The sequence below is a fragment of the Quercus suber genome, unplaced genomic scaffold (assembly GCF_002906115.3).
Source record: "Quercus suber isolate HL8 unplaced genomic scaffold, Cork oak 2.0 scaffold_46, whole genome shotgun sequence".
In the NCBI taxonomy this organism is placed as follows: Eukaryota; Viridiplantae; Streptophyta; class Magnoliopsida; order Fagales; family Fagaceae; genus Quercus; species Quercus suber.
Window position 1 is genome coordinate 972,842 of NW_027069511.1, and position 72,089 is coordinate 1,044,930.

Here is a 72,089-nt window from a genome sequence, read left to right on the forward strand (position 1 = left end):
TGTGGTTGTGGTTGTGTGTGTGGGGCTGTGATTTTTCTTTTGTTGTGGGCTGTGGTGGTGGTGGTGGTGGTGGCAGTGGTTGTGGTTATGGTTGTGTGTGGCTGTGATGTATGAGTGTAGTGAATATATTATTTTATTATATTGAGATATTATTTTATTGTAGTAGATATATTATTTTATTGTGATGTTTATATTATTTTATTGCGTTGAAAGCTAAAATAGATTCACTGCTGCAGCATGGGTGTAGCTAAAATATATAAAGTAACTTTTATTGGTGCAAAATAGCTAAAATTATAGATGCACTACTATGAATGCTCTAAGCAGTTACTAACTCCATGCATGAAGCTTTAGGTATAAGTCCCTTACTCATAAATCCTATTTGAACATTATCAAATAAAAATTCTTTCAAGTTTTAGTTCAGTGTTTTCTCAACTAGAGTCCTTGACTCTATCAAATCAAATTCATCAATGAAGTCCTTGATTCTACCATATTTTAATGAAGTCCTTAACTCTACCAAATTAATGGAGTTTTTTACTCTACTAAATGAATGGAGTCCTTGACTCTACCCCATCAATGGAGTCCTTAACTCCACCAATTTTTAATGGAGTTCTTGACTCCATCATCAAATTAATGGAGACATTAACTCTACCAAAATAATCGTGACTAATTCTTTGGGATTATTAATTCTTTAAGCAAGATTAGAGTTAATAATTCTTAAAATAAAATGACCATAAAATTGGGTTGGGAAAAATTTTGAAGTCCAAATATGTTCACAATGATTAAATTGCTTCAAAGGAGTTTTCTTTCCCTTAATTAAATTTGGGAATTTCAATCAAAATATTATTAAAATTCTGACAAAGAAGCAAATGAAAGAAAGAGAAATTTGCTTAGACATTCAACTTCTTAAAAAAGAATTATTAGTTCGATTGTCATAAAAGCATGGTCCTTGAGATTAAAACCAATTATTTCACCCAAAAGAAAAATAAAGTCGATGCTTAATTAAATACAAAGTATTTGACTTAAATGTCCATCATTTAAAATTGGGCAAAATTAATTTGAGGATTTTAAATCTAAAACCTCACTTTAAGAACTTCGAATTGGCTTGATCCTCGTCAAGGGTACGTAGGCAACCTAAACAAATTATTAGGTGCAGCCACAAATAAATAAAAACACATATCCCCTTAAACATGAAAATAAATAAACTCATGTACAAAGACAACGTGGTTGGAATTAAAGGGTTCTCCCTTGAAACAAGGGGTTGTAATTAAGAGATACATTATTTTGAATGGACACTACTCGAATCAATAAAACTCATATGCCAAAAGGCCTGTGGGTGAAATTATGTTTGATGAATTGTTAAACATAATTTGACGATGTTTGTTAAACATAAGTTGACAATGTTTGTTAAACATAATCTAACAATTATTGCTAACAATTTTCGTCAACAAGCATATAAAATAATTGTAACCTTAGAGGGTATCAATATTTTATTAATGATCTACATATCAAATGTATTATTTCTAAATCATCTGCAATATTGGTGGTTCACTTTGGGGTTATTAATTTGGATTCATGAGTAACCTGGCCTATCCTTTTTGTGGACTAAATGGTTTCTTTTTTTTTCTTTTTTTTTTTTCTCGATATGTGGACTAAATGGTTTTTTAGATGTCTTGAAGATTGCATTTGAAAACTTGAATTCGGATTTAGATTTGGATTCTAAATCAATATATTAAAATTCCATGATTTCAAATCCACTGAATTTAGATATCATAATTTCAAATCCGAGGATTCTATAGGTTTAAAATCTTTGGTAGATTTGTTAAATTCAAATCCTTAACCATTTTTAAAGCATCCAAACATAGTTTTTAGATTTTAATCACCCGAATTCAAATCCACGTGCCAAAATCTTGCCATCCAAACCCACCAAAAAGGTATTTCAAATATAGTTTTAGGACCATGAATGATGGGAATATTTGGCACTGGGATGGAAAATGGCACAATGAACATTTGAAGGTTTGTATTTTTTAATCCCTTTCAAAATTAAACTATTAATTCCATATGCATTTTTTTTTTTTGGCAAAGCAAGTTTGCATCATTTTAGTTTCCTCTCTTGGTGTATTTGACCCCACACTATGCTCTATGAGGCTTGAGGTTTCCAAAATGATTTGGTAGTGAAAACGATTCTTTTTAATGTAGATTTGATTAACCAAACACACATTTAAGATTTGGTAGTAGAGTCTCTCTCTCTCCACTATATCTACTCCTCAATTTGTTGGGTTGGTTTGTACTTATTAAAAAAAGTTGGTCTTTGTAGCACTGATTGTCAAACACCTCTGATTTTGAAGTGGGCCCCCTACAATAAGGGCTAGTCTTTCGATAGTTAATGCAAAATAGATTGAGCTGGTGTCGAACTTGTGTCGAGCTTCTCTATTAAACTTTGATAGCAGCATTTGTCGAGTTTTTGTCGAGACTTAATGAAACAGGTTTTCTTCACTTGTTTCTTTGATCAGTCTTCATGTCTTTAATGATACCACTTGATATATTTGAATAACATACTTCTTAATATATTAAACCCAACTTAGATCTACCAAATTACAAGAAAAATACAATTTGTCAAAGGATTAGTCAATTATATAAAAAATATGACACTAACAGTTGGCAATAGCCATTCTTACTGCTAAACAATTAGCTATTATACCACTTGATTTGTTGGAAATTGATGGGTCTTTCCTCACTTGCACATCCAAACACTCACACACTACTCAAAGAAAGTAACTCACTCACAAAGTACACAAAGGGAGAAAGTAAAGAGGGAAGAGTTAGAGAACTCTCTAATACTTGTATTTCTCCTCTTTTTGGATTTATAATTATATATAATCCACATACAACCATAACTTTCCTTATGTTTATTACACAACTTCCAAAAACTCTCAAATACATTCATTGCATAAACTTCCCTTATTATTTCATAACATAAATTAATAAGTTTAAACTTTCCACGGACTCTCTACCTAGTAATATGAGTAATGAAAGAATCCAACTCCATGCGTGAAACTCCACCTTCTTCAATGGACTGCCCGATAGCACCTCCCAAATCCACTGTCCTCTTCCTTATCTCATCCCCTTCTTCTGATGCCATCAACAACTTTACAGCCTTTTCTACAGTGGATGATGTCACTAACTCATTTCTACGTGACCAGTCCCTCACAACAATACCAACTTTGAGCAATTTTGTTATCAAAACAGTGTTCATCGGCTGATCAGAGGCCATTGGCCATGCTGCTATTGGCACCCCCATAGTAATACTTTCCATGCAAGAATTCCATCCACAGTGACTCATAAATCCACCAGTTGATGAGTGACTTAGAATTTCCAATTGAGGTGCCCAATCTCTCACTACCATCCCCCTGCCTTTAACTCTCTCTTCAAATCCTTTGGGAATCTCAGCCTTTCTAAGCTCTCCATTAATAAAAACATCACCTTTATCAGCATCCCTTAATACCCAGATGAACTTTTGCTCACTTTTTTCCAACCCAATTGCTAGCTCCTTTATTTGCTCGTCTTCCATGGCAGTTGTTGTCCCAAAAGACACATATATCACCGAGTTTGGTGACTCTTTATCCAGCCACTCCAAGCACTTGTGCCTTTTATTTGAACCTATATTTCTCACAGGGTTGAATGGTCCAATAGCCCAATGCTTCCTGTCTCCCTCTATCTTTTCCATTAAGTCCATATATGCACCCTCTATGACCCTGCATGTATTGTAAAGGTACCCGGAGCTTAACTTTTGGAATTTTACTTGTGAATCAATAAAGTTCATGAACTCGGTTGTTAAACAACCTTCAAGAAATGGAAGGTCTTTTGTGATTATCTTGGAGTACGGATCTAATTCTAGAGCTTTTCCCATTGCTTCCCACAAATTAAAAAAGCAAGTAAAAGCTGATATACTCTGGAAAGTGTATGACTCGGCGTTGGGGACAGTAACCAAGTCTTGCACCACTGAGCCCGTCAATGAATCGTTGATGACAATGATTCTTGTTGCTTTGGATGAAAGTTCATGTAAAAGTGAAGCCATCGGGTCACGAAGATGCAAGGAAGCATTGAACAATGGTTGGAGATGTGAAGGGAACTTGTTTGGTGCATTGGGATTTGGCGATGGGGTGAGAAAAGGTGGGATTTTGAAGTCATGGAAATGGATGTCTGAAACTGAATTTGGGTCCCAACCATGGACTCGAAGCATGGCTTGACGATTGTGAGTGGCAGTACAGGCATAGTGAACTGGGATATTGTAGGCTAAGATAAGACGTGAGAGGTGAAGGAGTTGGTTGAGATGGCCTTGTGCAGGAAAGGGTACCATGACCACTGCCACCTTGGTTTTGTTTAGGCCATGGTTTTGATGTTGTTGCTGGTTAGCCATTGATGAAAGTTGGAAAATGCTTACTTTGTGGATTGGGTCTCGGGGATTTGGGGGTTTGGAGATTTGTGTTTGGGTTTGGGTTTTTATAAGCAAAAGACATTGAGATTTTCACCATTTCCTTCCATGATAATGATGTTATCTTCCCAAATTTGAAAGAAAATAAAGCGAAAATGTCCGAGTACTCTTATTTGGTAAAATATGTAAGGATCTATCACTATTTACAAAATAATTAAACATTTACTACTTTCACAAACTTATTAGTTTTTTTATGTAATTTGAGTTTCATAAAAAATACAGTACGGGAAACTTAAAGACTATTTTTTCAAAGAATTCAAGTTTTTAAAACTTGTACACGGCAAACTCGAGTTTCAAAATAGTAAAACATCCGTATAATCCAAAATAATGATAAATCTCTACATATTTTGCTAAATAGGGATTGTAATCAAATAACTGCTCTCATCTCTTCTTATGTTTTGGTTATCTTTTACTTTCTGTTTCCTTTTCCTTTTATTCATTCTTTTTTCTTTCAGGGCGTGATACACGTACTGCTTCCTTTTTTTTTTTTTTTTTGGTTTGATTCTTCTTTCTTAATTTCTTTCACTTTTATTTTTTTGGGGGGGGGGGTTTACTGGACGTGCCTTTCTTTTTTTCCCCCTCCTCCTTCTTCTTTTTTTTTTTTTTTTTTNTTGAATTAACTGTAACCCACAACTTTTTATAAAACATTAAAATAAAATATATTTAGTATAAAAGAAAATGCACAAAATAATTATTTATTATATATTTTTACTCAATCATTTATAATATATCAAAATATAAATCTATCAATAGTATTGTGTCAAAATAATTATTTTTAATATATTTTTACTCAATCATTTAGTCCAAACTTTTAGCATTGTGTCAAATAATCCATATCGTAAGTGATGGCTAGAAAAAAACAGACATGGCTACTAATAATATTAAAAAATATATTTTTTGGATAATTAAATCCAACTGTTTTGGTCTTATTTATTTTTTCTAATTGTTTGACGTTCATTTAAATTCTAATGTAGGTGAATTTTTTATAAAAAAATAAAATCATGTTATTTTATATCTTTTTTTTAGAAGAATATTTTCTAGACATTTAGAAGCCAGTGTCAGTTTGATAAATCTACAATTTAAACCTTTTTTATGATGGTGGAGCTTGAAGAAAGAAGTCTATAATAATAATTTCTGCCAGCATCAATGAACCAAAAAAAATATATAATATATTATATATAGAAAAGAGATCATGTGGATACTGAGGAAGGCTTACAACTATGGCAAGTATTGCGGATATGAGGAAGAGGATCGTCCACGCAACGTGAATTCCAATGCAGCATCAAAGAACCAAAAAAATATAAAAAATAAATAATAATAATAATAACATAGTGGACTTTGAAAGAAAAAAAAAAAGAAATAGAAAAGAGATCATGTGTATATAAATTATTATAAACTATAGAAAGAAATAGAAAAGAGATCATGTGGATACTAAGGAACGCTACAACTGTGGCAAGTGTTGCGGATACTGAGAAAGAGGATGGTCCATGCAAGGGGATGTGGTGCCGCCTAGAACTGAGCCGCAATTAGTGGAGATGGGCTCGATACAAAAAAATAAGGCAAAAATGCAAAACTGACCTTCTAATTTTCATATTTATTTCATTTCAGTCCTCTTAACTTTTATTTTTGTCATTTCAATTCTTTAACTTTCAATTATTTTCAATGCAGGACTCCGTTACAACTCAGTTAGTGGCTACCGTTAGAACTCCTGAAACGACGCCGTTTTGCTTTTCTTTTCTTTTTTTTCTTTTTTTTTAAATTCGAAATTAAAAGAAAATAAGAAAAATCTTATTAAAAAAAAAAAGAAAAAAAGAAAGAAAACATTAAGGGGAATGACTTCCCCTTCCCCTGAAATTAAAACAAAGATTTGAAGAACACCCAAGCCGAGTCATGAGAATTGAACCAGCAATCCCATGGCGGTGGCCCACAAAAGCAGCCAAAGCAACCAGTACCCAGCACTCGCATCGGCCTGGGGACCCCCCTCCAAATTCCCAGGATTCAAAAAAGCTATGCTCATCAAGAACCCAGGACCCACGAACAGCCAAAGCTTTTTCCAGGAAAACAGTGGAGCCCAACCTGAGTCGGAGTCCGACCTTTCTGATTTTCCATCGATCCCAATAATTAGGACCTTATCGTTGGACTCATAGGCTAGGGATGGCAATTTTTGCCCGACTCGCGAATACTCGGCCCGGCCTGACCCTAATACCCAGCCCGATTAAAAATAGGGTTGGGTTTGGGTTTTAAAAAAAAAACCCCCAAAATGGGTCCAGGTTTTTACAAAAACTCGGCCCAACCCGCTTAAAATTAAAATTACCAAAAAAAACCACACAGACACATACACACACACACACACACACACACACATATATATATATAAACTAATAAAACCCTACCTCTCATTTCAGTCAAGCACTCAGCCATCCCATCTCTACTGTTAGGACATATATGTTTTAACTTGATTAAGAACATATGTCACTTAGTTATGTAAATTGGCTAATCCTTTGACAAAACGCACTCTACTTGTAATTGGGTAGTTCTAGGTATTTTTAATACTTCAAGAAACAATATTTCAAGGTCAAGTGTTGAAGTCATCAGGTCTGTCCAAGAAAAAGCAAGCTGAAGTGCAAAGTTTTTAAAGCTCGACACCTTCTCGATAGCTACCTCGACACTTAGCTATCTGTCGAGCTCTTCAGCTGATTCTTATCGCAATCTCGATAGCTTCTCGATAGCTAGTCGATCGATCGAGAAAGTTTCTGTCCCCTCGACACCTCCTCGATAGCTGCTATATATTGAGATTCATTAAACCTCAACACCTCATCGACACCTCTCGATCGATCGAGGTTACGGGAAATCAGAATTTCAGCTTTTTGATTTTTGGGCCAGGCTTATGTATTTGAGTAGGGTTTCTTTTCTCACAACCCTAGACTTATATAAGGCTTATTTTAAAGGCCGTCACATAAGGGAATACAAGGAGAACATATGCAAAAGGTGATCGATGCCTTATTCTCTCTAAAAGAAGCTACTGCGTCTTTGCGCCTTAGGGTTTTGTAACCAAGTGCTTCTTGATCTTCATTGTTGATGAAGTGAAGAACTTTGCAGCCAACATTCTTCTTCCTTAAGTTGGTGAGTGAGTCACGTACTAGGATTCGTGCAAAGGAGTTAGTCACGTACTGGGATCCGTGCAACAAAAAGGGTGGCGTTCATATATTGAAGAGTTCAGAGGTTCTGAAGCGGTAGAAGGTTTCTGCTGTGAGTTCATCTACGGGGATTGTAGAGTCTAGGGACAAAGGTTTTGTACTAGATCTGAAACTTCTCTTTTCTATAGTGGATTGCTTTTCGGGAAGGTTTCCCCCTAGGTTTTTTACTGTGAAACTGGTTGGTTTCATTGGTTTTCCTGGGTCATCATATCTTGTCTTATTTACTTTTCCGCTGCATTCATTATTGACATGATATTGATGTTTGTTTGTTTTAACAAGGTTTGTTCATAATAAATCTAATTAACAACTTGGGTTTAAAACTTGTTAATTCTATCAACCGGGGTCTATATTTCCCAACAAGTAGTATCAGAGCGGGTTCACTCTGATTGGATTAATTTCCTGAGTGTGATCCATTGACCCCTGTTGTCATGGATAGAGGACAATCTTTATTTATACCTCCTTTATTTGATGGAACTAATTATGCGTACTGGAAAGTTCGTATGAAAGTGTTCTTGCAGGCTCTAGGTGAACAGGTATGGCAAGCTATTGAAGTTGGCTGGATTAAGCCGAAGGAAGCACCTGTGGATTGGGATGATGCAACAATTGTAGCTGCAAATTTCAATAGTAGGGCCTTGAATGCTTTGTTTTGTGGGGTGACTAATGAAGAATTCAAGAAAATTTCATCCACTGAAGTTGCCAAGGAAGCATGGACTATTCTTGAGACCACCTATGAAGGTACCAAGGCAGTAAAGACTGTGAAGCTTCAACAACTCACAAGTAGTTTTGAAGAAATAAGGATGGAGGAGGATGAGACCTTTGATGAGTTCTATGCCAAACTCAAGGATATTGTGAATTCTGCTTTCAACCTTGGAGAATGTATTGCAGAATCCAAAATTGTTAGAAAAATCCTTAGGTCCTTACCTGAAAGATTCCATGCTAAGATCACTGCTATTGAAGAAGTCAAGGACATTGATCAAATTCCTTTGACTGAGCTTGTAGGGAACCTTCAAACCTATGAGATGGGATTAGGCTCAATGGGAAAAGGTGGAAAGAGTAAAAACTTGGCTCTTAAGGGTATAGAGGAAGAGATTGAGGACTCTGAAGATGAAGATGAAAGTGAAGATGAGGATGAGGATCTAACCTTCATAACTGATGAGATTATCAAGCTTCTTCAGTTTAGGAAAAAGGATAAGGGCAAACCTCCTAGGAAACCTAAATCCTCTAGGAAGGGCAAGAATGAGAAATCCCTCATCCAATGCCATGAGTGCAAAGGTTTTGGTCATATGAGGATAGAGTGTCCAAACTACCTCATGAAGGAAAAGACCGAGAAGCCAAAAGAGAAAGGGTTGGTTGCTACCTGGAGTGATACTGAGGATGACTCTTCTGATGAGTTTGTGGATGAATGTCGTCAAGTTATGGCCTTTGCTGCCACAACCGATAAGGTGATTGTGGAGAGTGCTAGTGACAGTGAGGATTCTTCTGATGATGAAGTACCTAAGAAGATGACCCTTCAGGAAGCCTCTGATAAGACTGGCTTAAGATATGCTGTTTCCTCCAGCCCCTCCTCATCCACAGCTTCTGGATCAAGGACTATCTTTGTGCCACAATCTGAGAAAGGTAATAAAGGTATGAAATCCAAAACTGATCTGGCTAATTCTAAATCCTTTGTTAAGCCTTGTGTTTGTCATCATTGTGGTGTTGCTGGACACATTCGTCCTAATTGCTTTAAGTTGTATCCTCATAAGCAATTGTCCAAACGGTCACAGGTTTCCTCTCAAGCACCTACACCTTTGTTTGGAGAGTTATTAAAAGTCTTGAGCTTTTTAACTCAATTTCAGGAGAATTCTAATTCTTCTATGTCCTTTAGTAGACATACTAGGACACGTGCCTTTTCATCTTCACGGCCAAAGACTCGTGCTGTGTGGGTGAGAAAGGAGCCTAAGACTTAATTGTCTTTTCTGTTTGTCCTCTGCTTTGATTCTTTCTATCTAAAGTAGGACTTTTTGCTTGATTTCTTATCTGCTTTTGGAATCATGCTTTCATGCATCTGCATATTTCTATCATGTTTTCATGCATATGCATCTTTCTTTCATGCATACATGTTGTTTATCTGTTTTTGTTTGGTTGTTTAGTTTTTATTTGGTTTTGTTTTCAAAATAAAAATAAAAAGGAAAAATCAGAAAAATACAAAAACAGTGTGTGTTTGTGTACTTTGGTACTTGTGTACCTTGGATGGCCAATGAAACAAAGTTTTCTAAACTTTGTATCTCTTGTAGCTTAGATGAGCATCTCTATGCACAACTAAGCAAGTGAGCTTTGTGGCTCTTGTTTGTGATGAGTAAGATTAGGTTATCTCTTAAAACTTAACACTCATATCACTCTTTTTGACGGGTAGGACTAGAAAATCCTAAGAGAAAGGCATAAATAACCATCTCACCACTGTTGCCCGCCAATCATAATATGACACCTGTATGCTTCGGCATAGCAAAAGTGCAGTGTCAAAGACATTCGTATGCTTCGGCATAGCAAAAGTGCGATGTCAAATGCTTAACATCTTGGGTATTTCTTTTCTCTCTTGTATATACCCATGTATGATATGCTAAAATAAAAGAAAACATGCAAAGAAAATAAAAAGCAAAAAGATTAAAAATGCTTTAAATATGGTTGCAAGCGTGTATTCTAGGAGATGTGGGAGTTATAGGATGTACCTCGAAGGTGATAGTCCCCATCAAACAGTTATGATTGTGTGTGAGTTAAAAGTTATTTTCTCATATCTCAGATCGTCATAACATCTATACACATATGCAATCTTGCGATGTTTTTCACACACAACACGCAATATTCTTTGCTACTTTTGATACATGTGCAGGTACAATGTGATTTGGCCATCACAAAGGTTTTACATGTGCTAATGTATGCTCACTAAACTGTCATAACTTGTTTTTGAAATATAAAATTGGTTAGACTTGTTTAGTGTGTGTGTGTGTTTTGCATGATCCTTGTGCTTATTTTCTTGTTGAGAGATGTTTTTGAGAGGTTTATATGTTGAGTGGATCTTTGGTTGAGATGTGTGTTGGATTGCATTCATGTCTGTGTTTTTCCTTCCTCGAAAAACTGGTTTTTACTGTTGGCTCGACACCTCCCTCGACACCTCCTCGATACCTGTCATCTGTCGAGCTTCTCAAGTTGTTTCTTATCGCAATCTCGACACCTCTTCGACACCTGATGGATCGATCGAGAAAGTCTCTGTCCCCTCGATAGATTCTCGACACCTGATGGATCGATCGAGATTCACCTATGCTGTTTGAGTCTTCTTTCTCGACACCTGTCTCGATACCTTGTGGATCGATCGAGATTTCTTCTGTCTTCTCGACAGCTTCTCGATACCTTGTCGATCGATCGAGCTTCTTGAATCTGCAATTGGCCTTGTTCCTCGATACCTCTCGATACCTGCATCTGTCGAAGGCATTTTTCCTCGATACCTTCCTCGACAGCTTCCTCGATACCTCTCGACACCTCAGCTGTCGAGAATTACTAAGGTGCCTATTTAAGAGCAGATCGCGATTTTTCACTCATTTCTCTCGATCTCACTCGATCTGTCCGTGGCTTTTCATCTTCCCAACTTGATTTTCTCACTCAATCTTCAACCCCACTTGGATCTTGCTCATTCCTTGCTTCAATCTCTTGGTAAGATCACTTTTCCCTTCCTTTTTCATGCATTTCATGTTTGAAAACCTAGTTTTTGGGATTTTTCATAAAAATTTGGGGTTTTTCAAAATTGTTGAGTTTTTCTTCAAATTTTGGGTTGGGTTTGCACTTAGATGATTTCAAAATGTCATACATTGCATTTCATTTGCATTATAATGATATTTACATGCATTTAGATGTGTGCTTTATGTTTGTGTGCTGCTAGGATTGGATTGGGCTGAGCCCATGATGTTTTTTTCTATGCATGTCACATGCTCATGCATTCCCATGCATACGTACTTGTTGTTCAACATATTTGATATATTTGAACTGTGTTGGGACTTTTCTGATTGTCTCCCTCTCTATCTTTTTCTCATTCTTTTACGTTAGTCGTGTCTATGGCACCCAAACGTAAATCTACTCCTGCTCGGAACCCTCTGCGTTCTGGAGCTTCTACTTCTTCAGATACTACTCCCTTTAACATTCGGTTCCGTGATGGAGATGCTCATAAGGCATTTTCGGAGAACTTTTCTAAACGAGGTGTTCATTCGGAACGCCACGTTATTCTGGCGGACTTCACCGATACTGACCTTCCCTCTGTCATTAACAGTAGGGGATGGGGGTCACTGTGTGACATCCCGGTCACTTGCCCTCTCGTGCTGATACAGGAGTTCTACTCCAACATGCACGGGATTGATCTTTCAGTACCTCATTTTGTTACTCGCGTTCGAGGTATGCGCATTCCTGTCACACCGCAACTTGTTGCGGATGTGCTTAGAGTACCTAGGATAGAGTTTCCAGATTACCCCTCTTGTGAGCGTCTGAGGACTGTGTCCAAAGATGAGCTCATCTCTGCTTTTTGTGAGCGCCCTGCTGATTGGGGTGAGCATCAGTTCACATCATGTAGGCCTTTTGCTAAAGGTCCTAGATTCATTAACATGGTGATGACTTTTGTTCTCCATCCTCTTTCTCACTATAACTCTATCACAGAGCCTCGTGCTCGATTTTTGCTTTCTTTGCTTGAGCATCTTACCATAGACTTCCCTTCTCACTTCATCCGATCTATCATAGAGGTCTATCTTGATTCGGCGTCCCGTGATAAGCTCATCTTTCCTTCTGCTATCACGCGGATTCTACGCCATTTTTCTGTTCCCTTTCCTGTGTCCGACCACTTCACACACATATCTGCCATAGATGCCGCTACCGTAAAACGTAGTGAGGCGCAGTTCAGGTCGAGACAGCCAGGTGCCACTCCTCCCTCCCGTTCAGCGCCATCCAGATCCGCTCCATCTACATCTGCTCCTTCTTCCTCTTCGAGCGATGTATCCCTTGGTGATATTATGGCGCAGCTGCAGCGCATGGACACTCGTCTTGATACACTCTCTGCTGAGTTGTATCAGGTGAATGTTCGTGTGGGTCGTATTGCACGACGGCAGGCGATCATGGGTGGATTTGCTCCAGAGGCTACTCCTTCACCATCTACTCCAGCAGCGTCAGATTCTGAGGATGATGAGGATGATGATGATGATGATGATGGGGATGCTAGCTCTGCCGATGAGATGTCTACATGACACTCTACCCTTTGTCACTCGTGACAAAAAGGGGGAGTAGTTTTGGGCTATGAGAGTAGTCATCTTAGGGGGAGAGTTAGTATAGGACATTTTTGATAGGGGGAGTGTTGTCATATTTTTGAGGGATGTAGTGAGGCTATATGTATTTTTTTCTTATCTCTTAGATACATTGGTCTTGTATATGAGGTCCTTTGACCATTTTTACATACATTGTACTTATCTTATCTCTTATATATGTTGATGTATGTTTCTTTCACCTCTCTCTTCATGTGTTGTTTCTTTTCTATCTTTATACACATGTTCTTTATACTTGTATGCAATCTATTTATTTCTGTTTCACACAAGATGCCTTGATGAGTTTTGTTTAAAGTGTTTCAGAAATACAGGTTGTCAAAGTCTACTTATCATAAGCTCTCTTCTTGCAAAGTTTTTCAAGAGTTTGTGTTAGGATAGATTTTATTGTATTCAACAAGTGAATATGAGTTGAGTGATTTATGACTTCTCTCATATGCTCATTTGTTTGTTGTGGTTTTGTCACGGATTGCCAAAGGGGGAGATTGTTAGGACATATATGTTTTAACTTGATTAAGAACATATGTCACTTAGTTATGTAAATTGGCTAATCCTTTGACAAAACGCACTCTACTTGTAATTGGGTAGTTCTAGGTATTTTTAATACTTCAAGAAACAATATTTCAAGGTCAAGTGTGAAGTCATCAGGTCTGTCCAAGAAAAAGCAAGCTGAAGTGCAAAGTGTTTTTAAAGCTCGACACCTTCTCGATAGCTACCTCGACACTAGCTATCTGTCGAGCTCTTCAGCTGATTCTTATCGCAATCTCGATAGCTTCTCGATAGCTAGTCGATCGATCGAGAAAGTTTCTGTCCCCTCGACACCTCCTCGATATGCTGCTATATATTGAGATTCATTAAACCTCAACACCTCATCGACACCTCTCGATCGATCGAGGTTACGGGAAATCAGAATTTCAGCTTTTTGATTTTTGGGCCAGGCTTATGTATTTGAGTAGGGTTTCTTTTCTCACAACCCTAGACTTATATAAGGCTTATTTTAAAGGCCGTCACATAAGAATACAAGGAGAACATATGCAAAAAGGTGATCGATGCCTTATTCTCTCTAAAAGAAGCTTACTGCGTCTTTGCGCCTTAGGGTTTTGTAACCAAGTGCTTTCTTGATCTTTCATTGTTGATGAAGTGAAGAACTTTGCAGCCAACATTCTTCTTCTTAAGTTGGTGAGTGAGTCACGTACTAGGATTCTTGCAAAGGAGTTAGTCACGTATTGGGATCCGTGCAACAAAAAGGGTGGCGTTCATATATTGAAGAGTTCAGAGGTTCTGAAACAGTAGAAGGTTTTGTTGTGAGTTCATCTACGGGATTGTAGAGTCCAGGGGACAAAGGTTTTGTACTAGATTGAAACTTCTCTTTACTATAATGGGATTGCTTTTCGGGAAGGTTCCCCCTAGGTTTTTTACTGTGAAACTGGTTGGTTTCATTGGTTTTCTGGGTCATCATATCTTGTCTATTTATTTTTTCCACTGCATTGATTTTGACATGATATTGATGTTTGTTTGTTTTAACAAGTTTGATCATAATAAATCTAATTAATAACTTGAGTTTAAAATCTAAGCATCATGTTTAAGTATAACAGTATTTTTACATAATAAACAACATAAACTAGTGGGTTTGAGTTAACTCAATTAGTAAGATTTCTTATTATTGAATAAGAGAATAATATATTAATCTCATAATAAAGAGTAATCACTATAAATCAGATATCATAGATTTCAAATTTTATTGTTAAATTTATATAAAATAATAATAAAAATAAACTCATTCAAGCTATGTGATACTTTTTTTTTTATGAACACTAGCCTATGTGATACAATAACTTAAAAGTGGGAACTAGTGCATGATTAGATCATATATATTTAATTGTATGATTCACATTTAATTGTATGATTGTATATGATTTTTCAATTTTTCTCAAATAGATGTATGGAATTGAATGTGTTACAATGGTTTGCTACATTTGCACCCTTATTTTTGAGTTGCAATGGTTTGACACTAAAAATATGTAAACACAATATTTTAGCCATAATATATATATATATATATATATTTTAAATAATAGCTAAATTGGTTGAAATTTCCCTCCCCCAACTATTGAAGGATAATTAATTTTTTATTTTTTATTTTTTTGTATAGAAAAGGCTTCATGTTATTAACAACCATTAGAATTAAGGGTGCAATATTGTTTTGCAAAACTTTTATATAACATATTTGACTACAAAATTTTAACATAGCACATGCTTCCACTAAATATTGCGCTAAATAATCATTGCGCTAAATATGTATATATGTGCAACTAACACGATTATTTTTTTGTCTATTTTAATGCAGAAATAAGTTCGAAAAATACAGCTATGACTCAAACCAATGACGTAGAATGTTGTCGAGAACTACGGAGATATTATGATCGACGTAGTAGACAAATAGAAGACAATGAAAGCAGACAAATTCGATTGGCAAGACATCATGCCAATTATGCAAGATGAAGACAACAAACTTTGGGTGGTGATATTACTTTAGTGGGAAGTCCAGCAAATTTAAATGAAGACGTTGTGCATTCTAATTCAACATCATCATGTGTATCACTGGTTTTCAGTCACAGTTCATTTTGTTCCTTTAGCATAGCACATAGGTAAGGTTTTTTTATCATCTTCCAGTGGGGAATTGAGTGTGCTATCTCTTTCTTTCATTAATCACACCTTTGGGTACACGTGTAATGTGTGTACTCAATTGCTAATGGAAAGCACATATCACATAATCAATGGGACAATTTATCAAACAATTGGAATGCAAAACGAATGACCTAAGCTGTGAACTTTATTGACCATGGAATCCAAAAGACCTAATACATAATCCATTAATCTACATCATTCCATCAAAATCTATTCACAGTCATCATAGAAATCCACATGGGTATCGAAAGAACTAGGAACAAAAAAAAAAAAAAAAAAAAAAAGAGGAAATTTCCACATAGCTGAAAATTTTCATCTTCAAATGTAAAAATAAAGAGAAAGTGGACTCACATTGCTTGAAAGATTTGTGATTATTTGGGACTTGAAGCAAAAGCTTGATCAAATTTTGTTGGAAGAACAACATACTTCCTGATCTTTCTCTTACTAGTATCACCTGGTGAGGTTAGATAATCCAGATGCTAGGAACAATATTATACTTCTTTGATCATTTAGTTGCTTTGTTCTATGTTTAGCATCTAGATCCAAAGAGACGAGGCTTTTATTTTTAAGTGGTAGCAAGTAGCAATGCAGTATTAGGGCCCTTTTAGTAGGGTATTTTGAGCAACAATTTCAATGTTTAAACAATGTTTATACGTATTTTCACATACTTTTTTACCCACATGTATTTCAAAAAATACAAACAACGCTACTAGAATAACCTTACCAAACGACCCCTTAACCTTTATAGCTAACCCTGGTTGAACTTGCTAGGTTAAGTCAATTGGATTTTAATTGATGTCGCATGCTTCTGACCTTAGATTTATTTCAAACGAATCATGTCTATAAAATGGACAGTCTCCATTTCAAATAGAAATGGAGAGGATCCAAATCCCTGGGAATCAATGCCCCACAAGATCTTTTTCATTAAGATGGTTGATAAATTTCAACCTTACAGTAGTACTATCAAATGTGTTGTAAACACCTAATTTATTTTGAGAAAAATATTAGTGATAAAAAGTGTAATGATAGTTTTGAAAGAAAATATTAAAATTGTATCAAATATTATGTTGTGAAATAAGCAAAATATTAATAATGTTTCGAATATGCAACTTGTTAACAAATAATAAAATTGATAATGATAAACATGTAAATTGAAATTAAAATGGTGACATTGAGTAACAAACCTTGTTCTCTGTAGCCATCCCCGTGATTTTGATCATTTATATTTTCAACTTCTTCAGTTCTTTCTACACCTGCAATGTAATTATAGAAAACGCTAATTAAAAAAAAAATTATAATGGTGCAAAGTTTATAAATATTTGACATAAAACTTACCATCATTATTAACATCTGAATTTATATGACTTGGTCCAGCCTCAAAATCATTTGGCATTATAGTTGGATATATTGGAGGTAAACCTAAAATTATAAACATTAAGTTAGCATTGTTCTTGATATTGACATAAAACAAACATGCCTTAATTTATTTTTTTTCCCCAAAAATCATAGTCCAACCAATGAATATTTTTTTAAAGGTACAAAATTATGATCTCACCATTAGTTTCTTGCATAGCATTTTGCTCAACTGGCATATTTCGCGTCAAGTTACGGATATGTGTAAGATGACAACTTGGTGTAGCCTCGCAATTAGGTGGTATTATTCTTCTCTCTCTCTCTCTCTCTCTCTCTCTCTCTCTCTCTCTCTCTCTCTCTCTCTCTCTCTCTCTCTCTCTCTCTCTCTCTCATGGATCATCATCTTCTTCGTTTTGATTCATCGAGATGAGGTTCTAAAATCTTACTAGTTCTTTTTTTCAAAATTCCTATTCATATTTTTTTGTTGTTGAATGGAATCACATACTTTTAGATTAGCCAGAATATGAAAGTATGTTACTAAAAACTGTCATTAGCCCGGTTGGATCAGATTATAAGCTTGGCACATGTAGGGTTAGTTAGTTATAAGTTAGTTACAAGTAGATAAAATTTGTTTTCATGAGGTAGATAGAGTTAATTAGTTAAAAGTAGATAGGATGGTTAGGGCTCATGTAGATGTAACACATGGGTCACAGGTGTGTATATAAGGCAGATGCCTAGTTTGTGAGCCAAATTGGAGTGAGTCATGTTTGTCCAATTAGAATAGGCCCAGAGATGGATAAATAAATGTAATGATCAATTGAGATATCAATGAAAAATAGTTATTTTTTCTGTAAATCTGTTTCTCTCTAGTCTTTCTTTGGAGTTAGAGACTTGCGTAAAGAATCCATTTTTGAAGAAGCTGATTCTCTCAAACTCTTAAAAACACTCCACTCTTGCATAGGGTTGTAAATGAACCAAGCCGATCATGAACAACTTGGGCTCAGCTTAATAAAATGCTTGTTCATGTTTGTTTATTTATAAATAAGCCAAACTTGAACCTTAGTTTTAGGCTCGTTTAATAAACAAGCTAAGCCTAAGCAAAAAAATTTGTTCATGATCAAGCTCGTGAGTTATTAGACTTGATACACAAGAATTCAAGCATAGACTCATTTATAAGTTTACGTGTTAGCTAAATATACTCATTACACATATCTTAATAATAATGTGGCCAACATGAGACCACTACCAATATTACCTTAATTTTTTCCTTCCCTTTAAACTGATAAAGAACTACTTTAAACTATAGTTACATTTAAAAATAATTAATTAATTAAGTAAGCCACATAAGATCCTTCCCTATCAATCTTCTAAAGTAAAATTAGAAAACGTGTTAGTATTTTCTCATTCATAATAGTTACAAACAGGTATTTTTCTAATCCTTCACCATCTAACATGAATGTAAAAATTATATTTTGAACAATTACTGAAGCCATAGATAAAGAATGATGAATGAATGAATTAAATTGTGTAAATTATTAATTTGAATAATAGCTAATCATAAGTAAGATCAGATGCATGATAAAATAAGTATGCTATTTAAATTTTCTTTTTTCATAATTTTAGAGATTTAAGCATTTAATAATGTAATTTTTTTAGATCTCAAGCTCAAAAACTTGACTTGAGCTCGAATTTGAGCTTGATAGTAAGCTTAAATTTGGTTTGACTAATTAATCAAACCAAACCAAGCCAAGCTCAAGCTTAAGCTTTTTGACTTTCCCATGAGTTCAAGCTCAAACACTATTTTTAGGTTTGTCACAAGCTCAAGCCAAGCTCAAGCTTTTGATTTTTCCTGACGAGCCAAACTTAAACATGCACTACTTGACAAAACTCAACTCGTTTACAACCCTGTCTTGCATCTAATTTTCTTTTTCAGTGATTCACTTTAATAGTGAAAACTGAGAATAGCACTCAAGAGTTTGGTTATTTTTGGCTGAAAAGAGTTTCTTTTAGGTTGACCTTTGAGGTCATACGCCATTTCTGTTGGTGATGATGTTCTTTATAACATTTATCAAATTGATGAGCAAATCAAAATTTTTAGTTTCAATGTTTTCTNGTTCTAGAAAAAACATAGCGATTATTTACTTTTTTGTTGATGGGTTGGTTTGATTTTCTTTAAACTTTGTATTACATGTTGATATTGGTAACATAAATGTGCATACATATGTTTTGTTTGAAACATAATTTCCAATTAGCTTTTTTATAGTAGAGAGTTTAGCCTCACTATAAAAATTGCTTGTGTGTCTTGAATTGAGTAGAATTTATTTAATTTAGCAACCTACTTATTTTAAGATAAGTGTTAATGTAATTATAAATTACCAGTTATTAAGCCAAGAGATTTTATCAAAGTTTGAGAATTTGACTTTTCATTGTATTGTGGTTTATTTATTTGATTTTTAAATAGTTTTTATGTTTGTATTTGTGATTAAAATGAGCCATACTTACAACCATTTTTGACAATTTTGAGTCCAACCTTAGGAACAAACTTTGGTAGCCATGGTATGACTCCACCGTGTAGGTTAACCCTATCCTCTAAGAACTTTCACGTGCATCGCACGGGTTAGCGACTAGTATATATATATATATATATATATAGATTCTATATTTTGTTTGGAAAGAAATTTACCTCCAAACCATTTTGTTGGAAAATTCCTCCAATTCGTTGCATGACGATAAGTAAAACCATCAACCATGGTTGTCAAAATTGCGATCCGGATCGTAAAATTGTGCGATTTTACGATCTCACCTTACCAAAAAGTTTAAAATCATAGCAGGATCGTAAAAATGGTAGGATCGTATGTAGGATTATGTCGAATCGTATAGGATCATAGGATCATATGGGATCCTACCAATCCTACCGATCCTACCATTTGGCTTGATTTTTATTTTATTTTATTTTATTTTATTTTTAAGTGGGATTCATTTGGGTAAGATAATCCACCTAAACTCACAAGCCCAATGGGTTATCAAAAGCCCAATAATGAATTGAAGTCCCAAATTTACCCCTATGTCAACATAAAATCTTTAAAAAAAACTTATAGTACTTAAGTTTAACGTTTTGGATGTTGATACTAGGAAGGATATAGACGATGAAATGAGATATGACAATGACATTGATTAGATTAGAAGAACCATAGAATGAGAATTCTCTTTTGGATTTCATATTTGTAATTAGCTAGTTTACCTTAGATTGTGAATTCTCTTTTGGATTACATATTGTAAATTTGTAGTTAGTTTTTATATGCTAACTAGCCTAACTTATTTTGGATTTGGAACTTAGAATTTGGAAAACATTTTCCATATGTATAGATAATATTTCGGTACTTAATTGCTAATTAAACATGTACTGAAATTTTTAGATACATTATGTCAAAAGTTAAATATATTTTGTTTCGTAGAATGACATAAGAATGATGTAGTGTGTGCAAATTACATTTTATGATACAATTTTTTTTTAATGGATGGATTCATATTTTAAGTGATTATATAACATACAAAGTCACTATCAGTAGGTTTTTTGCTTAAAATCTGAAAATTGGTAGGATCTTATGATTCACGATCCAATCCTACGATCCACGATCTTACCTACCTCCCACGATCCTACGTAGGATTCCAATTTTGACAACCTTGCCATCAACATATGCTTTATGTCACATGAACCTATCAAATTATATTATTAAAAAATAATAATCATAATAATAATCATATCATTCTTAAATTATAAATCTTTGAAGCAATATTGTACAGGAATGTTATTGAAGTTTAACGTTTAAACCCACACTTCATTTGGTAATTTTCCCCCCTTAAATTAAAGCTATAATACTCAAAATAGTAAAATTTGATGCCATTTATGTCTTGAATGGGAAAATTAGAAAAGCACAAAACTAAAAGAAAAAAAGAAGAAGAGGAAGAAGTTAATACAAATTACACCCTTTAACTTTGCTCCAAATTTAATTTAGTACTTTTAATTTATTCATTTGTAGGGTCAGTTTTCGTTGCTCAAGCTCAAAAGGTATGGGTTAAAGGCCCAACGAACCCAGGACAATGAATTTGTAGAGAATGGGCGAAAGAACTGGGCAGGTTATGAATTAAACAATGGTTGGCTAAGGTACTTAAAATGGTGATAACATAAAATAATGCTTGAACAACTTCATGAGTGAATGTCCGAAGAGATGTTTTATTGAGTGAACAGTAATTACAACGTTCAGAGCTACAGTAAATCTTTTCTTTTTTCTCCCCCTTCTTATCATAGACCCTTCTTCTTTATATAGCACCCTTTCCCATCATCTCCATCGTTCACCTGTTTTTCATCTGTGTATCTACTTAAGTACATGTCACGTCACGTGTCTACTTTAGTTCTTTGTGAGTGGCGGTAGCTGAGGTTACACTGTTCAGGGGTCTTCTCCACATAAATGCGGCCAGAAAAGCTGTTGCAGTGCATTAAATACGGTGGTAGCAGCTTTTCCTCTAGATATTTCTTCGTTCTTATCATCTCCAGACCTACCTAGAACTTATCATTATCATTGGGATTGCTAGGAAGATCATTCGGACCTTCCATACGTCTGATTGATCATGGCTATTTGTGACCGAGGAGTAAGACATCCTCGGGCCAGTAGTGACCTCTTCGGACGGTACTACCCCTCTACTTCTGGGTTTCCTGCCTTTAGATGGACTGTCCCAACCAATTATTGCTCTTCGGAAATATAATACTCCTCAACATGGTGCCCCAGACCCATTAAGTAGCTCTGAGTTTTTACCCCCCACACATTTCAATCTTATAATTTTTACACATGCGCATTTCACAAAAAAATTAAGAATTTTATTTTTTGGACAAAATTAGAAGGTGTAATTTGTAATTTCACAAAAAAAATGGCGAGGGACAAATTGGACAATTTTCTTTTCTTTTCATTTTATATTTACTTATTTGAAAGTTTAAATAAAACATTTGATTTCTTTTTTTGTTGATAATTTCATAATATAATAAGGAGGAGGGATTTGAATCTTAAAAAGTGGTATATGGCCATTTTGGCCTTTCTCTAGGTCCTTTTCAATGGGTCTATTAAGTGGACTCATAATCTCAATTATTTTCTATAGATTATGCTATTTTGCCTTTTTTTTGGGTAGCATGACTTATCTAGATTTGGACAATTCCACTATTTTCTTTGGTATTTATGATGGTCATGGGGGTTGCATATGGCTTTTATTTAGTTTTCCATATTTTCTTCCCACCTCATTACAAATTTCTTCCAATTAAAAAACGCTATCAAATTGAAGTTTTTGTCCTTTTTTGCTGGTGTAGGCAATCTTTTTGGAAATTAATACACTGTTTTGGATGATATTTTAGATTTGCTAAAAATCTTAATTCATTTGCTTAGAAATATCAATTCATGGGGTCTTTAGTGGTTGGCTATGTTGAAACACAAAAATTGTTTGGGTTCAATAATAGTTAGGAGGAAAAGTTGAAAAAATAAACTCATAAAGGCTGCATTTGAATCGGGTGAAAAGCATTTCCGAAAATGCTTTTCAGTATTTTCGGGTGTTTGGTTGCGCACGGAAATGCCATTTTCCGGAAATTAATTTCCGTTGACCAATGGTCAAAGGTGAAAATCATTTCAACTTCCATTTTCACTTCAAATACAATTTTCCAGAAAAGAGAAACAGAGCACGAAGAGAGAGAGAGAGAGAGAGAGAGAGAGAGAGAGAGAGAGAGAGGAAGGAAGAAACGGAGAGCCCAGATCGAAACGGAGAGCCCAGCTCGCCGGCGAACCCATCTTCACGATCGCCACGACCCACCAATGTTCGAACCAGAGCCGGCGACCCACGAACCCAAAGCCCAAACCGTTCGACCCAGACCCAGGCGTTCGACCCAGACGTTCGATCCATCGCCTTCGACCTTCGACCGACGACCCAGACCTTCGACGACCCAGACCTTCGACCCAGATGTCGTCGTCGACCCATCGCCGAGACCCAGACCCAGACCCATCTCAGTTTTGTTTTTTAAACTCGTCGGAATCAATTTGTTGCTGTTGTTGTTGTTGTTGTGTTGCCGGAATCAATTTTTTTGTTGTTGTTGTGTTGTTGTTGTTGCTGTTGTTGTTGTTGTTGTGTTGCCGAAATCAATTTTTGTTGTTGTTGTTGTTGTTGTTGTTGTTGTGTTGTTGTGGTGGCCGGAATCAATTTTTTGTTGTTGTTGTTCTGTTGTTGTTGCCGGAAAATAGCATTTTCCTAACGGAACCAAACACATGAAATTATTTTCCATAACAATTTTCATAATACAACCAAACACTTAAAAATATTTTCCTTTTTCAGAAAATAGCATTTCCAGAAAATAGGTATTTTCCAGAAAATATTTTACGGGAACCAAATGGACCCAAAGTGTCAAATTGTAGGAAGAGTAATAGCACTCACACACAGAGAACTTGACACTTAATTTTTATTTTTATGGGAATGCCACCAATTAATTTAATTCACAAATTCCACTCTTTCAACCTGGAAAGATAATGCAATAAAATACAAAAGTCATTGAAAAAAAAAAAACCCAAAATTATTTATTTAAAAAACAAAAAGGAACAAATTAAAACAGATAAACAAACATATACTCTTTGGAAAGGAATTTTCGCCAGAAAGGCCAAAATAGCTAACTAATTTTTTTTCTCAAACTATCTAGTTAGTAGTTTCAGTTTTGAAACTATATTATTTAGTAGCACCTCGAGTCTCTTAGACTCGATTTTGGCATATAAATCGACTCTTAGAGACTCGATTTTCATAGCCTAATCATATCTGATGTGGCATATTTTTCCACGTGGCAATCACATAAAAATCGAGTTTCTAACACTCGAGTTCCAACAAAAAAAAAAATTTATAAATTGTAAGTCCATATACCAGCGAAAATACCAAAAACAAATTTCAAAAATTTCAAATACATACATCTCAATCCAAACTCAGATCAGAGGGAGGGAAAGAGCTCAGAGGGAGAGAAGGAGCTCACCTCACCAGCTAGGCGTAGCCGCGGCTGGCGCGCGGTCTGGGCGGCGCTCTGTCTGGGTCGCGCGCAGCCTGGGCGTCGTGCGGTCTGGGTTTTTTTTTTTTTTTTTTTTCTCTGGCTTATCCCCCTTCTCTGTTTTGGTTCTTCTTTTATTTGGTTATAAGGGGTTGGAACTCGAGTGTTAGAAACTCGATTTTTATGTAATTGCCACGTGGAAAAATATGCCACATCAGATATGATTAGGCTATGAAAATCGAGTCTCTAAGAATCGATTTATATGCCAAAATCGAGTCTAAGAGACTCGAGGTGCTACTAAATAATATAGTTTCAAAACTGAAACTACTAACTAGATAGTTTGAGAAAAAAAATTAGTTAGCTATTTTCGCCAAAAAGAAAAGTTTAATTTTGATTATTTGTTTGACTAAGAACAGCTGTGTACAAATTATGAATCTTTCTTTTAAATAACTAGTGTTTCTATTCATGTCTTTAGAACTCCATGTCTTGTAGATCGAGTTGACGAGTCATCAAACTTAATCAATATCCATATTCGTAGCCGAATCTGAATTTGAATTCGAATCCAAATCCATATCCGTAACCGAATCAACATCCGAGCCCAAATTCAAACCCGAATCAACCCGATGAAAACGATTTGAGCCCGAATAAAAAACTTGAACGCGATACAGACCAAGATGAACAACAAGTATAGGACAAAATAAAATGGACCGGTCTACGCGGACCCACATGGGTTGATGTTGATGGATACCTCTTCCTTCTTGTTGATGACGCACATCGTGTCTTCCAGTTTCTTCTTCTTCTTCTAGAGGCATAGCGAATCAGCAAAGAGGACACGATCTGCGAACGCGTAGCCAATTTTCGATACACGCAGAATGAAACTTATGCTTACATGGCATCTCTCTGGCCTCACTACCGACCTCAAACTGTTCCAAACAGATCGAGCAGTCTTGAGACTCCTCCGCCGTCACTGTCACACTCGCCATGGACTTCCAGCGAGTTGTCATGGTAGTCAAATGGAGAGAGAGAGCTTTGCGAATTCAGAGAAAAAAAAAAAAGGTTTGCCGTGTTTTTATAGAGTCGGAGAAGTTTCCGAATTGAAGAAGGATTTGGAAAAGTATAAAATATTAATGGGTTTTTTTTTTTAATTAATAATTTTTATATGGTATGACGGGACTGACGAAGTTCAAGTACACACGGACGCTACCATCGACATGGACGAGTACAAACTCTGGCTATGTTAGACGATCATATGCTTTACTGACGAATATATCCAAGACCATTCAATGCAGGGAATCAAACCCAAAACGGTTACAAAAACAACTGTACAATCCGTTGAAGGATAGTGATGGCACATTAAACAGCCCCAGACGTTACCAAAAGGAGCATAAAGACCTCCATAACTACACCAACGGTTAGAAGCCATAAGAACGTATATAAGTCTCCCACCTTGCTAAAGAACAGGTACATACACACAGAAAATAGCACTAAGAGATTTTTCTAATTCTTTCAAACTACATTGTTCATTTCCTAGAAAGCTTCTTTTACTAACTTTGGCATCGGAGGCTTTGTGGCAGGCACCACACCGGTGTTCATTTCCAAAGGTGTGAAGAATCATCTCCGTCCGACAAACTGTACTAATGAGTTCACACTCATCATGCATGGTAGATTGCGTTGGATTTAGAACTTGTCCCAAATGGTTGCTTAGTGGCTTTTTTCTTCAATCGAATGTTACAGAGGTAATCCTTGTATGTTTGAAGGAAAAAAAATAAATAAATAAAGAAAAAGATTTTAATTATGGCAGATTATTCATAATGCTTACCGTATTTTATAATGAAAGTAGGGGTCAGTGTCTTTTTATTTCTACTCTTATCAATTAGAACTAGATGCCTCATTTTTATATGTATGCTTTAGGCTTTGATCATCTTTCATTTATAATTGTAACTTCTGGAACAATCTCTGGCTTGTAATGAATTTTGGTTACTTCGGCTCTTATAAGTCTTTTAGTGACCAAAATAAATATGTAAAAGTGGTCTTTGGCAGTGGTTCTTATCACTTCTTTTGTGAGAGGTGAGCCCAAAGATTTTAATTACTTAATGGTTTAATTAATGACTATGCATATTTAAGTATATGAAATTTAGTGTCAGTAACTTTAATTTGATAGAATAGTTTGCATCAAAACACAGCTTAGATTTTTTTTCTAGAAATGATATATTTCAGGGATGGTATTCATTTTGTGCCCCTGATCAGTGAGAAACTTTGGGAAGACAATGATTATAAAATCCTAACTTCTATTTTTTTTCTTTTAAGCCAAAATTGATAAGCATTCTACTGAATTCATATTTGAAAAGAGGAGCTTAGATTCTGAAATCTATAATGGTACTTATTGAATGATGCCAGGTGAAAATGCTCTGGTATGACCTGAGACAGCTTATATCACCATGAGGCTGAATTGAATTTAAAAGGATCCATCAGTACTCCATAAAAAGTTTGAGGGCCACAATTCAGTTTGTTAGTTTACAAGTTATTTTGAGTTCTAAACTTTCTCGTTTTGGATAACGAGCAATCAATATCATCCCCTAGAGCTGTGAGCTTGCCACCCCAACAGTAGAAGGCCTCATTTATTTATTTTTTCCCCTGTAGTAAGTGGCAAATAAATGTTAGGTGGATACTAACTATCTAACTTTATCAATTTCTTGTTTCTCTTTAGATGACCAACTTCTCACATGATTACCTTTTATATGCAGGCATTCAGCAAACATTTTGGTTTAGGCAGATACATAGTACATAGGTACAACCTAAATGCACCACATGGTCACTTGTGAAATGTAGAAAAAAGCAGCAATTCTTGAGAGGGGTGTGGAAATGAAGGAGGATTCTACAACGTTCTTGGATATGATAGCCTTCCTTTTTAAAAAGAATGAGTGTCAGTGGCTATCCCACTTATGGCTACAATGGCAGAGGCAAACAGGAAAAAGTTGACATAAGTCTGTTCTCTTATATTTGATAGTGGAACTGTATTTGTGAGAACAAGATTCAGAATTCGTTGCATCTTTGACTTCTTTAGTATGGATACTTTAGTGGCTTAAGTTCCTTAATGAAGATGTGTGCAACCACAACATATGAATGTATGTGTGCAAGTATTATGCCTTTATTCCTTTTTTTTTTCTTACCACATGAATGGTTTAGTTTAGGTCTCTCAGCCTGGTGTCTTCCTACACAAGTTCATTTTCTGCTGGTGTATGCTTACACAAGTTCATTTTCTGCTGGATCAAACATTGATGCTTATGATGCAATAGGAAAGATATTACATGACATAAATGTAGATACAGAAGTTAATTATGTTTATTTCAATAATTTAACTTTATTAAATGAGCAAATATATTTAATTGATTCTATTTCTATATTCCAGATGGCGAAACTTAAGCTTTAGTTGGACAAAGCAAAAGTGCGAGAAGTCAGCAGTTCTTCAAAGTGATACAATGATCTTCAAGTGGGCAAAGTTCTTATGATTTATATTAATCTCAAAATTTTCAAATTAAATGGAGTAGGGAAAATTTGGTCTTGTCAGCCAAGAACCCTTGTTCTTTTTATCCACCATCAAATATAATATTGCATATGGAAAGGTGGTGCAAGAATTGAAGAAAAAAGAGCTGCACCGGAACTTGCCTATGCTGGTCTTTTACTGATACATTGCTTGAGGTTCTAACTTCTGGTCTATGACTGTACTTTAGATGATCCTTTCATCTTGATAATCATCTAAGTTGTTAATATATTTTGGAAATTTGAAATTTGCAGTTGAGTGGACTCCATGGGTGGTGAAGCACAACACTTATTTGTCTTGTGGATTTTAAGTTTTAAATGCAGCTGAAAGTGCATTTGATGCTGGTTTCTATTGTTCTAATTGCTTATCATTTGAGTATGATTAAGAATGCCAATAAGATTGATGTCTTTCATATACAATAGATGGTTGAAAAAAATAATGTTAAAAGTATATTCATAACATACTCTCTTTAATCACATCTTGAGCCATTTTCATGCATCTCAACCAGTAATTTTATTTTCTATAAACTATAGTCTTTGTTCACCACAGCAGCAAAGTATATCTTTTGACCTAGGTATATGAATTCTGATTTTACATTTTTACAAAAAGAAACTATAATATTGCATATAATTATCATATTGAAAGTGTGGGGGGAAAATGGCCCAGTCCAACATAGTGGGTCGAGAGCTCATATGAGAGCTATTGTGCGACCGAGAAGAATGAGATGGTAAGGGCAGGACCCATCTGGAAGTGGGACCCTCAGAAGGAAGAATGATTACAATCCGAAAAGGATATCTCTTGTCCGAAGAGGTTGTAATCTTCTGACGCGAATATTATAAATCAATTGAGTGTGTAAAAGGTCAAAATGACCTTTCGAGAACTCCACCTGATCAAGATAAGCTATGAGTATGCTGGGAAACGATAAGGATGGAGAAATATCTAAAAGGAAAGCTGCTACCACCGTATTTAATACTCTGCAGCAACTTTTCTGGCCGCATTTATGTGGAGAAGACCCTTGAACAGTGCATCCTAACCTACCGCCACTCACACAGAGCTAAAAAAGATGCTTGACGTGACACGTACTCAAGTAAACTCATGGATGAGGAACAAGTGGACGATGGAGATGAAGAGAAGGGGGGTTATATAAAGGAAAGAGACTCCTAACAAAAAGGGGGGGAGAGAAAAAGAAAAGAGAAGAAGAGAGAACTGGACTGTAACCCTAAGATTTTTGTTCATCAGATAATCAATAATATAGCTCTTCGGATATTCACTCGTTACGTGTAGTTTCATGTTAGCTTGTGCTTGAAAGTTGTGATTTGTTGTTGTTAATCCCATACTTAATCTAGCTCTTTCACCCATACTCTACAAATTAATTGTTTTGGGCTTGGGTCACAAATCCCAACCTTACAGAAATGATTTCTTTTTTTCTCCCAAACTTTTATATGAAGTAACTCAATTGACTAAAAGTTCAAAAGACAATATTAATTCTTTCAGCATTACTGTTTGACCTTGTCTAAAAACATAGACCTAAGTAGCAAAAGACAAAGCTGTTGATGCTTCCTTATTAGCAATGATAAATTCAAAGTTAAACATAGACCTAGCTAATGAGTCTAGGATGACAATGAATCATACAAGGGAAAAATTGACCTTCGTCATATATGCTTTATATATCCATCTAGGCTAGATATTTAGGTTTTCCAAGGCCTCAGCTTTGCCACTCATTTTGGCAAAGGTAAAATTTTATTTTCAAATTGTGTTTTACCACCCTTTTACTTCTATACAGTGTTAGCAACAAAGCAATACTAGTTTTTTTTTTTTTAATTGATCAAGTGATAATTGAAAAAAAAAAAAAAAAAGATTAATCAAGTCATAATTGTAATGTTGTCACTCTTTTCTTTCAGAAAATCATAATTGTTGGAAAAATTGGAAATGGGCAATGCATAGTGACTGCAATATTGCAAAGATTGTTTGATCCTAAATCAAGTCACCTGATGGAATTGAAATTTAAAGGTTAAATTGAAGTGGATGAGTTGATAGATTGGTCTTGTCAGCCAAGAATCAGTTTTGTTCAATGACTCATCCATGCCGACACTGCATATAAGAAAGAAGGAAATGCAAACGAGGTGGAAAGCAAAGCTGCATCAAAGTTACAAATGCGCAAAGGTTTGTTAGTGGCCTATGACAGGTTAGTACAGCAAAATATTCTCCTAAACTCATCATTCANGCAAAAATCATAAGAAGAAAAGTTGATTAATATTAATTTCAATCATGGTTGATTGCATCTATACGCACACTTGAAGGAACAACAAGATTTTAAAATTACTATTTTTTCTTTTTCACTTTTTCAAGAGAACAAATAAAAGATCATTTTTATTTAAGGAGTTAGGGGTTTCTTTAAAGTTGTAAAAGGAATTTTGTTGAACTCTAAAGTCATACTCCATTTAATAATTTTTATTATTAAATTAATGCTATTTAAATAAATACTCAAAATAGTGACAATTGATTCAAGGAAAATTAAAATAAGATGTTAGAAGTTGAAAATTTTTCACATATTAATATCTTGAACAACTTGATGGTTATTCCACCTGATTTTAATCCAAAAGCTAGCAAAAAACATTATAATGACTACGATATAATATTACTATCTACAATCTTGATTTTTCTTATTCTCTGGTTGGTTTTCCATTTTTAAGCATGTTCATGGCTGTCTTATCAGCAAGTGGCCCTTACGTTGCTAGTAGTGAAGAGGGCGAGGTGTTAGCATGTTGGAAAGCCCTTGAATTTGCTGTTGATGCTGGGTTTAGGGAGATCGTACTTGAAGGTGATAATGCTACAGTTATGAAGTCACTCACGTGGAGACGGGTTAACAGGTCCAGATTGGGACATATTTACGAGGATATCCACACCTTAGCCACGAGTTTTAGAAGCCTGACTGATAGTTGCATCAAACGTGGGGCCAATGCAGTGGCCCATTCTTTAGCCTGGTTTGCGAACCAACTAGATTCTGAAATTATATGGCTAGAAGATTCACCCCCACCAGCTCTTGAAGCACTGTATTTAGATTGTATTTCACTGAATAATTGAATGACAATTGCTTCATTTTCAAAAAAAAAAAAAAATTGTAAACTAGACCATGAGCATTCATTTGTGGCTTTTGCCCTTTGCAATAATGGGCTTTAAGTTCTGAGGCCCTAGGATGAATGGCTAAATGGAGTGGTTTTGGTATTATCATGGGCCTTATGGCAGCTTGAGTAATTGAATAGGCTTTATAAATGGGCCTTCACGTCACAGTTGCACTTGAAAATGATGGAAACACCGAAAGCAGATCAATTTTCAATAGACAGAAAGAGACATTTAAAAAAACAAAAACAAAAAAGTGGAAATTGGGCCGTTAATTCAGCCCATTTCTGGAATTTACCTAAAACAGAGCCCAAGACCTATATCATGAGTAAAGTCTGTAAGTGGACATGCGTAAGATCCTTTCACGTTTACAGTGCAAGGGAGATTTGTCAAAAAAATAAAAAATAAAACAATGCAAGGGAGATTGAAGGAGTAAGCATTATTGGATTAATTGAAATATTTCCAAATGCATCTTGAAATTCATAAACCATTTATGGAATTATGTACTAAAAATTCGTATGCATTTTAGGTTTTATTAATGGCATAGTAGTTTTCAAAAGTAATAAACAGTTTGTGTCTCTTTTTTTATGTTTCATTTTATATTCCATCAATCACAGTTTGCCGCTTATAATTTTTTCTTTCATTGTAAAATAATAAAAGTTTAAAATGGATAAAATTCAAACATATAATAAGTTGTAATTGGTAAAATATAAAGTAGATCAGTTATACTCTTAGTCCTAGCATCTCCTAGTGTTTCTATTTCCAATAGAGTTGAGGATGAACTTTTTGTTTTTTTCCCCCCAAATGAAAAATTTATGCATTTTGTCATTTTCAAGAAAAAATTATTAAGCGATTCTGGAATGAATAGTTATTTCATTTTCCAAACATGACCAAATATGGATCCAATTCTCGCTAAAAAAAATAAAATAATGAATTCAATTGGAGTTTTTTTTTTATTTATTTTTTTTTTATAGCAAAACTTAGACACAATACTTGGATGTTGTTCTTTAAGTTTTCCATTTAAGATTCTGCCATGTGGATTTTTTTAGATTTTGTCATGTTGATTTTTTCTCAGGAGATGAAAGTATATTTTTTAGTTAAGTAGCTACATAGCTGAATCTTAAGAAGAGAACCTAAGAAACAATACCTAAGGTACTATACCTAAATTTTGTCATTTTTATTTTTATTTTTTTATTATCTAAACTTGATTTATTGATGTTATTCTAAAAACTTAAATGACAAAAATAGGCATGGTGTTCAGCATAGTATAGTATCAACTATCAATTACTAGTTGAATTTATTAATGACCGAGGGGCTTCTTAATTTTTTTTTTTTTTTTTTTTTTTTTTTTTTTTTTTTTTTTTTTTTTTTAATTTTATACAAAAATCACAATTTTTATAAATTAATAAAGTAATGACAAAAAGAGTATGTTTGATCAATAACTTACAACATATGCAACGGAAACTTATTCAAAGAATAACTCCTAGAGTTTCTATGATAGATAAATTCAACTCCCTCAAGAAAGTATGGTTGGCAACCTAATGTGTTGGATAAAAATTGCTTTCTGACCATCATATACTAAAAGAATTCTATTGGAATGAAATTCCTATTTTTCTATGTACATGTTTTAATTTTCTTCTCAAAAAAAAAAAAAAAATACATGTTCTAATTAAAAATTAATCTTGTTAAGAAACAATAGAAATCTCCTGGAAAAAGTTTCTGAACCAAGAAATACTTTGACGAGCAAGCAATGCCAGCCAAAACTGTCACAAATATATTATTCTCTGAAAGCACCTTTCAAAAAAAAAAAAAAATTCGTCTTTGGGCTCAAATTCAAGTTCAAGTTGGTGCATGTTACAATATTTGTTCTCAAAAGTTGAAATCAGTTTCAAATGATGTTGCATTTGATGTTTACATCTTTTTCCAGAAAGAATCTAGTTAAAAATCAGTAAAATAACCATGTCAATCAACTGATAAGTTAAGTGATTATATTCATTATTTCCTAATTACTTAAATTTTTAGGAGAATTTAAAATGTTGAAAATCTCACATCTTGGACACCCCATTAAAATAATGGTTAAGTCAAAAGTGAGAGGAATTTTGGAATTATAATAAAGTGATTAAATTCACAATTTTCAAATAGTTTAAACTTTTGAAAGAATTTTGTTAATTTATCAATGAAACACAAACACACAATCAAACTTAATTAGCTATAACACCTAAATGAATTGCACCAAAGTTTTTCCCATAAAACACAGTTTATCATCAAGATTCCAAAGTAAAATTCTGGTGCTGAATATTGAAGCATTTTCTTTCCTCATCATGTTCTCTAATTGATTCTTTTTTCCTCCCCTTCTTTCTTATTGACTTTCACCTTTTTTTAAGGCCTTTGATATAATTATGTAAATTAATTGCATTTGCCGTAAGATATGTATTGTTTATTTATTCTTTCACCCACTGATAAGAACAGTCGAGCAGCTCTCTCTCTCTTTTTATTTTTTTGCCTGCTAATTTTAGTTTTTTAAATATTGGAGAAAGGATCATTGAAACAAAGAAAATCTAATTCTTTATCCGATCAGAACTCATTGCCAGCTGCAGAACCTTGACAATAGAGATCCTGCAGAACTTTGAACGAGTTTATACTTTATACTACTAGTGGAGGTCGTATATAGGAGTAGTACTTAAACAAGTTGCTTATATCATAACCTAGTCTTTTCATTATAAAGACTATTTTAATAGGAAGTGGTCACTTGCAAAATTGAATTTGAAAAAAAAAAGAAATTGGGAACCTGTACAGTATGTAATATTTCCAAATCATTGGAGTGGCAAGTTGTTTTGCTGAACATATATACTTCACTAATTAATAATTATGGACCAATTTACTTTACTTTAGTTTGTGGAGTGGCCAGGTTTTTTGTTTTTTGTTTTTGTTTTTTTTTTTTTTTTTTTTTTTTAAAAAAAAAAAAAAAAAAAAATAATAATAATAATAATTTAGTGATGAATTATTTAAATTTATTCTCCATTTGGTTACAGGAAAAAAAGTAGGAGGAAAAGGAAGAGAAAAAAATTGAAATAAGAAAGTCTTAAATTCTTTATCAACGGGAACAAGAAACTACAGTGAATACTCACTTGTAATGATGAGTTCATTTTCTTTTAGTCAATAAAACATCATTGTATATCTCTTTCTCTCACTTATCAGGCAAATGCTAGGCATTAATGGGCTAGGTTCATATATTATATGACTCCATGTGATTGTTCAAATCCTAGACATAGAAACTAAGACCATAAGGATCTAAAACTGCTAATACTTCTACGGGTTCATTCATATCATTTTAAACTGAGTCCTCTATAAATTTCTCAATTATAATTGAACAAATTCACTATTGTTTTTTGTTTCAAGTATTGCTGATTTTTATTACATCTGATTATGCCTATTCTTCCAACTGGGTTGGTTCCACAGTTATACATGCAAAAATAGAAAAAAAATAAATTGAAAAAGAAGTATCTGATACTTTAGTGGCTTAAGATCCTTAATGAAGATGTGTGCATGCACAACATATGAATGTATGTGTGCAAGTATTATGCTTTTTTGTTTTCTCTTTTTCTTACCACATGGATGTTTCAGGTCTCTGGCCTGATGGCTTCCTACACAAGTTCATTTTCTTCTAGATGAAACTACAGACTTTAGGATGTATGAAACCATTAAAGGGGAAGTCAGACATTGATGCTTACGACGCAATAGGAAAGATATTAGATTACCTAAATGTAGATAAAGAAGTTAATTATGTTTATTTCAAACAATTAACTTTATTGAATCAGCAAATATATTTAATTGATTCTAATTGTATATCCCAGCTGGCAAAACTTGAGCTTTGGTTGGACAAATCAAAAGTGGGAAGCCAACAGTTGTCAGTTCTCCAAATTGGTACAATGATCTTCAGGTGGGCAAAGCTCTTATGGATAATATGAATCTCAAAAATTTTCAGATTAAAAGGAGTTGGGGAAATTTGGTCTTGTCAGCCAATTGACTAAAAGTTCAAAAGACAATGTTAATACTTTCAGCATTACTGTTTTACCTTGTCTGAAAACATAGACCTAAGTAGCAAAAGACAGCTTTTGATGCTTCCTTATTAGCAATGACAGATTCAGTTAAACATTGACCTAAGTAATGAGTACAGGATGAGCTTCATCATGTAAGCTTTGGATATCCAACTAGGCTGGATATTCAGGTTTTGCAAGGCCTCAGCTTTGCAATTCATTTTGGCAAAGTCAAATTTTATTTTCAAATTGTGTTTTACCACCTTTTTACTTCTATACAGCTTTAGCACCAAAGCAGTGGTAGATCTTTTTTTTTAAATGATCAAGTCATAATTGGAAAAAAAAAAAAAAAGATTAATTAAGTCATAATTGTATTGTTGTCACTCTCTTCCTTCAGAAAGTCACAATTGTTGGAAACAGTGGAAATGGGGAATGCATAGTGACTACAATATTTCAAAGATCATTTGATCCTAAATCAGGTCACACGATGGAATTGTAAATTGAAAGGTTAAATTGAAGTGGATGAGTTGGTAGATTGGTCTTATCAGTCGAGAATAATTTTTGTTCAATGGTGCATCCATGCCAACACTGCATATGAGAAAGAAGGAAATGCAAATGAGGTGGAAAGCAAAGCTGCATCAAAGTTACAAGTGCACAAAGATTTGTTAGTAGCTTCCAACAGGTTAGTACAGTAAAATATTCTCCTAAACTCATCATTCAATAGTTCTTAATGATCCAAGTTACTAAGTCAATTGAGCTAATTTAGAGTAAAATAACATTAAATAGCCTTCAATGGATAAAGCAAAAGTGGAAGCATTATTACTTCAATCTTGTTCCTCTCTACAATTGATAAATGTAGGATTATAAATTTTTTTTTTTTTAGGAGTTTAGCATTTTCTTGTGAGTCTTACAAACTCATTGGACCATACTGCTTCATTTAGTTTCTATCAAATAAAATGCAGGACTATCATATCATGGTAATACTTGAGGATTCCAATTATCCAGCGGGCAGAAGAAACGGGTAGCCACTAGATGTCCAAGATACTACTTTAAACAAGGCTACAAATACTATCAAAGCTAAATCTGAACGAATAAATCAAGATGCACTGAACCAAGTGATGATGAATCAGGACACAACTGTCATGACTTGTCCATTATCTGAAGGTGATCAAAATAAAATTATCACAGAGAAAGGAGAGCTTGAGATTTTGATTGTGAATTTTCCACCTTGACAAACTGAGAAGGGCTAGTGTTTTTTGCTGCAGAGTTGCAAATAGGAATGAGGTAGAAATTAATTAGAAACAACTCTATCAAGTACTTTTTAAATGATTGATCCTATGTAACATGCAACTTGTCTCATGGTTGAATTTCATGTCTAGGCATTTCACAAACATTTAGGTCACATGTCAAGCGGATATGAAGTTAATTGCTATCACCTAGCGGTGTAATCGGATGCAGACAAATCTGTTACTAGCTTAATGGAAATTCATCTACTATTAATGTTCCTGCACTTCAATTCTATAAGAGAGGGAAACTATATACCCAGTTATTAATCTAAAAGCTAATGAGGAACAACTGGAGATTAGATCTCATAGAATCTTGCATGTGTTCAACAAAAGAAAAACTCCTAGTACACTCTACAGAGGCACCATCCACAACCAAGTGCAGAGCTAAACCTGAGATAATGTCTCAGCCTTTTAGGGGTAACAGTAGGTGTGCCTCGTCTACATAGCATTGTAGTACCATGTAGGTAGAAGAGAGAGGATATTAAGGGAGCAAAATGTTTCGTTCGCATGTAACAATGGTCTTGGCCAATAGAATTTTACCTGATGTGGTGTACACTCTTTGCCTTCCCTTTATATAAGAGGAAGGAAAACTTGTATTAAGACATACCTTAAGAAAATAGTGCACAAGAAGACTGGCTTGAGCCCGTGGTTTTTCTCTCTGTGTTCCTTTACACAGAGAGTTTTCCACGTAAAAAATTGTTGGTTGCTCTTGTTTTCCTTCGTTTTTCATTTATTTTTCATGTTACTTCACATTCTCCTACAAACCATTGGAATTTGGATGTCCAAGACATTGCTACATAATGCTACAAATGCAATCAATCACTCAATTTTAATCATGGTGGTTAAAAATAGTGTTATATAATATAGAAAGGGAAGCTTGAGACTTTGATTATGCTACAAAATAGTGTTTCTCTACAGTAGTGGCAAATAATGGTAATGTGATTATTAATTAAATACTTATTATTTTTTAGATAAGTGATTATTGTACCTAATGTGCAACTTGTCTCATGATTGTCATTTTGGCCCAGGCATTTCTAGCAAACAATATTTTAGTCATGTTTAAGAGAATATGAAATCCTAAGAGCTAGTAGCATCGAGCACATCTAACAAAATTGCCTATTCTAAATTTTGGTCATCAATAAGAGTTGTGATTTACGCTTTGTATCATTTTTTACTTCATCTAAGAAGCTTTATTTCCAGTCTACTTGATTCCAACTTCTAGTTGCCAAAATCAACTCTTCCTCTGAACCACTAAATCCCTAAAATGGCACATATTAAATTAAATCTCCAAAATAAATATATTAAATTAAAGAAGAAGATTCTCATTGTTTGATCTTTAGTTGATTTAGAGTTTCTTGATATTGCCCCAAAAAAAAAAAATCCGGTGTTATTTTAAATTATTTGATATGTCGTTAATTTGGAGTTTCTTGATCTTAGTTCAATCGATACCTTTTATGTTTTATTAATTGTACTATAGTTTCCAAAAGCAATAAAAAATTTGTGTCTCATTTTTTATGTTCCACTTTATACACCACTGACCATAGTTTTCTACATATAATTTTTTTTTCTTTCATTGTAAGTTGTAATTGGTGGAGTACAAAGTAGATTAGTTTATACTTCTAGTCCTAGCATATCCTAGTGTTTTCAATCGAGTTGGAGATGAAATTTTTGTTTTTCTCCCTCTAAATAAACAATTTATGCATTTTGTCATTTTCAAGGAAAATTATTAAGTATTTCTGGAATGAATAGTTATTCGCCTCTCGCAAAAGGATACAGATAGGAAACAGAGTGTTGATTGAATCACTGAAATACAAAAGAGAGATCAATGCAGCCAATAATTGAAATTAGCAAAACCCATTACAAGTCTCCAAACCCATCCATCTAAGCTAATCATTCAGAAGAAACACTCCCAAACGAAACATGAACAAATGGCCCAGACCTGTATGACTAAGAAAATGCAAAGGTGAAATTTTTTATGTAAATACCTGAAGTGAATCATCCACATTCTGTCTGTCAGTAGTTCTGAGCACTTCTTCAAATATATTGTTTTTTGATTCAATTAAATGAGGAGAGGAAGAGACGAAGGAGGGCAGAGAAAGCCGCAATTCTGAAGTTTTGAAACCATGAAAGATAGGAAAGAGCGAAAGGAGGGAAAATATTGATGAGTTATGAAGGAGTGATTTACTTAAATAAGGAGAGGAAGAGACGAAGGAGGCCAGAGAGAGGTTGGCGTTGGAAAGGCTAAGTTCTAAATTTTTGAAATTGCATTTGGAAGAGAGAGAGGTTGGCATTAGTCAAGCTAAAGGTCTGAAGAAGAAAGGTGTGGCGTTAAAAGAATAAAGGGTTGGGTTTTGGGCTCTATGGTAGACAGCAATGTAATATTCATGTTTTAGGCTTTACGGTGGACATAATTGAAGCTATAAATATTGGGCTTTATTGTGGAGTTGTTACCTGTAATGGGTTTTTCTTAAACTTTTTAGGAAACTTTTTTTTAATAGTATTTTCAAATTAGGAAAAAGTTTAGTAAAAGTATTTTAAAATTATAGGAAAAATTTAGGAAAAAAAAAATAAAAATGACATAGCGGTTGATCAATGGTAACGTAGCAATATTAAATACTACACTTCAGCTTATAGTAATAAAAAATATATAGATATAGATATAAATGAGGCTAGGCCAACTTTTACAGCCCACTTTTTTGACAAGTCATATATAGCATACAGCCATCTAAACTGTTACGTCTAAATTATTTTTCTTGTATATATTGATCACTCTGCCCAAGCCATTCTCCTCACAAACCATTGCTCTCATCTTACCTACCTTTTACTATTTCAAGGATTCCTTTCATTCACCACCATTGAGAAATGGCTGAAGGAGCTCTCTTCAACGTAGCTGAAGGAATCATTGGCCAACTGGGCAAACTAGCTCTCAAAGAGATTGGACTGCTCTGGGGTGTCAAAGATGAGCTTGAAAACCTCAAAAACACGGTTTCAACAATCAAAGCTGTGCTTCAGGCTGCAGAGGAGCAGCAGGCGCAGAGCCATGCCATCAAGGATTGGGTGGCAAAGCTGAAAGATGTACTTTTTGAAGCAGACGACTTGCTGGATGACTTTTCCACTGAAGTTTTACAACGGGAAGTGATGACCCGGAATAAGAAGGCAAAAGAGGTACGCATCTTCTTTTCCAAATCGAACCAGCTTGCATATGGTCTTAAAATGGGTCACAAGATTAAGGCAATTACGGGGAAGTTAGATGCCATTGATGTAGATAAGAATAGGTTCCACTTAGAGGAACGTCCTAGGGAGACACAAGTCAATAATAGGGTGAGAGAGACTCATGGTTTTGTGTGTGTTGAAGACTTTATTGGAAGAAAGGTTGACATGAAAATGATCAAAGAACGTTTATTGGATTCCAATATTGAACAGTATGTTTCAGTCCTTCCTATAGTAGGAATCGGAGGACTAGGTAAGACCACTTTAGCTCAATTTGTATTCAATGATGATGAAATTAAAAGTCATTTTGAAAAACAATTGTGGGTGTGCATCTCTGACGATTTTGATGTAAAAATGATTGTTGAGAAAATCCTAGAATGTGCAAAAGGTAAGAAACCAGAAAAACTTGAAATGAGCACATTGATAAATGATCTTCATAAAGAAATTGATGGAAAGAGATACTTACTTGTATTAGATGATGTGTGGAATGATGATGCAGAAAAATGGGATAGGTTAAAAGGATCTCTACTAGGTGGTGCAAAAGGCAGTAAAATATTGGTGACTACACGTGAGGAAAAGGTTGCTAAGATTTCAAAAACTATAGAAGCACACTTTTTAAGGGGTTTAAATGAAGAGGAGTCTTGGTCTTTATTTAAGCAAAAGGCATTTGAAAATGGACAAGAACCAGAAACTTTAAGAATTAAGGAAATTGGAATGGAAATAGTTAGAAAGTGCAGAGGAATTCCACTCGCCATAAAGACTATAGGAAGCCTATTGTGCTTTAAAAACTCAGAAGACGAGTGGTTGTCCTTCATGAATAAAGAATTTTCAAAACTAGATAAAAAAGAAAATGATATCCTACCAACACTTAAATTGAGTTATGATCATCTCCCATCACATTTGAAACAATGTTTTGCTTGTTGTAGTTTATTTCCAAAGGATTATCAAATTGAAAAGGAGTTATTGATTAAGGTATGGATGGCACAAGGGTTCATTAAGGCATCAGGTCAAAACCAATGCTTAGGAGATGTTGGTCATGAGTATTTAATAGATTTACGTTGGAGATCATTCTTTCAAGAAGTAGAAGGAAATCGTTGGGACGATGTAACTAAATTCAAAATACATGACCTAATGCATGATCTGGCAATATCAGTAGTGGGGCTAGAGAGCATCACTTTTGGCATAAATGAGGAAAAATGGATGAAAAAACCCATCACGTGTCATTTGGTTTTAATTTAGGCTCATCAAAGAAAATTCCAACCTCATTGTTTAAAGCAAGTAGGATAAGAACATTTCTTTTGCCATGTCAAACTTGGGTTTCAAATCAAATGGTATGGAACCAGTTAACTTGTGATGCATTTGTTTCAAGTTTCAAGTTCTTGCGCTTGTTAGATTTGCACAAAACTGGCATTAAGAATGTGCCACATTCTATCGGAAAGTTGAATCATTTAAGGTATCTCGATCTCTCATACAACATACACATTAAGATGCTTCGTAATTCCATTACAAGGTTGCAAAATTTGGAGACATTGGATCTTTCTTATTGTGGAGAACTTATAGAATTGCCAAAAAATATTAGTAAATTAGTCAATCTTAGGCATCTTAACATTGATAGGTGCTATAGTTTGACTCATATGCCACGTGGATTTGGGCAATTGACTAATCTCCACTCACTAACTCAGTATGTGTTGAGTACGGACTCTAGGTGTGGTGGTGAGTTGAAGGAACTTTACGAATTAAACCAGCTAAGAGAAAATCTAAGGATTGAAAATCTGAGACACAAGAAAGATGCTGAATTAGAATATAAGGCAGCAAATTTGAAAGAGAAACAACACCTTAAAGGCTTGGCGTTAGTGTGGATAGAAATAGAAGTGGAGGTTGGGTACGATGAGATGTCAATCGAAGCTTTGGAACCAAACCAAAATCTTAAAAGTTTGGAATTAAAAGGCTACAGGGGAGTGAAATATCCAAGCTGGCTTTCTTTACTCAGAAATCTTGTAAGCCTTTCGTTACTTTCAATGAAGAATAGCCAAGATGTGCTACCATTGCATCAATTTCCTTCTCTCAAAACTCTCTATTTGATTGGTGTTCCTTCTCTTGAGTACGTATCTCTGGTATCAGAGAGTTTTAAACTTCCACCCCTAGAATCCCTCTATATTTGGAATTGCCCTAATCTAAAGGGATGGTGGGAGAGGAGCAGCAACTCCATCGAGGAGGACGAAGATGACGCCGATAATTACGGTGAAATATCGATGATAACAGCAAAGAATCATTCTCTTCCTTCACTTTCTCGTCTTTCCTATCTGGACATTTCTGGTTGCCCTAAACTATCTTCCATGCCTTTATTTCCTTATGTTGAAAAACTATATCTGCATAACTCTAATTTGAGGCCATTGGAGCGAACAGTATCGATGGGAATGATAAGTACGGCATCTCAGGAAAACCCAACAGCAACAGAATCAACCTCGTCTGCTCATTCTTATTCTTCTTCAACACTTGCCACCTCATTCACCCCTCTCTCCAAATTCAAATATTTGAATATTGTTATGATAGAAGGCAGTGATGGTCATGTCCTTCAATCTATACAACATCTGACTGCACTTGAGGAATTTAGTTTATCTAATTATAATGAGGATGGGATGGAATTGGAATGGCAAGCCCTGAGGAAGCTTCAGTATCTAAGATTATATGATCATCCAAAATTGACCTCTCTTCCTGTGGGGCTTCAACAGGCCACCTCTCTGCGACATCTCGAGATTCGGAATTGTCCGAGTTTGACGACATTGCCGGAGTGGATCTGCGAAATCATTTCTCTTCAGTCACTCCATATTTCGAATTGCCCCAACTTGACTTCATTGCCTGCCCTAACGTCTTTGAAGACACTACATATTCGGAGATGTCCCATCTTAGTAGAAAGTTGCAAGAACCAGGATTGGGTTGCTCGCATCGAAAAATTGTGGCTAGATCTAGCTCCGCCAAAAGAAGAAGATTCAGGTATTGAATTTTATTATGCAAAACAAAATTCTTCTTCACCATCTTTAATTGTATAGCTAATCTTTTCCTGGCTATTTAATTTCATTATGCAGAACAAACTGAAACAAATAAGGAATATGAACTTAAAACTCGGGGCTTTACCAAAACTTTTGGGCGTTGCAGTGGTCCAACTAGTCAATAGCTCAGTGGTGAATAATTATAATTATCTAGAGGTGGTTTCTTGTTTTATTTATCTTTTCCAATAGAATTTTCATTCCTCACATGCATGCTTTCTTCACATATTAGGAGAAAGAATATGGAATTCTTGCCTCTGTTTCTTTTTATATCTCAAACCAAGTTGATTTGGTGATGTATTTTGGGTGTTTCTCTTCACATCTTGTCAGGTGAGGATCATCAATTGCTGATAAGGAGATAATATTTGTGGGGTGAAGTATCCTTGGCAGAAGAATTAGCTTATGCAGGTATTTTTTATGCTTCAGTTATAAGCTCCACCATTTTTTTTTTTCTACAATTGAATAAAAAAAATTGTTTTATGTTTTTTTTTTCTGGCTTGTCCAGGTATGAGTTGTTTCATACTGAATACTAATGTTTCTTTCCTATCTTTTTTGTCTTTCTTAGCTTGCGTTGGATTTAGATCATAAGTTGATATTCATGGTAGCAACACTTGGATAAAGGAAAAGTGGTTGCTTATTGGCTTTCTCCTTGAATTCAAGTGCTACAGAGGTAAGAAAATAATAGTCTTTTATTTACTTTTATATTATCATTCTTCTTTGTTCGAAGGGGGAAAAAGTAAAGAAAAAGATTTCACTAGGGCAGATTCTTCATAACACTAAATAGTTTATGATCAAAGTTGGGATCCAGTGTCTGTTTATTACCACTCTTATCCCTATAGATACAAGTATTGCCAACAGAGCTAGATGCCTCATTTTAAAATGTGTGCTTTAGGCTTTGATCATCTTCATTTATAATTGCAACTTCTCTAACAATCTCTGGCTTGTAATCAATTTTGGTTACTTTGGTTTTTAGAAGTCTACTAGTGACCAAAATAAAGGGTAAGTCATTGATCATATATTAGGTTTCTCGACCTTTACAAGAACTTTGAAACCAGTTAATAAATCACTCTCCAGAAGTCCATTTTTCTCCTGTTTTCTATGTTTCTTCCTTCTCCAAACAAGAACCTGCTTGACATTAAACTGTATGTCAATTTATCTGGGTATTTGGGGCTATCTACTTACATACTAAAAGCAGTTCTCATTTCATTGTAAAATATATGAAATGAAGATCAAATATGTAAAAGCGGTCTTTAATAGTGGTTCTTTTCGCTTCTTTTGTGAGAGGTGAGCAATGTGAGCTCAAAGATTTTAAGAATTTAATGGTTTAATTGATGATTCTTCATATTTAAGTATATGAGATTTACTGTCTGTAACTTTTATTTGATAGAATAGTTTGCATCAAAACAGAGCTTAGATTTAATGTAGATATGATATCTTTCAGGAATGGTATTCATTTTATGCCCCTGGTTAGTGAGAAACTTTGGGAAGACAATGATTATACAATCGTAACTTCTTTTTCATGTCAAATTTGATAAGCATCCTGCAGAATTCTTATTTGAAATGAGGAGCTTAGATTCTTAAATCCATAATGGTATTTATTGAATGATGCCAGGTGAAAATGCTCCAGAATGACCTAAGACAGCTTATATCCCTATGGCTAAAATTGAATGTAGAAGGATCCATCGTAACTCCATAAAAAGGTTGAGTGGCACAATTCAGCTTGTTAGTTTAAAAGTTATTTTGAGTTCTAAACTTTCTCATGTTGGATGACAAGAGCAACCAATACCATCCCCTAGAGTTGTGAGCTTGCCAACCCAACAGTTTTAGAAGGGTTCAGTCTTGTTCTACAGTAGAGTGGCAAATAAATGTTAGGTGAAACTAACTATCTAACTTTATCAACTTTTTTCTCTCTTTAGATGACTGATACTAATAGCATGCAACTTCTCCCATGATTCCCTTTTATATGTAGGCATTTAGCAAACATTTTGGTCACATGTTCAGGCAGATACGCAGTAGATAGCCACAACCTAAATGTTGTGGATAGTCACTTGTGAGTGGTGTCGAAATCATGGGGATTCTACAATGTGCTTGGATATGACAACCTTCCTTCTTAAAAAGAATGAGTATCACTCGCTATCCCACTTATGGCTACAATGGTAGAGGCAAACAGGAAAAAGTTGGCATGAGTCTGTTCTTATATTTGTGTATTTGTGAGAATAAGATTTAGGATTTGTTGCATCTTTGACTTCTTTTGGTATGTATGTCAATCATTAACTTATCTGTGAAGGGCACAATAATGAAATGTCAATGCTATGCTTTTTTATTTTATTTTTTATTCTAAGTGTTTTGATATTTTGAGTAATTTTCACTTGTCCGATTTCATGTGCCATATTTCTCAATTTGTTACCCTGCAACTTTGCAAGACATTGAAATTACATTTCTTTACTTTCATACGAAAATTATTCATCCTGAATTTGATTTCTCATGTATGATATGGAAAAATATGCTGGCTAAATTAATACTTTACTAATTATTATTTGGATTTTTGTTGGGTTTAAATCCTGTTTTTTGTTTATCTTTTGTTGGCTTTTCCAATATGAAACAAGTTCAATGTTTGTACAGCAGTTATGACAATGGTGGTGGCAATTATCTCTTGTTAATTGCTGTGGCATTTTTTAAAATATAAGCCATTGAAGCTCTGACATATCTAGCACTGTTGCACCTTTTTAAATTCTACAAATGGTTGCATCATCACAAGTTAATAAAAGAATAAGTAAGTTTTATTTATAATAGACCACAAGATTCCTGCACTATAATTCCAACCTCATTCTCATAAGTATTCAATACAAATTTTGCTTTACCATGTTAGGATTTTATAACTATCAAATTTAGATCTTATTGACCTATTTGGACATTATTGTGGTCTAGTTGGGTTCTTACTATCAAATTCAGTGTGTTTATTGGAAAGTTTTGAGCTGTTTTCAAGTTTATTCACTTGGTTCTTTGATTATCAGTGGGAAATGTAGAGACAAGCAGCAATTCAGGAGATGGATGGGGAGATCAGTTGGGATTCTGCAATATGCTTGATTATGATAGCCTCACTTCTTTCAAGAGATTGAGTATTATTGACTGACTCAAGTTGTTGCTAAGATGCAGAGTCAAACAAGAATGATTTGGCACAAACCTACTCCCTTTTATTTGACAGTGAAACTGAATTGATGAGAACCAGATTTAGAATTTGCTGCCACTTTGACTTCTTTTGGTATGTATGTGAATCATTAACCTAGATTGAAATGTCAATGCTATTCATTCTTTTCAATGTTCTAAGGATTCTCTTGCAACATGCAGTAAGTTGACAAGCTGGAAATTGTGTCTCATTACTTTCATTATCATAATACGTCCTTTCCGCATTTATATGAGATGAAACAATATGTAAAATATATTAGTAATTACTTTTTAGCTTTGCCAAATTCCTTTTACTTATAAAGAAAAAATGTTGCTCAAGTTTTTATTCAAAAGTGTGCCAAGGAGGTGATGTATTTGGCTTGCTTTCTTAATCTTTGCAAAGGCATAATGATATTCTGGTTGGAAATTCAAAGCTAGAAACTATAGTATATAGTACTCCTGGAATCAGCATCTTAAACAATGGGCTTGTAATGATCTCAAAGATCACAATGCGTTCAAAGTTCAAATGGCTGGACACAGGTAAGGGGAGGATCTATATGTTTTTGTGAGAGAAATGCTGCTATCATGTTATTGCTGAAAATGACTCAATTGCTCCTATGTCATCCTAATTCCTTTTTGTCTTGATTTTAAATTTTGGCTTGTAGATTCAATTTCCCCATGTGCTTCTACTTCCATCGTGCTTCAAGATCATCCCCTTTTCTCTGAACCGTCTCCCTGCTAAAAATATCTCATTCTGCAACAGAGTCCAGTGAGGGAGTTCCAAACTGAATCTAGTTTTGAGCCTCATTGAGGATCCCAAGGAAAGTGGCAAGGCCAAAACCAGAAGAGGTGCCCCTAATGAGGTATTTGGGTAATCATCCCCTTTTCACTGGACACCCCCAATGAGCCTCATTTAGATTGGATTAATGCACTATTTTGACATTTCAAGTTAGACCAAAAAAAAAAAAAGTAGTGATGGCTTATTTAAATTTATACTCAATCTAGTTACAAAAAAACAATGTAGGAGGTAAAAGAAAAAAATATTTGGAAAAAAAAAAGTCTTAACTTCTTTATTAGTGGGAACAAGAAACTATAGTGAATACTCACTTGTAATGATGAGTTCATTTTCTTTTAGTCAAGACATTATTGTACCTCTCTTTCTCTCACTTATCAGACAAATGCCAAGCATTAATGTGCAAGTTTCGCACATTACATGAATCCATTTGACTGCTCAGATCCTAGGTATAGAAACTAAGACCATAAGGATCTAAAACTCCTAATACTTCTACATGTTCATTCATACCATTTTAAACTCAATCCTCTATAAATTTATCAATTATAATTAAAATTTTTTTTTTTTTTCGAGTATTGTTGATTTTTATTAAATCTGATAATGCCTTTTCTTCAAACAGAGTTGATTCCAAAGTTATATATATGCAGCAATAGCAAAATATTCAAAAAAGAAGAAGAAGAAAGTATTAGATACTTTAGTGGCTTAAGTTCCTTAATGAAGATGTGTGCATGCACACCATATGAATGTATGTGTGCAACTATTATGCTTCTTTTCCTCTTTTTCTTACCACATGGATGTTTCAGGTCTTTAGGCCTGGTGTCTTCCTACACAAGTTCATTTTCTGCTGGATGAAACTACAGACTTTAAGATGTATAAAACCATTAAGAGGAAGTCAGACATTGATGCTTATGATGCAATAGGAAAGATATTAGATGACATAGATGTAGATACCGAAGTTAATTATGTTTATTTCAATCATTTAACTTTATTAAATGAGCAAATATATTTAATTGATTTTATTTCTATATCCCAGCTGGCAAAACTTGAGTTTTGTTTGGAAAAGGAAAAAGCGGGAAGTCAACAGTTATCAGTTCTCCAAAGTGATACTATGATCTTCAGGTGGGCAAAGGTCTTATGGATAATATTAATTTCAAAAAGTTTCAGCCAAGAACCTTTGTTCTTTGCATCCACCATCAAATATAATATTGCATATGGAAAGGTGGGGGAAGAATTGAAGAAATAAGAGCTGGACCTCGACTTGCATATGCTGTTCTTTTACTGATACATTGCTTGAGGTTCTAACTTCTGGTCCATGACTATACTTTAGATGATCCTTTCATTTTGATAATCATCTAAAGTACTGTCATATGGAATTCTGGAATTTGCAGCTGAGCGAACTCCATGGGTGGTGAAGCACAAGACTCATTTGTCCCGTGGACAGAAGCAAATAGCTTCCATAGCAAGAGCAATTTCTAAACACACAAGGATTTTAACTCCTAAATGAAGCTAAAAGTGCATTTGATGTGGAGTTTGAGAGAATATTGCAAGAGGCATTGGACATGCAGGTATGCAAATTATTGTTTTGGTTTCTTATCATTTGAGCATGATCAAGAATGCCAATATGTTTGAAAAAGGAATGTTAAAAGTATAGTCACACCGTATTCTCTTTAATCACATCTTGAGGCATTTTCACGTGTCTCAACCAGTAATTTTATTTTCTGTAAACTAGTCTTTGTTCACCACAGCAGCATTGTATATCATTTGACCTAGGTATATGAATTCTGAATTTTACATTTTAACAAAAAGAAATTATAAAATTGCATATAATTACATTATCTTTATGAATTATTGGCCTATGTCCTGGATATTGCAAGTTTTTCTTTTTTCCTCCCAAACTTTTACATGAACTCAATTGACTAAAACTTCAAAAGACAATGCTAATACTTTCAGCATTACTGTTTGACCTTGTCTGAAAACATAGACCTAAGTAGCAAAAGACAAAGTTGTTGATGCTTCCTTATTAGCAATGATTGATTCAAAGTTAAATTTAGACCTAAGTAATAAGTCTAGGATGACAACAAATCATACAAAGGAAAAATTGAGCTTCATGTTGTAAGCTTTAGATAGCCATCTAGGTTAGATTTTCAGGTTTTCCAAGGCCTCAGCTGTTTTGCCATTTATTTTGGCAAAGGTAAAATTTTATTTCAAATTGTGCTTTACCACCATTTTACTTCTATACAGCTTTAGCACCAAAGCAGTATTTGATTTTTTTTTTAATGATCAAGTCATAATTGGAAAAACAAAACCAGATTAATCAAGTCATACTTGTATTGTTGTATTGTTGTGTTCATGGATATAAATTCAGTGTGTTTATTGGAAAGTTTTGAGCTGTTTTCAAGTTTATTCACTTGGTTCTTTGATTATCAAAGGGAAATATAGAGACAAGTAGCAATTGAGGAGATGGTTGAGGAAATTAGGGAGGATTCTGCAATATGCTTGATTATGATAACCTCACTTCTTTAAAGAGATCAAGTATTATTGACTAACTCAAGTTGTTGCTAAGACAGCAGAGTCAAACAAGAAAGATGTGGCATAAACCTGCTCCCATTTATTTGACAGTGGAATTGAATTAATGAGAACCAGATTCAGAATTTACTGCCACTTTGACTTCTTTGGGTATGTATGTCAATCAATAACCTAGATCCTTCATAAAAGGATATATAGCAATCTTTTTTTCTTTTTTCTTTTTTTTTTGATTGGAAGATATATAGCAATCTTGTTTGTTCTGTAAAAAAAATAAAAATTAAAATGTCAATGCTATTATTTCTTTTCAATGTTCTAAGGATTCTCCTGCAAAATGCAGTAAGATGACAAGCTGAAAATTGTGTCTCATTACTTTCATTATCATAATATGTCCTTTCCGCATTTATATTAGATGAAATAATATGTAAAATGTATTAGTACCTATTTTTTGGCTTTGCTAATTTACTTTTACTTAATAAAGAAAAAAATGTTACTTAAGTTTTTATTCAAAAGTGTGCCAAGGAGGTGATGTATTTGGCTTAGTTTGTTGATCTTTTCATAGGTATAATGATAATCTGGTTGGAAATTCAAAGCTAGCAACTATAGTATATATTACTTTTGGAATCAACATCTTAAACAATGGGCTTGTGATGATCTCAAAGATCAAAATGCACTCAAAGTTCAAGTGGTAGTACACAGGTAAGGGGAGGATCTATAGTTTTTTGTGAAAGAAATGCTCCTATCACATTATTGCTGAAAAGGACTCAATTGCTCTTATGTCATCTTAATTCCTTTTTGTCTTGATTTTAACTTTCGGCTTGTGGATTCCATATCCCCATGTTCTTCCACTTCCATCGTGCATCGACGTCATCCCTTTTTCACTGGACCCTCTCCTTGCTTAAAAAAAAAAAAAAAAAAAAAAAACTTATTCTGCAACATAGTACAAGAAGGGAGTTCTAAACTGAATCTAGTTTTAAGCCTCATTGAGGATACCAAGGAAAGAGGCAAAGCTGGAAGAGGTGCCCTCTAATGAGGTATTTGGGTAATCATCCCCTTTTCACTAGTCCCCCTAATGAGCCTCATTTAGATTGGATTGACACACAATTTTGACATTTCAAGTTAGTGTCAACAATTTTAGTGATGGATTATTTAAATTTATGCTCCATTTGGTTATAGAAAAAATGTAGGAGGAAAAAGAAAAGAAAAAAAAATTGAAATTAAAAAGTCTTAAATTCTTTATTAGTGGGAACAAGAAACTACAATGAATACTCACTTGTAATGATGAGTTCATTTTATTTTAGTCAACAAAACATTTTGTACATCTCTTTCTCTCACTTATCAGTAAAATGCCAGGCATTAATTGGCAAGGTTCATAAGTTACGTGAATCCATGCGACTGCTTAACTCCTAGACATAGCAACTAAGACCATAAGGATCTAAAACTCCTAATACTTCCACAAGTTCAGTCATATCATTTAAACTCAGTCCTCTATAAATTTATCAATTATAATTGAACAACTTCATTATTGTTTTTTGTTTCAAGTATTGCTGATTTTTATTGTATCTGATTATGTCTTTTCTCCAAACAGAGTTGGTTCCAAAGTTATATATGCAGCAATAGCAAAAAATTGAAAAAAAAAAGGTATTAGATACTTTAGTGGCTTAAGTTCCTTAATGAAGATGTGTGCAACCACAACATATGAATGTATGTGTGCAAGTATTATGCCTTTTTTCCTTTTTTTCTTACCACATGGATGATTTAGTTTTGGTCTCTAGGCTTGGCGTCTTCCTACACAAGTTCATTTTCTGCTAGAGCAAACATCAATGCTTATGACGCAATAGGAAAAATATTAGATGACATAAATTAATTATGTTTATTTCAATCATTTAACTTTATTAAGTGAGCAAATATATTTAATTGATTCTATTTCTATATTCCAGATGGCAAAACTTGAGCTTTGGTTGGACAATGCAAAAGCGCGGGAAGTCAACAGTTATCAGTTCTTCAAAGTGATACAATGATCATCAAGTGGGCAAAGTTCTTATGGATAATATCATTCTCAAAAAATTTCAGATTAAATGGAGTAGGGAAAATTTGGTCTTGTCAGCCAAGAACCCTTGTTCTTTGCATCCACCATCAAATATAATATTGCATATGGAAAGGTGGTGCAAGAATTGAAGAAATAAGAGCTGCACTTGAACTTGCCTATGCTAGTCTTTTACTAATACATTGCTTGTGGTTCTAACTTCTGGACCTGGTCCATGACTGTACTTTAGATGATCCTTTCATCTTGATAATCATCTAAGTTGTTAATATATTTTGGAAATTTGAAATTTGCAGCTGAGTGGACTCCATGGGTGGTGAAACACAAGACTCATTTGTCTTGTGAACACAAGCAAATAGCTTCCATGGCTAGAGCAATTTCTAAACATCGATGGATTTTAACTTTTAAATGCAGCCGAAAGTGTATTTGATGCTGGTTTTGAGAGAATATTACAAGTGGCATTGGACATGAATCTACGCAAACTATTGTTCTAATTGCTTATCATTTGAACATGATCAAGAATGCCAATATGATTGATGTTTACATTTTAACAAAGAGAAACTATAAAATTTCTTATGATTACTTCTTTACATTATCTTTATGAATTATTGGCCTATGTCTTGGATATTGAAAGCATTTCTTTTTTCCTCCCAAACTTATATATAAAGTAACTCAATAGACTAAAAGTTCAAAAGACAATATTAATACTTTCAGCATTACTGTTTGACCTTGTTTGAAACCATAGACCTAAGTAGCAAAAGACAAAGCTATTGATGCTTCCTTATTAGCAATAATAGATTCTAAGTTAAATATAGACCAAAGTAATGAGTCTAGGATGACAATGAGTCATACAAGGGAAAAATTGAGCTTCATCATGTAAGCTTTAGATATCCATCTAGGCTAGATATTCAGGTTTTTTGAGGCCTAAGCTGTGCCATTCTTTTTGGCAGAGGTTAAATTTTATTTTCAAATTGTGTTTTACCGCCGCCCTTTTATTTCTATACAACATTAGCACCAAAGCAGTACTAGATTTATTTATTATTATTTTTTTTTATCAAGTGATAATTGAAAAGAAAAAACAGATTAATCAAGTCATAATTGTAATGTTGTCACTCTTTTCTTTCAAAAAGTCACAATTGTTGGAAAAAGTGGAAATGGGGAATGCATAGTGACTGCAATATTGCAAAGATCCTATGATCCTAAATCAGGTCACCTGATGGAATTGAAATTGGAAGGTTAAAGTTGCATCAAAGTTACAAATGCGCAAAGGTTTGTTAGTGGCTTACAACAGTTTAGTAGAGCAAAATATTCTCCTAAATTCATCATTTGGTAGTTCTTAATGATCCAAGTAACTAAGTCAATTGAGTTACTTTAGATTAAAACAACATTTAATATCTTTCAATGGATAAAGCAAAAGTGGAAGCATTATTACATCAATCTTTTTCCCATCTACAATTGATAGATGTAGGATTACAAATTTTAGTTTTCGAGCTTAGCATTTGCTTGTGAGTCTTACAAACTCACAGGACTATACTGCTTCATTTAGTTTCTGTCAATTAAAATGCAGTACTATCAGGATTCCAATTATCCAGCAGGTAGAGGAAATGGGTACCCATTAGACATGATGTCCAAGTTACCAAATACACTCAATGTTGAATCTGAACGAATAATTGAAGATGCACTGAATCCAGTGATGGTGAACCGGGCTGCAACTGTCGTGGCCTATCCATTATCAGCATTGTGATCAAAATACAATTGTCAAAGAGAAAGGAGAGCTTGAGACTTTGATTGTGAATTTGCCACCTTGACAATCTGAGAAGGGCCTTCGTTTTTCTGCTGTAGAGTTGCAAATAAATAGTAAGGTAGATATTAATTAGAAACAACTCCATCAAGTACTTTTTAGATGATTGATTCTATGTAACATACAACTAGTCTCATGGTTGCATTTCAGGTCCCAGCATTTTGCAAACATTTAGGTCACATGTCAAGCAAATATGAAGTTAATAGCTATGACCTAATGGTGCAATCGGATGCTCAAACACATCTTTGAATAGCTTAATGGAAATTCCTATCCCAAATTTTTGTAATCTTTTAGGTGCTAAACTTGCAATCCTGATTTTTTTTTCTCTGAATTTGTTTTCCATTTTGGAGCATGTTCAATTGTAAGCTAGACCATAAGCATTCATAAGTTAATTACTTCTTCTTTAATTTATATTATTCATATTTCTTTTTATTGTGATTGTTTTATTATTCATGAGGAGAATAAAATCTATATAATTTTAAATTCATCAATTGAATCTTTGACTCCAATCAGCTCAATTTTAACTACTACTAATCAAATCAACTATTTTTCTTTCTTGCTAGAACTTGTTGTTGTGGTCCAAATCATTCATGAAGCAAGTAGCAACTAGAAATACCGTTGACAATCCAATCCTATGTCTTTCAACCTTTTATATCAACATCTTTCTTCTTATTTTTCTATTTTAGTCACCAAAACCTCACCTTTAATCAGACACTTTTTTTTTCTTTTGCTTCAAATTAATAGGACCATCTTAAGAACAAAAAACAAATAGAGGAAATGGATAGTTCAAGGCTTCTTATTTCTTCCATGAACTTATGCAAGTATCTGCCTAGGAAGCGATATTGTAAAAGGAACTTTGTTGTACTCTAAAGTCATACTCCATTTAATAATTTTTACTTTTAAATTAATGCCGTCTAAATAAATATTTAAAATAATTCAATTGATTCAAGTAAAATCAAGATATAATTTCTTGGTACTGATACATAACTCTTTACTGAAAACAAAAAAAATTATGACATAATTTCTAATATTATATTTGGTACATAACTCATTTGGATGCTTTGTTTTTTGGTGTTTGAGGGGGGGGGGGTCATTGGAGGTTTATATGCAATATAATTCTCTCCCTTTCTTTAAACCATCTCTTTTAAAACTCTTACACCTAAAGACACATATTGATTTATTCGTTTTTCTTTTAGATAAATTAATAGTTGGTGAAGGAATTTGAATCTTAGACGTCTCTGTTAGAAACATCATGAGATGTCAATTAAGGTATAAGACTCTTAGTGGTCTATACTTTTTTAAAAACAAGGATTTTGATATGAATATTAAATCATGTGACATCCTAACCTCTCTAAAATATAAGTTTTTAACATTCTCTTGTTACAATTAAATATTTGGATTTATAGTGTCAACCTTAAGGCCCATTAAATTACTTTTGGGCCTTCATTCTCATGATTATTGGTTTGGATATTTTGTAGACCTATAAAAATCAAGATGACCAAGAAAAAAAATTGTATACATATGGAGGCCAATCATAAAGGATAAAGCCCTACAAGAGATCCTCCTTATGGCCATAAAAAATGGATGTATTCTCCTTTTTTTTACATTTTCTTTTTAAAAATACTTATTTTCATATTCTCAATACTAATAAAAGACAATTAACTCAATTGATAAAAAAAAATTTTAATTGTGAAATAATTAATTATCAAAAACTAAAAGATTTATCTTAGAAACTGAGACAACATAGCTTTGCCCTACTAAAAGCCAGCCCAAACATTGGGTCTGTATTCCCTTTTAGGAAATCAAGCACTAGACAAGTTATGTATGGAATTTTTCAAGCTTGGTATTGCATGATCACAGCCCAAATTTCATTACTTTTCCACATTACTATATGGAAAATTTGTCAAGCTTCTTCCCCCCTCGCCACGTAGCATTCAGCCAAAACTCCAAACTCAGTGAAGATGAACCTCATTTCTTGATCTCTTGTACAAATGTCAAAAAAAAAAAAAAGTTTAAATTGATGGTATTTTCATTTAACCTTTCATATCCTTTAGAATCCTTAATTATCATTCTTATTTATGTGTAGTCTAACTTAGTTCTTATGAAAGACAATAAGTCCATTCCCCTTTATATAATGGGGTTAAATATTTTTTGGTACAAATAATGGGCTTACCTTAAGTATGATACTTAGGCCTCTATTTATTGGTGTGTTGAAAATGTGGTATTCAATTTTTAATGTAACTATAGTGCTACTTGTCAATTTCATGGAAAAAGCTTACTTTCAAATTGAGTTGGCGGAATCTTCTCCTCATAAATTAGTATGTCATAAGACCATCCATATGCATTAAATCACATGATTCATTAAAATATTTAAACAATTCATATAACTATTAAGTAACTCATATGACTTCAAGCAGATACAACCAAAAAAAAAAAAAAATCAAACAACTGAATATGAACTTGGAGAATTTGTTAAGTAGCCACGTGATGGGTTAGAAGAACATTTCTCTGGTTTGGAAGAAAACTTTACCCAAATTAATACGTAGTCTTTCACACCTTAGCTAAAAACAGCAATGAGAAATTTATGCTAAGGACAAATATATATTGCATTGAATTTTAAATTACCTTTATTTGAAACTGAGTTTACAATGATAAAAATATTAATACACTTGTGGCCTCATTTACTAGCCTATCAATTAGATGGCCATTGAGTTTGATGGGACGAATTAGAAATCTTTGCATAATCAATTATTCAAATAGAACTAGAAATAAGAGTTGGTCATGTGAGACTTGGTACATGTAAAATTAGAATTGTAAGGCCTTTTTCCTATTCTTAATCTCAATCCTTCCAATAAAAAATCTTTTATATGTATGCCCAAACCAAAATCCCTTCAAGAATCCAAAACTCGGCTCTATTATGATCATGAATGTAGCAGCTACACATATTGTCCAAGCACCCTTTTGCATTTCCTGCAACCTGCTTTTTGTATCTCAATTCATTCTAGCTTGAGGATGGACTCAAGGGCTTTAACTGAATGAAGAACCAAATCCATTAGGCCATCAATCCCATTGGTCATATTTTCATCGTCGTCATCATCATCGACAAAGTGCCATTTCTGTATAGGTCCATATAGTCACAATATAGCTTCTGGAATACTGAGTTTCCCACTAAGATATAATTGGTTTGGAATATCACATTTGTGCAGACTTGAGACTGCATCTGCTTGTGTCAAAGTTAATGACCCAGTCAATGCTAACAAGGGCTCTAACAAATGATTTTGATTCTCAGTTTTCCTTTCTTTCCTTATTTCTTCTAACTAAGCTTTACTAGTGTCAGTACCTACTTAGTTGATCAAGAGAATAAGATGTTAGAAGTGATCCTGGTCATTGGAACCTACAATTCAAAAATACAATATACTATAATCAACTTACCTACTAAGTATCCACCATGAACATAACCACTAAATTGTTCACTTGTGTATTCACCGGTAAAGAAGATGCGTCTCACTGGGGCCTTAACAAAAAGAATAAAAAAATTTCAATACAAAATCATAGTGAAAATTTTTTAATCAAGTTCAAAATTTTTAACATGATTTTCAAATTTAAACAAGAAATGCATAACTCCTCCCACTCTTTTTTGCTTTTTGTTCTTCAAGTTGCAAATAAAATACATAATAGATATGCACTATTTTGGGCACCAGAAGCAAATTCTGGAGTCCCCTTACAATAGTGTGTCTTTCCTATCCGCTAAGGTTTCTTATCCATAGTTTCTTATCTTGGAAAGAATATATATACACACACTGAAGAAGCTAAGGTTTCTAGCGGGTGGTCTATCTACGAAATTTTTATGGTATATACTAGACATATAGGGGAGTAGTTCTGTAAAATTTCATGACATTTGGATGTGTGTAGATAGCCCATTCGTATTTTACAAATGGGGTTTTTGCTGCTGAAATGAGCAGTAAACAGGGTAGGATAACCCTGGCTTTGTGGAGTTAATTCTTAGGCTAGGGTGAATGTTTTGAGCTATAATTTAGTATGCTCATCCTTTGGTATGTTTGGATCTTATATAAATTTTATGCCTTGGGTTCTCTATGGTTTGGATATATAATGTGTTGATGATTGTGTCATGTGCTTTGGGGAACCTTGTATGATGGGAAGGAAGGTGATGATGCCGAAAGTCTCACCAGTGAGTTGCACAATGCTTGTACACTCAAAACGACACCTGCACAACAAAAAAGAACAGACCTAACAGAGAGCACCAGTGTGGTGCTGGCCAAATACCCTCCGAAGGTCAAGTTAGAACTTCTTTTCAACTCTAGAGTGCTAGAGAGGGGTTCATTATACCTCCCGTGATTTGTGAGGGTATTGGGGTTTTTATAGTAGTCAATGATTGACCTTTTTTCCTTGGAGCAGAAGTCTTTTCCTTATAGGACTCCTCATTAGCGTAGATTGCGGGATCCTTTCCTTATAGGACTCTGAGACTGGGTGTGGAATACAAGCAACTTCCCTATTACCCATACGTGGTGACCAAGTCATGGTTTTCATAGAACCGTCGGCCTTGAAACCGTCAGCTTGCATTCTCCCTTTCAGCCAAGTTGGCGTCAGCTTCTTGCTACACTGAGTAGCCCAGGAGCTTCGAATTGCCGTCGGTTAGACCTGGAGCCTTCAGCCCATCGGTTTGTCTTGCACCCGTCAGCATGCCTTCGTTATGTTAGCCCATAACGTCCGTCGTGACTGACCCGTCAGCCAAAGCAGGAGCTGACGGGTTAAGCTCATGGTACCTGCTATAATTCTTCCATATCAGTTGCCTCCTACTCCATATCTCCGTCGGCTGTACCTGACGGGTTATAGAGTTTTCATTCGTCACTACCTGTCACTTTGACCAGGAGAGAGAAAATAATTACAGCTGACACCCTAGTATTAAATGCTAGGACATGTGGCGTGCTCGGATTGGTTCCATGTCTGAATGTGGGCGTCGCTTCGTCTTCCGTGCGTTTTCTTATATATATATGTGGCCCACCTCTCCCTATTTTCACTATTTCACTCACTGATTCCTGGAGAGCACATCCGTCGCCTATATTCCGTCAATTCTACCAACATTCCTGTCGTCACTTCTTCAACCGTTACTCTCTGAAAACTTGTAAGTTTCCTTTCTTTCCTCGCATACTTTCAATTATCTTCTTTAAAGTGAGGTCGTTAACCTAGGTGCTTAGTTTACACCCGTCACTTGTAGGTAGATGTCGAGTGACGAGTCGAGTGACCAGTCGTCGGTCCGCGAAGGAGCGGGCTACGACGAGGTGTTTGGTTCAGGCTCAGGTAGTGAGTCTGAGAGTTCCTCCTGGTCGTCAGAGAGGGAGACGTCAGCCCATGTTCCCGTCGAGGAAGTAAGGAGTCAGGGAAACGGCGGCCAGGAGGAGGAAGTAGGCGAAGAGGGTGAGGTTGGATTAGGAGAGGGGAACAGTGACGGGGATGAAGGCGACGAGAAGTCTTGTGAAGGGGATTCTGAAGGTCCTGGAGGTAGTCGTCCCTTCATCTTTCCCAAGGACTGGGCTGTGAATAAATTCCTTCCAAAAATGACACTTAAAATTTTCAACGAATTACGTACATGTTTCCAAATCCAGGACCATATTCATATTCGTCTACCCATGGAGGGTGAGAAATGCTATACGGGAAGAACTGCCGACATTGGCATGTATGATGCCATGTTTGCTGCCGGGTTGAGACTGCCTCTGACGGCTTTACACCGTCAGCTGGCTGATTTTCTTGGTATATCCGTCAGTCAGATTGCTCCAAACTCGTGGAGAATTTTTATTAGTGCTGAGGTGCTGTGGGGTCGTCTAAGCGGAGGCCACCGTCAGCTTTCCTTGGATGAATTTTTCTACTGCTACAGACCTCGGCACCTTTCTTCTTCAAATGGGATGTATCATTTTGCCGTCAGGGAGAAGGAGTTGAGGCTGGTGTTTGAGATGCCAGATTCTAATAGAGCCTGGAAGAGTAGGTTCTTTTTTGTTGAAGGGACGGATTGGGTGTGCCGTCAGGACGAGTGGGAAACGATTCCCTTTGGTTGTTTTGATAACACTTGGGGGTTTGTTAGGGAGTCAGGTTTTAGTCGTCACCTTTTATCCTCGTCAGTTTTTTACTTTTCGAAAAGATACTAACGTAGCCAAATTATTCTTTTTCAGTTTTCACTCATCCATCAATAACTGACGAGCAGGAAGATTTCATCCGTCGGGTTCTGGAGATACCCATAAAAGAGCGATCGTGCCGGGACTTGATTACCCTCGACACTCTTCATATGTACTGTGGGGGTCCCGAACTGACGCCTGAAGCTCGTAGATTAGAAGAGTTTGCCCGTCATCGTAAGTTTTTTTGACCTATTCGTCAATCTTTGTACTTCTAGTCGTCGGCTTCCTTTACGTTTTTTTTTTTATTTTTTTATTTTTTTATTTTATAGAAATGGATGTTGCTAAGGAACGGATCAGGGCTGCTGCTGCCCGTCAGAAGGAGGAGAAGAAGGCGAAGGGAGAGGCGACGTCTACGTCTGCCCCCCAATCCGTCGCCAAGGGCTCCCAGAAGAGGAAATCTGAAGGAGTGGTCATTCGTCCGTCGAAAAGACCAACCGTCACTCCCGCGAAGTCGCCCCCCACGTCGGGCCATGGAGCCGGGAAGGGTATTATGACCTCTTCTGGTCCCGTCCTGCAGGGACCCCAAAGCCTGCTGATGCACAAGGATTTTGCCGTCGAGGCCATCGGGGCACTCATAAGACCGTCGGATATAGATCCTTGCGCTCAGCTAGGGACGGAAGAACTGGGGTCGTCGGCCCTATTCGACCTCTCGCGAGTAAGCCGTCAGCTTTACCTCTTTCTTTTTGACTGACGTGCCTAACTTTTTTCTTTTTGATGACTGATGGTTATATCTTTTTCTAGGCTTTGGTTCGTGTGAAGGCGCTGCAGGAACGGTGCGTGGCCAAGGAGGGGGTCGTCGCTCGTGTTAACAAGCATAACGCCAATATGCGAGACCAGCAGGCTTAGTATAAGGAGGCGGTGCGTACACTTAACCTTGAGCTGAAAAAGGTGAAGGTGGAGCTGGAAGAGGCGAGCCGTCAGAAGGGCGAGCTAGAGGGAGAGCTGACGACCCTTCGTGGTCAGTTGGAGACGGCAGAGGCTGACGCCGTTGAGAAATTTAAAGCGTCAGACTCCTTCATCGATTCTTGTGGTGCTTATTATGGCACGGGATTCGATGACTGTCTCAAACAGGTTGCGTCAGTTTTCCCTGAACTGGACCTATCTGGGATTACTCTGGACGACGCTCAGCCCATAACGCCTGCTACTGATGCTGTCACTGCTGGCGTTGACGACTTGGTTGATTCTCCCCCTTATGGAGGTAGTGGAGTTGTCCTGGCCCAACCTGCTGCGAACCCTCCAACAGCTGCCGCAACTCCTCCTATGGTGCTACTTGACGGAGGACCCTTCTGCTGTGTAAAAAATTTTTTAAGTGACGGTTTCTTTTATTTTTGTAGCTTCATCATCATTTTTTTCCTTTAATTTATGTAGCAAACAATTTTATTAAGTGCCGCTTGGGCCCCAATATGTAATATTTTGACAGCCTTTTAAATGCCTTTTTGGGCTTCGATTTATTTATAACGCCGTCGCTTCCGGCTATGTAGTTATTTTTGCTTGGTTTGTTGAAGTCGTGTGTTTCGATTTGAAAGCATGAAATCAGGATTGTGGCCGTTTAGTGTACCGTCAGTTTTTATAAACCGTCGGTTTCGTCTACTTAATAAATCCGTCAGTTCTTCGCTTTAATGATTGTAAAATTTTTTGGCAAGATCCTGTTACCTTGTGATAAGGTCGTCTGCCTTATAGACTTGTCTATTTGTGGACTGATAGATTCAGCCTTTTTAAGACCGTCAGTCTAATGGCTGACGTTATTGGTTTATGAACTCCGTCAGTCTTTACTTAGACTGTTAATTTTGTCATTTAGCTCATCTTGTGGACTTGGTTTCTTTGTACCGTCGGTTTAATCACTTCTTCCTCATTCCTTTAATTTTGATTGTAAGTTTGAGTGCTGAGATGATTGTGGTCTTAACAATATTTAGTCTTTTAGACCGTCAGCTTGAGAGCTGAGATGAATGTGGTCTTGACCAGCCTTTTAGACCGTCAGCTTGAGAGCTGAGATGATTGTGGTCTCGACCAGTCTTTCAGACCGTCAGCTTGAGAGCTGAAATGACAATTTGACCAGTCTCTTAGACCGTCAGCTTGAGAGCTGAGATGATTGTGGTCTTTGACCAGTCTTTTAGACCGTCAGTTTTTTTGTTTCGTCCATTTTATGGACTTATTTCTCAGATTGCCAATTTATTTGGCTCGTCCGTTTTGCGGACTCGGTCATTTTTAGACCGTCAGCTTTTTGATCCCGTCCACTTTGTGGACGGTCAATTTGTCAATCTTTAATGACCTCATATTTGTAAGTAGAAACTTCAGTAGTTCTAAGTAAATTCCTCTTATTGCCATGCATCTATATAAAAAGTAATTTGAAAACAAAATCTGCCCATTTCGGGCTTATTGTAGCAAATACTTAAGTAGGAAAAGAAAAACTGCCCTTTGGGCTTATTGTAGTAAATACTTGAAAAGGTAATCCATAGGTCTTGGCGTCACTTAAAAAAAATTGTTGCTTTATGTGGATGTCGCCCTTACTAGTAGTATTTCCGTAAGTGTTCAGCATTCCATGGATGTGGTAGCTTCCGTCCGTCCAGTGTCTCTAGATGGTAGGTTCCCTTCCTTTGCCATGCCGTAACTCGGTAGCGTCCTTCCCAATTTGGGCCCAGCTTTCCTTGGGTGGGGTCCCTTGCTGCGCCCATAACCTTTCTTAGAACGAGGTCCCCCACCTGGAAGTCTCTGTCTTTGACTCGGGAGTTGTAATGCTTGGCCATACGGTCCTGGTACTGTGCAAGCCTTTGCTCTGCTGCCATCCTGACTTCGTCCACCAGATCAAGTTGCAGACGTATGGCCTCATCATTCCTTTTGTCGTCGTGGTTGTGCATCCTGTAGCTTGTAAGGCCGACTTCAGCTGGGATGACTGCTTCGTTCCCGTACGTTAGTCGTAATGGTGTCTCTCCTGTTGGTGTCCTTGCTGTTGTCCTGTAGGCCCATAGTATGCTCGGCAACTCTTCAGCCCATATGCCCTTTGCCCCCTCAAGCCGGGTCTTGATAATTTTTAGCAAGGACCGGTTTGTAACTTCGACCTGTCCATTGGCTTGGGGGTGGGCGTGGGAGGAGTAGTGGTTCCGTACCCCTAGCTGCGAGCAGAAGTCCCTGAAGGAGTTGTTGTCGAATTGCTTCCCGTTGTCCGAGACTAAGATCCTTGGAATGCCAAACCTACATATGATGCATCGCCAAACGAAGCTCCGTACGTTCTTTTCTGTAATGGTGGCCAAGGCTTCAGCTTCCACCCACTTCGTAAAGTAGTTAATGCCGACGATTAAAAATTTCAGTTGCCGCATTGCCGTAGGGAACGGCCCCATGATGTCCAACCCCCACTGAGTGAATGGCCACGGTGCCGTCATCGGGGTGAGATCTTTGGGTGGTTTGCTGAATCTTTGGCATTTGTCGCAGGCCTTCACATAAGCCTCGGCATCCTTCTGCATTGTTGGCCAGAAGTACCCAGTTCGTACTAGCTTGTGCACTAGCGATCTTGATCCTGAGTGGTTTCCGCAGATTCCTTCGTGCACTTCTCTCATGACGTAATCTGCTTCTTCAGGACCTAGGCATCGTAGGTAGGGACGGGAGAAACCTCTCTTATACAAAACATCTCTTATCAGCACGAACCTTGCTGCTTGAACCTTCAGTTTTCTTGCCGCCTCCTTATCATTCGGCAACACGCCGTCCTTCAAGAAAGAGGTTAACGGCGTGGTCCAATCATTTTGGGGATTGAGCTCCTGTATGTCGACAGCATTTATGAGTGGAGAGAGCTGTGTGAAGGAGAGTGTATTACCAATGGTGGCCATGTGTGCGGCTGAGGCGGCTTTGGCCAAGCGGTCGGCTCGCTCGATTTCCCCCCGGGGGATTTGTGTAATTTTGACCTTCAGCTCCTTCATCCTCCTTCTTGCTTGGCCCAGATACTTCTTCATTCTTTCGTCTTTGCATTCATACTCCCCACTTATCTGGTTAACTATGACTTGGGAGTCACAGTAAACGATCACTTTCTCGGCTCCTGCTGCTTTTACGAGGTCGAGCCCTGCTATCAGAGCTTCGTACTCCGCCTCGTTATTGGTAGTGGGAAATTCAAGGCGGATCATACACTCTACCGTATCCCCTTCTGGTGACTATAGTACGACGCCGGCTCCGCCGGCCTGTCTGTTGGAGGATCCATCTACATGTATGCTCCACTGCGGGGATTCCTCTGCCCCCTCGTCCTCACTATTTGTGAATTCTGCTATGAAATCTGCCATGACCTGTCCCTTGATAGCGGTGCGCGGGCGATATTGGATGTCAAACTCGCTTAATTCTATTGCCCAGAGTGTCAAGCGCCCGGCAGCATCTAGGTTACTCATTGCCCATCGCAAGGCTTATCAGTTAAGACAATAATCGTGTGGGCTTGAAAGTACGGCTTCAGTTTGCGCGCTGCTGTAACTAGCGCGAAAGCAAGTTTCTCCATTGGTGGATATCTTTCTTCAGCTCCGCGTAACGCCCGGCTGGTGTAATACACGGGTTTTTGTATTCTCCCTTCTTCTCTGATCAGGGCGGCGCTGACGGCGGCTGGGGAGACAGCGAGATAGAGAAAGAGTTCTTCTCCTGGTTGCGAGGGACTCAATAGTGGTGGGGAAGAGAGGTAAGCTTTCAACTCTTCAAATGCTCGTTGGCATTCAACGGTCCACTCGAAAGACCTTTTTAATGTGCGAAAGAAGGGTAAGCACTTGTCTGTTGCTCTGGAGACGAACCTGTTTAGCGCTGCTATCTTGCCGTTGAGGCTTTGTACTTCCCTCACATTCTTTGGTGGTGCCATCTCCATTATAGCCCGGATCTTGTCAGGATTGGCCTCGATGCCTCTCTGGGACACCATGAATCCTAAGAATTTTCCTGCCGTCACCCCAAAGGCACACTTTCCTGGATTAAGCTTCATATTATAAGAGCGAAGGGTGTTGAATGTCTCCCTGAGGTCTTCTAAATGATCTTCTTCCCTTCGACTTTTAACCAGCATATCGTCGACATACACCTAGACGTTTCTTCCGATCTGCCGTGCGAACATCTTGTTCATAAGCCTTTGGTAAGTTGCGCCTGCATTTTTTAGACCAAACGGCATTACCTTGTAGCAGAATAGGCCTTGGCTAGTTACGAAGGACGTTTTTTCTTGATCTTCATCGTGCATTTTGATTTGGTTGTAGCCGGAGAAAGCGTCCATGAAGCTTAACAGCTGATGTTGAGCCGTAGAGTCTACTAGAGTGTCAACTCTCGGGAAGGGGTAGCTGTCCTTAGGGCACGCTTTGTTTAGATCGGTGAAGTCTACACACATCCTCCATTTCCGGGAAGCTTTCTTGACCATCACTACGTTTGCTAGCCAGTCGGGGTAGTAGACTTCTCTAATAAAATTTGCCTCTCGTAGCTTGCGGACTTCTTCGGCTATGGCTTGATCCCGTTCTGGGGCGAAGACCCGCTTCTTCTGCCGGATGGGCGGAAAGGATGGTGATACATTTAGCCTATGCACCATGATGGAAGGATCTATTCCTGGCATGTCCTCGTGACTCCAGGCGAATACGTCCTGATTTTCTTTGAGGAATGCTGTAAGTGTTTGCCGAACTGCGGGACTTGCAAGGGTTCCAATCCTTATTGTCTGATTAGGTATGGAGTCGTCCAGGGGTATCTCTTCAAGCTTCTCGACTGGCTCCGTTGCGCTTCGGTGCTCTTCTATGCTCATAGTTTGGAGGTGGTCATCCATTTCCATCATGGCTACGTAGCATTCGCGTGCGGAAATCTAATTCCCATGTAGCTCTCCGACTCTGTGTTCTGTTGGGAACTTGATCATTAAATGATAAGTTGAAGTTGCCGCCCTCCACGCATTGAGGGTGGGTCGCCCTAGGATAGCATTATAGGCGGACGAATGGTCAACCACGAGGAACGTTACGTCCTTTGTGATTTGCTGGGGGTAGTCGCCTGCTGTCACAGCCAACGTAACCGCGCCCAGCGGAAACACCTTTGCACCTCCAAAACCGACAAGTGGGGCATTCGTTGGAACCAGCTGTTCCCTGCTGATTTTCATTTGCTGGTATGCCAGGTAGTACAAGATGTCTGCCAAGCTGCCATTGTCGACCAACACCCGATGCAAGTTGTAGTCCCCCACCTGTAGGCTGACAACAAGCGCGTCGTCGTGCGGGTGGTGAAGGCGTCGCGCGTCTTCTTTCGAGAACTCGATAACGGGGCTTTCCCTACGGGCTACATTTTGCACTGGACCCGTCAACTGGACGTTTTGGACCATCCGGAGGTACGTCTTTCGAGTCTTTTTGGACGGCCTGGTAGCGATCCCTCCTACAATCATTCGTATGTCACCAACGGGAGGTCTTGGACGGTCGTTGTCTCGTCAGGGAGGGTGTTCTGGAGGTGCTGGATCCGCTCTTTCCTTGCTTACGAATTTCTGCAATTTCCCTTGCCTTATAAGGGTCTCGATTTGCTGCTTCAAGTCGTAACAGTCGGCTGTGTCATGGCCGTGGTCTCGGTGAAAGCGGCAGTACTTGTCTCTGGAGCACCTGTTAGGATCCCCCTTCAGTTTTCCAGGGAAGGTCAGAGCCCCTTCGTCCTTAATTTGCATTAGGACTTGATCTATTGGGGCGGTCAGCGGGGTGAAGCTTGTGAATCTCCCTCCCAGAGGCTTAGAGCGCCTTTTGTCTCTTCGATCTCCTGTTCTGGGCCTCTTTCTTCCTTGGTCTGGTCGCGCATCTTCCTGCCTTTCCCTTTTCCTCGGCTTCTCTTCTCGGGCCTGCAACACGTCCTCAGCATTCATATACTTAGTAGCCCTGTAGAGTACTTCCGACATGGTCTTCGGGTCATTTTTGTATAGAGAGAACAAAAACTTGCCCTTCCGCAACCCATTTGTGAAGGCCGCTACAAGTATTTTGTCGTCGGCTTCGTTAACCGATAGCGCTTCCTTATTAAAGCGCGTTATGTAGGATCGTAACGTCTCGTCCTCCCTTTGCTTGATACTCATTAGGCATGCCGTGGACTTCTTATACCTATGTCCCCCAATGAAGTGTGTAGTGAATTGGGCGCTTAGCTCCTTAAAGGTGCTGATAGAGTTGGGCGTCAGCCGGCTTAACCATATCCTTGCGGGGCCTTTGAGTGTTGTGGGGAAGGCCCTACACATAATCTCATCTGCCACCCCCTGAAGATGCATCAGGGTTTTGAAAGTCTCCAGGTGATCCAAAGGATCCTTCACCCCGTCATAGCTATCTATACTCGGCATGCGAAACTTGTGGGGTAGGGGGTAGGAGTTCACGGCTACAGTGAAGGGCGAGTCGGTACGATTGACCAGATCGTCAAGATCACTGGAGACTCGCCCCTTGAGGGCGTTTATCATGACCTCCATCTAGTCCCTCATTGCCTGCATCTCGGCGACAATATGTGGTGGAGTTGCATCCGTGATGGATGGCACGTTCACGTGCTGCCTCTCCGGTCTGCTTGGGGCATGGCTGCCCTCAGGTCTCTCCTGATTCCTGTTTGGAGCGCTAGTCCCTTCCTGATCTTCTGGTCGGTCATTTAGTGCTGCATTCTTCTGGCGCAGCTGTCCCTCCAAGTCGAGGTTCTGTTTGGTGAGACGCTCCACGGCGGCACTGAGGGTCCGAACCTGTCTCTCGAGGGAAGTCGTGGGTGGTTCCTTTCCTTGTACGTCATTAGTAGTCGCCATTGAGCGAGTGAGTACCATGCAACCCTTTAGTCCGGGAAACGATAGTGTGGCTTAATCCCTAAATTTCCCACAGACGGCGCCAACTGATGATGCCGAAAGTCTCACCAGTGAGTTGCACGATGCTTGTACGCTCAAAACGAAACCTGCATAACAAAAAAGAACAGACCTAACAGAGAGCACCGGTGTGGTGCCGGCCAAATACCCTCCGAAGGTCAAGTTAGAACTTCTTTTCAACTCTAGAGTGCTAGAGAGGGGTTCATTATACCTCCCGTGATTTGTGAGGGTATTGGGGTTTTTATAGTAGTCGAGAATTGACATTTTTTCCTTGGAGCAGAAGTCTTTTCCTTATAGGACTCCTCATTAGCGTAGATTGCGGGATCCTTTCCTTATAGGACTCTGAGACTGGGCGTGGAATACAAGCAACTTCCCTATTACCCATGCGTGGTGACCAAGTTATGGTTTTCATAGAACCGTCGGCCTTGAAACCGTCAGCTTGCATTCTCCCCTTCAGCCAAGTTGGCGTCAGCTTCTTGCTACACTGAGTAGCCCAGGAGCTTCGAATTGCCGTCGGTTAGACCTGGAGCCTTCAGCCCATCGGTTTGTCTTGCTCCCGTCAGCATGCCTTCGTTATGTTAGCCCATAACGTCCGTCGTGACTGACCCGTCAGCCAAAGCAGGAGCTGACAGGTTAAGCTCATGGTACCTGCTATAATTCTTCCATATCAGAAGGATTTTCTTGAGTTTGAGAGTTAGGTTGTGATTGCGGTATAAGTTTATATATTAGGAAGAGTTGGTTAGTAATATGTTTTGGTTTTTCATTTAGGTGATGAGAACGAAAACATGGACACTTGAGCTCCTCTTGTACAATCTCTCGCGTCTTCTGTTTTCAGGTAAAGGATTTGTGACGTGTGCTTTTGATAAGTATAACGATTGTTTAGAAAAGTATTATGCATTAAAACTTTTAATTAGAGATATTACATATAAGCATGATTTAAGTAAAATATGTGTTTGTGAGTTGTTCAATCTTATATACATAATAATTTTAGCATATTGATGCTATTATTTATATCACGAACACAATATTTAAGAATGAAGTGGATATGCTACTGTTGTGAAACATTTATGTAAAAGCAAAGTTATCAGAAAAATATAGTTTTCAGTTATTCAATTGTTATGATCTGAACTCAGCCAGTAGGGGTTATAGTACTTGTATTTCCATGGAGATTTTGATTGGCCGTTAAAAGTGAGATTGGCTCTGCTGTACCCGCCCTTGTTGGTAACAGCCAACTTGTGGAGGATGTCAACCTACCCCCATGGTTGAAAATATGTATTATGATATAATTCTGGAATTACCTAGCATTGTGAGGAATGCTAAATGCCTGACACTCTGTGTTGGAAGCCTCCCAAAGTTGTGACAGACTTACAATTGGATTAACTAATATGTATCATAAATGAACTATTAAGCTATTTGGAAATTATAAGAAAAGTATAAGGATAAGAAATGTATGTTGAATGTGTTATAAATCTGATGAAAAGTTTATGATAAAGTATTTTGTAGTTTTTTTAAAGATAAGGTTACTGAATTATGTTTAAGTTCCTTATTATGTTCTTTTATTATTATATGAAAGGAAAATGAAGTATTTTTATCTAAAAGTTCATAAGTTATTTTAAGAACAACATGAATAGTATGAAGCTATTTTATCAAAGCTGGTATATCCATAAAATATTGATTTACATGCATTTTTATTAAAGGGCCATGGAGCTTAAAACCTTACTGGGCTTCGCAGCTCACTCTATTATATTTCAGTGCACAAGTTCTTCTTGGAAGCAGCAAGAGTATTAGAGGTGGCAAGGATTTCGTGATTCTCGTTTGTTAGAATGTAGAGTTTTTGTTGTATAGTAGTTTAGCTCTTTTGTTGTATAGGAGGAATCAAGATGTACTTGATCCCTGAGCACAGATGTAATTCAGAACCTTAGTTTGTTTTGAACCCCAATTGTATGTCTTTGGGGTTAAGTTTGTGATAAGAGTTTTGCTAAACGTTTAGCTCTGTAATATTTACACGAATACCTTAAGTTTCAGCCAAGTGGTAATCTTCCAAGTTCAAAGGAAATGAAATCTCAAGGTTTTCATCATTTTTGTATATTGTGGCTTTTATGCAAGAAAATAAGCTGGAATACAAGAAATAATTCTTAATAAGCACCTTCAATTTAGGTTGGTTCGTGTTAGTATTGAGGTAAACTTGATATTAACATGCCGGTCATGTTCTAAATTCTGAAGTACAAGTTTGGGGTCGTGACATTAGGTTTCTCGACCTTTCAAGAAATTTGAAACCTGTTAATAAATCACTCTCCAAAAGTCCATTTTTCTCCTGTTTTCTATGTTTCTTCCTTCTCCAAACAAGAACCTGCTTGACATTAAACTATATGTCAATCTATTTGGGTATCCAGGGCTATCTTCTTACATCTCATTTCATTGTAAAATATATGAAATGAAGATCAAATATGTAAAAGTGGTCTTTGGTAGTGGTTCTTTTCACTTCTTTTGAGAGGTGAGCTCAAAGATTTTAAAAACTTAATGGTTTAATTGATGATTTTGCATATTTAAGTATATGAGATTTACCATAAATTTTATTTGATAGAATAGTTTGCATCAAAACATAGCTTAGATTTATTGTAGACATGATATATTTCAGGAATAATTATACAATCCTAAGTTCTTCTTTTTTTATAGTCAAACTTGAAGAGCATCTCGTAGAATTCTAATTTGAAAAGAGGAGCTTAGATTTTGAAATCCATAATGGTACTTATTGAATGATGCCAAGTGAAAATGCTCCAAAATAACCCGAGACAGCTTATATCCCTAAGGCTGAAATTGAATTTAGAAGGATCCATCATTATTCCGTAAAAAGGTTGAGTGCCACAATTCAGTTTGTTAGTTTACAAGTTATTTTGAGTTCTAAACTTTCTCATGTTGGATGACAAGAGCAACCAATATCATCCCCTAGAGCTGTGAGCTTGCCAACCTAACAGTTTTAGAAGGGCAAGTTAGGGGAAACTAACTATCTAACTTTATCATTTTTTTTCTTCTCTTTAGATGATTGATACTAATAACGTGCAACTTCTCCCATGATTCCATTTAATATGCAGGCACCTAGCAAACATTTTGGTCACATGTTTAGGCAGATACGTAGTAGATAGCCACAACCTAAATGCAGTGGATAGTCACTTGTGAAATGTAGAAAAAAGCAGCAATTCATTAGAAGGGTGTGGAAATCATGGGGATTCCACAATGTGCTTGGATATCACAGACTTTCTTCTTAAAAAGAATGAGTATCATTGGTAATTATTCCACATTTCTTTACTTTCATATGGTAATTATTCATCCTGAATTTGATTTCTCACATATGATATGGAAAAATATGCTGGCTAAATTAATACTTTACAACTTATTATTTGGACTATAAAATGATCTCTGCTGCATGATCTTTCTCATATTGACAATAATATATACTTATTGCCTATCTTGGATTTTTGTTGGGTTTAAATCCTGGTTTTTGTGTATCTTTTGTTGGCTTTTCCAATCTAAATCAAGCTCAATGTTAGTGTACAGCAGTTAATGACAACGATGGTGGCAATTATCTTTTGTTAATTGCTGTGGTGTTCATGGATTAAATTTATTGAAACGTTTTGAACTGTTTTCAAGTTTATTCACTTGGTTGTTTGATTATCAAAGGGAAATGTAGAGACAAGCAACAATTCAGGAGATGGTTGGGGGAATCAAGGGGCATTCTGCAATATGCTTTATTATGATAGCCTCGCTTCTTTAAAGAGATCGAGTATTATTGATTGACTCAATTTGTTGCTAAGATGGCCAAATCAAACAAGAGAGATTTGGCATAAGCTAGCTCCCTTTTAGTTGACAGTGAAACTGTATTAGTGAAAACCAGATTCAGAATTTGCTGCTACTTTGACTTCTTTAGGTATATTGTCAATCATTGTAATCTTGTTTGTTGTAATCATGTCAATCATTAACCTAGAACTTCATAGAAAGATATATTGTAATCTTGTTTGTTCGGTAAAATTTTTTTATGAAATGTCAATGCTATTTTTTTCTTTTCAATAATTAATAGGATTCTCATGCAACATGCTGTAAGTTGACAAGCTGGAAATTGTATCTCATTACTTTCATTATCATAATATGTCCTTTCTGCATTTATATGAGATGAAAAAATATGTAAAATATATTAGTTCTTACTTTTTAGCTTTACCAAATTCCTTTTAATTAAAGGAAAAATGTTACTTGGAGTTTTAATTCAAAAGTGTGCCAAGGAGGTGATGTATTTGGCTTGCTTTGTTGATCTTTTCAAAGGCAAAATGATAATCTGGTTGGAAATTCAAAGCTAGCAACTATAATATATAGTACAATGGGCTTGTAATGATCTCAAAAATCAAAATGAGCTTAAAGTTCAAATGACAAGACACAGGTAAGGGGAGTATCTATAGGTTTTTGTGAGAGAAATGCTCCTATCATGTTATTGCTAAAAAGGAATCAACTACTCTTAAGTCATCCTGGTTCCTTGTTGTCTTGATTTTAAATTTTGGCATGTGGATTCTATTTCCCCATGTGCTTTTACTTCCATCATGCCTCAAGACCATCCCCTTTTCACTGGACCCTCTCCTTGCTTTAAAAAATCTTATTCTGCAATAGAGTCCAATAAGGGAGTTCTAAACTGAATCTAGTTTTGATCCTCATTGAGGATACCAAGGAAAGAGGCAGAGCTAGAAGAGGTGCCCCCTAATGCGGTATTTGGGTAATCATCCCCTTTTCACTGGACCCCCTAATGAGCCACTTTTAGATTGGATTAACACACAATATTGACATTTCAAGCTAGCATCAACAATTTTAGTGATGGATTATTTAAATTTATGCTCCATTTTGTTACAAAAAAAAATGTAGGAGGAAAAAGAAATAAAAAGAAACTACAATGCATACTCACTTGTAATGATGAGTTCATTTTCTTTTAGTCAACAAAACATTATTGTACATCTCTTTCTCTCACTTATCAGACAAATGCCAAGCATTAATGGGCAAGGTTCATACATTACATGAATCCATGTGACTGCTCAAATCCTAGAGATAGAAACTAAGACCATAAATGTAGATACAGACGTTAATGAAGATGTTTGCATGTACAGTATATGAATTTATATGTGCAAGTATTATGCCTTTTTTTCCTCTTTTTCATAGACATGGATGTTTCAGGTCTCTAGGCCTAGCGTCTTCCTACACGAGTTCATTTTCTCCTGGATGAAACTATAGACTTTAAGATGTTTGAAACCATAAGAGGAGTTTAGACATCAATGCTTATGATGCAATAGGAAAGATATTCGATGACATAAATGTAGATACAGAAGTTAATTATGTTTATTTCAATCATTTATCTTTATTAAATGAGAAAATATATTTAATTTGATTCTATTTATATATCCCAGCTGACAAAACTTGAGCTTTG

At 36.2% G+C, this 72,089-nt stretch overlaps 2 protein-coding genes across 20 annotated transcripts; one reads left to right on the plus strand and one right to left on the minus strand.

The window, feature by feature from the left end:
• Positions 1–2,706: 2,706 nt before the first annotated feature.
• Positions 2,707–4,462, minus strand: LOC112037797 (zeatin O-glucosyltransferase). The gene has a single exon (XM_024070615.2). It carries the CDS (start codon positions 4,415–4,417, stop codon positions 3,008–3,010), a length of 1,410 nt encoding a protein of 469 aa, XP_023926383.1. The 5' UTR covers positions 4,418–4,462; the 3' UTR covers positions 2,707–3,007.
• Positions 4,463–33,695: 29,233 nt separating this feature from the next.
• LOC112028653 (putative disease resistance protein RGA3) lies at positions 33,696–51,473 on the plus strand. 19 transcript variants are annotated; one of them, XM_065771588.1, is made up of 15 exons: positions 34,549–34,718; positions 35,213–35,497; positions 35,778–36,099; positions 38,936–42,305; positions 42,398–42,517; positions 42,689–42,766; positions 42,924–43,028; positions 45,373–45,620; positions 45,927–46,386; positions 47,350–47,435; positions 47,644–47,881; positions 48,746–48,992; positions 49,402–49,538; positions 50,428–50,480; positions 50,780–51,473. In XM_065771588.1, the coding sequence occupies exons 4-5, from the start codon at positions 40,508–40,510 to the stop codon at positions 42,484–42,486; spliced, it is 1,887 nt and encodes a 628-aa protein (XP_065627660.1). In that variant the 5' UTR covers positions 34,549–34,718; positions 35,213–35,497; positions 35,778–36,099; positions 38,936–40,507; the 3' UTR covers positions 42,487–42,517; positions 42,689–42,766; positions 42,924–43,028; positions 45,373–45,620; positions 45,927–46,386; positions 47,350–47,435; positions 47,644–47,881; positions 48,746–48,992; positions 49,402–49,538; positions 50,428–50,480; positions 50,780–51,473. The 19 variants fall into 19 exon arrangements, 18 of the variants coding, with proteins under 18 accessions (XP_065627659.1, XP_065627660.1, XP_065627656.1 ...); XM_065771587.1 differs by lacking the exons at positions 49,402–49,538; positions 50,428–50,480 and adding an exon at positions 33,696–34,542 and having other exon boundaries at positions 34,633–34,718; XM_065771584.1 differs by lacking the exons at positions 49,402–49,538; positions 50,428–50,480 and adding an exon at positions 43,971–44,058.
• The last annotated feature ends 20,616 nt before the right edge of the window (positions 51,474–72,089 follow it).

Coding starts and splice junctions, on each gene's coding strand:
- LOC112037797 (XM_024070615.2), bottom strand. CDS start 4,417: ATGGCTAACCAGCAACAACATCAAAACCATGGCCTAAACAAAACCAAG.
- LOC112028653 (XM_065771587.1), top strand. CDS start 40,508: ATGGATGAAAAAACCCATCACGTGTCATTTGGTTTTAATTTAGGCTCA. Junction 42,306..42,397: donor GCCAAAAGAAGAAGATTCAG/GTATTGAATTTT, acceptor TTCATTATGCAG/AACAAACTGAAACAAATAAG.